General features: G+C 39.6%; 1 protein-coding gene across 1 annotated transcript; it reads right to left on the bottom strand.

The window, feature by feature from the left end:
• Window positions 1–13,356: 13,356 nt before the first annotated feature.
• Window positions 13,357–69,785, bottom strand: LRRC8C (leucine rich repeat containing 8 VRAC subunit C; the record flags this gene model as incomplete). Its single annotated transcript, XM_079719509.1, has 3 exons — window positions 69,554–69,785; window positions 44,089–44,230; window positions 13,357–15,630 (listed from the first exon to the last, which is right to left on the bottom strand). Exons 2-3 carry the CDS (start codon window positions 44,224–44,226, stop codon window positions 13,357–13,359), a joined length of 2,412 nt encoding a protein of 803 aa, XP_079575635.1. The 5' UTR covers window positions 44,227–44,230; window positions 69,554–69,785.
• Between the last annotated feature and the right edge of the window lie 2,304 nt (window positions 69,786–72,089).

Raw genomic sequence — 72,089 nt, 5'->3', positions numbered from 1 at the left:
TCTGTCTCCCAAAATGCAATTTTTTAGACCCCAAATAAACATTTTTCCTATTTGTAGCCTTCTGGGCTTTTTTGGTCCACAGAACCAGTCCCCTACAGATATCTAGGGATGACTTAACTGCATTTACATGCCTGCTACACCACTCATCATGTGCCCAACGGTAACTGCTTACCTGTGGCTCTCCTGGGATGCTCCAGCTCCTTGAGGGCAAAAGACAATGCCTTTGAGACAATGCCTAGCACATTCTAGGTGCTAAATAAGTGTTGACTTCAGGAAAATGTGCAGTATGTAGGCTACTTTTTACATTATCCAGAGCTCAGTACATAGTCATAATAACACAAGCAAATTTCTTGAGTGCAAGCATTGAGCTAAGCACGTCTTACACATTACACAACTAATCATCACAACAGCCTTTAAGATGAGTACCCCTCCCCCGCCACCCTCCACTGTATGATGAGGAGACTATGACTCAAGGAACTAAGTGATTTGCTCTAATATACACATCCGGACAGTGGCAGAGATGAGATGTAAACTCTGGTTTGGATTCAGATGCTATGAGGCGGCCAGCATTTGGGCTGTAGCCCTTCCTCCCCATATCTCCAGTTACCTTTCAGCATCTGAACTTCCAAGAAAAGGGAACAAGGCTTCCTTCCCGAACTCTACCCACTTCTCCTCACAGCCCCCACTAACTGCTCTCCATATAGCTAACCAGCCACTTGGTTGACTGCATTATTACTACATTGTCATTCCATTTTACTTTCTGGCTATCGAACTTTAGGTTGTATCATAGAGACCTTGAAAATAGCTATGACTTGTGGCTGAGGGTGCAAGAATGGAATACTATGCAGCCATAAAAAGGAATGAAATAATGCCATTTGCAGCAACATGGATGGACCTAGAGATTATCATACTAAGTGAAGTAAGTCAGCCAGAGAAAGACAAATACCATATGATATCACTTATATGTGGAATCTAAAATATGACACAAATGAACATATTTACAAAACAGAAACAGACTCGCAGACATAGAGAACAGACTTGTGGTTGCCAAGGGGGAGGGGGAGTTGGGGAGGGATGAATTGGGAGTTTGGGATGAATTGGGAGTTTGGGATGAGCAGATGCAAATTACTATATACAGAATGGATAAACAACAAGGTCCTACTGTATAGCACAGGGAACTATATTCAATATCTTGTGATAAACCATCCTGTGATGAAAGAATATGAAAAAGAATGTATATATATGTATAACTGAATCACTTTGCTGTACAGCAGAAATTAACAAAACATTATAAATCAGCTCTACTTCAATAAAATAAATTAAAGAAAGAGAAGAAAGGACAACTTAGTAAAGACAGACTTGGTATCAGCATTAGGATATATAACATCTTAGTACTTCCTGAGAAGGGCCAAAATATGGATATCTTTAACATAAACAGAGGCCAGAGAGTTTACATTAACTTTCCCAAAGTCATACATCTGGTAAATGGAGAGTGAGGATTTGAATTCACGTTGGATTCCAGGGCCTGTATTGGAAAGGCAGGTCAGGCCTAGATTGTGGTAGATCTTGAAAGGAAGTCTAAGACTGTATTAAGAAGACAGCGAGAAGGTTTTTGAACAGAGGAGCAATAAGGTCAGAACTACACTTTGGAAAACTAGTCTAGTAATGGAGAAGAGAAAGTGAGGGTGGAGGGACCAGAGGTCTGTGGGGAGACCGTTTAGGAAGCTGTTGCCATGACTAGTTATGCTTTGATGAACTTTGCTCTCAGACACATTAAGTTGTGTCTTGAGATGACAGGACAAGTGGAAATGCCCAGAAGCTAGCTGGAGGTGAGAGGTAGAAAAGAAGTGGTAATTAGAGGCAGAGATCTGGGAGTGGCTACAGAAAGGCTGCAGACAAAGCCCTGAAAGTAAATGAGATCACTAGTGGCTGGGCTAAGAAGGAAGGGGGCCAAAGGAGTGAGGATTAAGCTTGGAGATTTGGCATTTTCAGAGGGAAGGAGAAAGACAGGAAATTTTGAAGACAGGAGGAATAGTCAGAGAGGTGCAGCTCAGAGCAACGACTTGTAACAAACTGGCTGATAAGACAACTTAACAGCAGACATGAGAACTCCTCTTATGGGATGGAAGTGTGTTGAGAAAAACTGTGATAAGCTGCCAGGGTGACAGGGGTGAGAGTGAGGAAGTAGATAGTGGGAGAAAGTTAAACTACCCGGTGCCGGAAGTGAGGAACTTGAGATTAGGGCTGTGGTGGGGCAGAGAAAAGACCAGAGGGCTGGGGAGAGGGAAGGATGGATGTGGGGAGGGGGAAGGGGGAGGGGTGATAAGGAAGGTAGAGGGGATGGCCAAATCCCTTCGTAGACCGGCTGAAGAGCTGTTACAAAATTAGGGCTCTAAAGTGGCTTTCGTGGCTCTCATGAATGCTCTGTATCTCTCCAAACCTTCGTTAAAATCTGAAATGCACCGAAGCCTGGTGTGTGCACTGGGGGAAATCAAGGAAAGGGCAGATTGTCTTTCAGGTGTAGAACAGGGATCAAACAGGGGGAACAGAGTATGAGTGGAAGACATTCTATAGAAACAGAGGTTCAGAGACAGTGACCTGAATCCATAACCATACCAGAAATTTGTGAACTTTGGGGAGGACACTGGACTTCCAAAGGGCATGGAATGGAGGAATAGCCAATTTCATCTAAATCTTGAGACATTCAGACTCCAGCTGATGCCTGTGGTACAACCTTATGGTGGAAGACATACCCTTCAATAGTTATTCCTTCTGAATGAACTAAATATGCTGGTGGATTTTAGAGAGTGAACATGAGCAAGGAGAGCCCTCAGTGAACTGGTTTGGAGATTTAGAAGGATGCAGGGAGAACACAGATCTTAAGGCAGCATTACATAGACAGCTCACATCAGCTGTAGCAGGGCAGGCTGCCCAGCTGTGAGTCATTAGTTTAAATTGTCTGCTGGAGAACATCTCTGGGACTTTTCTGGTCCATTTGCTCATGAGTAATTGTTTCCTAGAAAACTTTTCCAGCCCCCAAATGTTCTTCCTGAGCTAGAAGGATAGGACCTAATAGATAAGGCTGCTGCAAGCAAGGGGTCAGAGGCTTCAGAAACCTGTTCTTGCTGCCTGTCCTGCAGTCACTGTGAGGGTTTGTCAAGAAGGGAGCTAGGGAGGGAGACAGCTTCTGTGCCTGGAAAAGAACGGAAGCTGAGGAACTTGGCTAAGGGACCACGGCAGGGCTCTGCACTTTTCCCCACAGACACTGATAAGACTTTTCCTCTTATTTATTTATTTATTTTTTTGGCGGTACGCGGGCCTCTCACTGCTGTGGCCTCTCCCGCTGCGGAGCACAGGCTCCGGACGCACAGTCAGCGGCCATGGCTCACGGGCCCAGCCGCTCCGCGGCATGTGGGATCTTCCCGGACCGGGGCACGAACCCGTGTCCCCTGCATCGGCAAGCGGACTCTCAACCACTGCGCCACCAGGGAAGCCCGACTTTTCCTCTTATTAATTGTGTAAGTAACAGACCCAGGGTGTATGCATGTTTGTGTACACATGCATCCCTGAGCAACTGAGGAAATTTTGGCTGACACTGGGAGAAACATATGATAATCAAATAAAATTTCTGAAAGCACCTTGCTTATACCCTGTCAAAAAGTTGACGATTTTTAAGATGTGATTCAATAAAATGAAATGATGGCTTTCTTCCAGTTATTTCATAATAGTTATTCTACCAGGCTCTCCCAGCTTGCCCAAAGAAATTAGAAACAAAAGGAGTGAAGAAAATACTAGCTTTCTCAATTCTCTGGTTTTTTACAATTATCACCAGATGTGCTGAACGATTGTATGAAGTTTGCGAGTGTACTTGGCCTTTATGGATTTTGTGTTTCTTAGCTACAATTGCTTGTGAACATCAGTTATGGAGAGGTGCTGCCCAAAGGTTGAAGAGGATGGTGTATATAGTGTGACAGATTATATTTTTCACAGGCGCCTCAACACTATCTCCAGCTCCACACATGATTCTTACAATGTGACATGGACACTCCTCCCATTGAAAGGTGGGGGTTCATGTCCCCTCTCCTCTGCCCTTGAACTGGACAAGATTTACAGCTATTTCAACCAATGGCAGAAGTGATATCATAAAGTGTGAGGCAGTGTACTTTCTGCCTGTTGGAATAGTCGCCTCAGAACCCTAAGCTATCATCTAAGATCTCTGACTACCCTGAAGCTGACATCCTGTGAGGAAGCCCAGGCTGTATGGAGAGGCCCATCTGAGGTTCCAGCCAACAGCCAGAATCAAATGCCAGACGTGGGAGTGAAGATGTCTCCAGAAGATTCTAGCTTCCAGTCACCGAGTCTTCCCAACTGAGGTCCCAGACATCATGGAGCAGAGATAAGCTGCCTTTGCTGTGCCCTTTCCGAATTCCCTATCCACAGAACCTGGGAATGTAATAAAATAATTGTATCACCCTATTAAATTTTGGGGTGGTTTGTTACAAGGCAATAGTAATTGGTACAGATATGAAACCAGGAGCCCTATGTGGTCCCCGAGTCCTCCTGAGATACTTTGTGGAAGAGTTAGAGCTTCTTGGAATACTATTTGAAAACCTCTGGACCTCCAAGGGCTCCAAATTCTGTGTTTCTAAGAAACCTGGAATTTAATAGCTTTATCAAGAAAGAGAATTGTCTTGCTCAGTGTCATGAACTGAATTGTGTCCCCCCAAAAGATGAAGTCCTAACCCCCAGTACCTGTGAATGTGAACTTATTTGGAAATAAGGTCTTTGCAGATTATCGACTTAAGATGGCAGCATCAGGGTGGGCTCTGATCCAATATTCTGTGTCCTTATAAAAAGGAGAAGTTTGGACACAGAGACAACACACACAGAGATAACGCCATATGAAGATGAAGGCAGAGATTGGGTGATGCATCTATCAGCCAAGGATTACCAAAGATTGCCAACAAACCATAGACATATGGAACAGATTCTCCCTCACCGCCCTCAGAAGGAACCAACCCTGCTTTCACTTTGATCTAGAACTGTGAGACAATAATTTTGTTTGTTTAAGCCACCCAGTATGTGGTAGTTTGTCATGGAGCTCTGGGAAAATAATACATTCGAGAACCAGTTTGAACAGGAATGATGGCCCTTTATAGCTCCAAGGCCCTCAGTTAATGCAAGTTAGGCCTCTTGATTCATTCAGCAATATCTTTTCAAGGTCCATCTCATGGAAGTCACAATGGGAAGCACTTTAGAAAAACACAAAGATAAATTAAGTCTTGGTTTCCACAATCATTGGAACACCAACTCTGGAAGGAGAGATATGATAAGTCCTAAAATAACCACAGTACAAGTGATAAGTGCCCTAGATAATGAGGCATGTAGAAAGTGTTAAGAGAAATTCTAGATAAGCCCTAAATTTCTTTTAAAAAGTCTCAGTGATCTTAGTATAAGTAGAGCCAAAATTAGATTTGGATGGACAGAGTTGAAGGTAGAAGGGGCATTTCTATGAATGTCTAACACTCAGTGGGTCCCTGGCTAATCGATTAAAGTACATAGGTAAAGTATAACTCCTTTATTGTCAGGTCTATTTAAAGCATTTATAGAGTCCTAGATACATTTTTGTATAATGGTTGTTTCCTCCCTGTACACACAAGAAAAAAATGTGTATGAGTCTAAACATTTTAAAACAACCTAGAATGCAACTTCTGTCTTACAAGCATTTACTACGAGGTTTTAAGAGTCAACTTTCAGGCATTTTTGATGCAAGTTCTTTTTTCTTTTTTTTTTTTTTTAGTTTTTATTGGAGTATAGTTGATTTACAATGTTGTGTTAGTTTCAAGTGTACAGCAAAGTGACTCAGTTATACATATACATATATCCACTCTTTTTTTAGATTCTTTTCCCATATAGGTCATTACAGAGTACTGAATTGAGTTCCCTGTGCTGTACAGTAGGTTCTTCTTAGTTATCTATTTTATATATAACAGTGTGTATATGTCAATCCCAATCTCCCAATTTATCCCTTCCTCCATCTATCCCCTGATGCAAGTTCTTGATCAGATTTATAATTAAAGCTCTCAATAGTCACTAGTAGTTTCTTTTAAAAAATATTTATTTTTATTTGTTTTATTATATCAGTTTCTGAGTTAGGAAAAGTTATTTGAAAATAATGGTCTAGTTAGTTTTCCATACTTGAGATTTGATTGTTTTCAAATTGTTGATAGAACTGAAGGGCAACAAATCAGCCTGAAGTTTAGAAAGTGCACTGAGCATCCTTTATCAGGAGGTTCCCCATTGACTCACACCTCTACTCCCCATACTATCCCACAACAAACAAAAGCCTTATGTAATATAAATCAGGTATTTAATCCCTCTGACATTTTTCATATTTCCCATTTGAAACCAATTCAGTTTCTTTAAGAGGTTATCTGGACTTAAAATATTTATGTAGCTAAATGTTTAGACTGAGTAGTTTTGATTGAAGCTGAATCTCTAGTTTTCAATTTCACAAGCAGAAACTCATTTTACATACTTCCTCACTTCTTGTAATAACCTAGAATGGAAAATAATTTTAAAATTATACACACACACACACACACACACACACACACACACACACACATATATGAAGTACTTTCCTGTACACACGAAGCTAACACTACATTGTAAATCAACTATACTTCAATTAAAAAAAAAGCAAAGGGGAAAAATACTTCCTCATTAAAGTTAGGGCAGTCAACATCCTGTCTTTATTTCTGGATGCATAAAACAACTAAACCTGTTAGCATGCTGATATTGTTAAGGCTTAGAATGTGACTCCCAAGAAAATATGCAAGTTGCATCACCAGAGGCTAGAACCTGGGGAGAATTAATTAAGAAAAAACCCTGAATAAATAATAAGTCCTGAATAAAGTCTTCCTTACCATTCTAACAAGTATCAGATTAATTTTTTCTTTAACACCACTTAGAGGTCATTAATGTACATGGCCTCAGGTTTTTGTTGAGATTGGCCACATCATAAAGTATTTTTCATAAAGCAATTTAAATCATTAAGAAATATAATTTATACATACAACTCAATGGGCATAAATGGAACACATCAACTATTTCATGAACTTGTGGACTTTTATTTCTCAAACTTACAATGATTGTAGCTTCACATTTTGCATTGATTTTATTTATTCTTGGACTAAATCAGCCTGAGATGTTGAAAGCTGTTCAAATGTTCCTTAGAGTATGATTTTAACAAAATTATTCCACATAATCTATGTGAAATTAAAATGGAATCCCAAGAACCTTGTAATTCAGATTGAAGAAATGTAATTTTTTCCTATACCAAAATCTCTGCTGAATAGTTGATTTTTTTTTTCTTAGAAGAACTATGGAGGAGATATAAAATGCAAAACTTGCATGTTGCCTCTTTGTGTCACTTTCCCCAAGATCTGTATTACATGAAACTAATAAGAATGGAACTAAATACTTTTTTAATGGTGCTGTCTAAATGTAACCTGAGTTGAAATAAAATTAATTCCACAACAAGGACCTACTGTATAGCACAGGGAATTATATTCAATATCTTGTAATAACCGATAACACAAAAGAATCTGAAAAAGAATATATCTGTATATATTTATATCTGTATATCTGAATCACTTTGCTATGTACCTGAAACTATCACAACATTGTAAATTAACTATTCTTCAATTAAAAAAATTAATTCCTTAAGTGTTTAAAAAAATAAAGTCCATCTTCTAATTGTTCCCAAACTTTACAAAAGAATAATCCCTGAATCAAAATAATCAGAATGGTCATTTCCGTTCAGATGTTTGGTAATAAAATCTTTGCCTAATGTTGTTTTTTTTTATGCAAAATCTCCAAACTCTGAAAATACTTCATCGTTTATGGTATGCCTGATCACATAAATGTTTACTTGTACCTTGCTTTGTTCAAAAATGTTTAAATATGAAATCTAAAGTATAACCTGTATTCAAAGATTTACACACAAAAATAATGTAGCTTATGAAGAGCTTTTCACTTTCTCCTACTTGGATATTTAGGATGACATTCAAATGTACACTCAGAAATATGCAGGCCTTATGCTATGGCTATTTATGTATCCCACTGAGTCTAAAATTGGCTTTAGTGACTACTCTCTTCATATACTTCTCCATCCAAATCAAAGTGCTTATCTTATATCTTGCTAGCCAACAACAATGAATAACTGAATCAATCTAGTTAATTTCAGTGTTTATCTCAATATTCTGTACAAATGAAAGGACTGGAAGATGGGGCAGTGGAAGGTGGCCGTGGACAAGAGACTTTTTCTTATGTGCAAATTGCACTGAAATCACCAGATGTCTCTAATTTGCTGCCCATCTCAGTTCTTGTCTCCAAAGTTTCTCCAGAGCTCTCACATACTCCCTTCTAAGTTTCTGATACACACATTCGCAAGGCCTCTCTCACCACACTCACAATCTTTCCTCATCTCAACAGTTCTTCTCCAAAGGATTATCAGTAAAATAACTGAGTCATAAATAACTATAGAAAAATATGTAAAGTGACAATTTAGCTTCGAAATTTACCAGTCACAATTTTCTTATGCATAAGTGGTACATAAAGTTTTCTTATAAAGGGTTTCCCTAAGCCTGGGGTGTATGTGTTTAACTAGGGGAGGCCTTCTGGTTGTACAGAACCATTCTGATTTCTTTAATGACAATCATTACCATAACAGTATTTACTGAAAGCTGGGCTGGACAGCCATTGTACAATCTGATCTGGCAAATGCACAGAAATTGCACTCCAGATTACACAGTAAGGCACTAATTACCCAAATGAAACTCCAGGGGCACCTTGGGGAGATGTAGTACAGAGAGTTAAGGAAGGAAATAATTAGTCACAATTGCAGAAACTAGCTAAATACAAAGTGAAAGAATTCATGCAGCCTATTTCCTGCAGAGTACAGGAAGCCTTAATAATACGCAAAAATACAAGAGAAATCCAAAAGAGAAACATGATTTCTATCAATGAACAAGAAAGGGACCAATCTCAATTTTAAATTACAAAATGACTTTATTTTCTGTTCCTATGTACTACATAGCCAAATAACCTTAAGACATTGTATCATGAGTTTACACTATGACAAATCAACTTTCAAGCATTTTCTTGACAGTCTTAGAGGTTTTGCCAGCATTTGACACAATCTGAACACATACAGAGTGAGAAAACAAGCAGCAGAAGGAAAACTAAGTGACCACGTAAGGCATGGAGTTTCAACCCTAGTAAAAATATTCATTAAATAGGCAGAATCGTATGGAAGAGGGAATGGTATACAGCAGAAAGCAAATTTATTCCACATCCAAAACCATGCATAGGGACTGTTATTTAACATGGCCGAGAAATTAAGTTGTTCAAAGTTATATACCCCTTTTTAAGGTCTTCTAAATAAAAAAAAAAATCCTTGGGGTGGGAGGAGACCCTCTTCCCTCTCCCCAAAAGGAATTCAAGGATGTTACCTTTATCAGTGAAAGGCTCTGGGAAGATGGAGTAAGAGTGGACAGCTAGTTTGGAAAGATGGTATGTAATTGTATTAGAAGCATGTCACTGAGGCCTAAATCTGAAAAATCAATGGCACATCTGGTCGAGACTGTCCAGGCTTTCTTACAATGTATCTGAATAGCCAAGAAAAAAAGTGAGAAAATCTTACCGACCCTTGAGGCATTCCTCTCACTCATAACTGTGCTGTTTTGCTATGGAACCCTACCTACCCTGAGTTCTTGAGATCCTACCAAAAATGTGAATCGCTTGAACAGCATTATTACATTCAGGATTTATAGGAGAATGTAAATTGAATCTTAATTTAGTCTCTAAACACAAATGGAAATTGTTTTGAGGTTTATCTTATCTATTCACTACCACATATTGCTGACAGTTTTCATAAAGATGGATCATGAGTGTTCACTGTTTTAGTAAATATATCATTACTACTGATCAGGTATTTGGTATGAAATTAGATTAGAGAGTAAAATACTCCTTAAAAAATGGACTTTTCTTAGAATTAGGAACATAAACAACAGCAAAACCCTTGGGGTAACTGATAACAAGAGATGTAAAGATTTTTTCTTCTCTTTCTTATAACAGAAATCATAAGATAGCATATTGCAGAAATGTGGACTTTCCTCATCCCAAGTAACCCAAGGAAGACTCCACGTTGCTTAAGCCCCTCTCTATAAAGATGGCTTCAGAGGCAGATAAGGAGCCACCTCTAAATGACCAAAGTATTCACAGCAGGCTTATGTCCCAAGCCTTTCTGAAAAAGCAGTGCCTGCACACAGGATGCCATGGAAATTGTTAGAACTCATTACAATAGCTACATTGGAAACCTAAGGCAGAGAAAGGTGGGTGAATGAGCAATCAGAAAATTTACCAGTGTAAATAACAGGTTTCACTGTATCAAGAATATTTATATTAAAAGTGTTGTATTAAAAACAAAACAAAGTGAAAACCCAACATATAACTAGTTTTCTGAGACGTGGTCTTCTTAGGTGAGTTCCACTGGGATATACTTAGATACTCTGTTTCAACCAGACCATCCCCAGACAACTGTCTGTTCTACACTTAACCATTAAAACTGACCAAAAAGCATACTCACTATGGGTGTCCAATAGCATAGGATTTAAGAGTACATATGATGCTTTTATATTTACATAAGCTGTTTCTCATGAGTCTTATAGAAGTTGGAGAAATAGAGCTAGTTGTTACTTTTTAGCAAGAGCACTTGTAAAAATACGAAAAGGATTGGGTTAATACCCCTTTTAACACTGAGTTGATTCATTAAAGAACTTTAGAAAAGTCAGCAGTTCATTTACCTGAGTTTCCCAGTTAAAGGCTAAAGAGTAATTTAATGCTTTTCACTTAAGAATGTGAACAAAAATATACAATATTAAAAAGGGTCAGGGTCAGAAAATTTAGACTCAAGATGAAGTTTGAACATTTTGAATTTTTATAAAATCTAACAGAAACATCTATGAATTTTCCTTCCTAGTTAAACCATAAAGTCATAGAACTATACTGATTTACTGGATGTTATTTAGAACTTAGGTTAGGGGTCAGCCTGTGAAATCATTAAGAAAGCGAATCAAATTCTTTTGGCATTTTGAGCAAATTGTCACAAAGACTAATTATTAGTTATTTCAGTTATGAACACATATGAGATTATGAGTTAACACCAGATAAAGATTTCTGTATAAATATGATTTTTAACCTGAATAGGTCCCTTTTAAGGGTGATATAGAAAACAGCTATACATTTTATCCAGAAAAATAGTGCACCTAGTATTTTACCAGTAGTTATCAAACCTCACCTTGCAACAGGGGTATTCTTGTCATGCTCAGCCATGGACAACCTTCCAGGTTTGTTTGTTTGTTTAAAACAGGTAGCACTATGTTTCTAAATATAACACATTGTTCGTAATCAGGATCCTAACAACATTCTACAATTGAATGTTTTATCCTACAAGAAATATAACCATGTTACTATTTTAAACATTTTGTTTCAATTCCAGGGCGAAATAAACCAGCTATACAAAATCACCATTCTAACACTTATACACAGAGCAGAGACAGCAAAGCATTTTGGTCTACACGATTCAATTATTAAATAAATGAAAAGTATCTCTTCCCCAAATCCTTTACCCCACGAAGTATCATAACATTTAAAACACAGTTGAGGTACATATATCTGCTGAGTAGTTCCCATACCTGTGTTCCATGTATGACTCAAAGTAGCATTAAACAAAGTCACCAGGCTCAAGGGGTAAATTTTAAAAGCAGCATCTTGAAACCCCAAACCATCTTTCTATTTTTCTTCGTTAAGTCACAAAACTTCCTTAGGTCAGACTAGGGTTCTGAAAACAGTGTGAATTTGGAGCATAAAACAAAATTCCCATGAAAGGTAGCACTGGTCCTGGATTGAGGGCACAAATAGTGCTTTCATTTTCCTGTTCTCTACAGCTTAATAGTCAGTGAAAATTTTTGCCCAAGACCCATACTATGTTGGATGTTTAAGTACAGAGATAAATAAAACCCAGCTAACCACCAGGCAAAAATTATTTCTATCTACTTAGCAATTTATTCACACTTAAAAAAAAAAAAAAAGGAACAGAACCATTTTAGATGAGATACTTTTTTTAAGCCAAAGAGAGCAGACTTTCTGTGCTTGCATCACTAGCATTTGCAGCAAGGGCAGGCTTGAGGGAGACAGATTTATATACGTACATATACGTGGATTATTTCGTGTAACAGGCAGAATTTGAATAGAGATCACCACTTCCAGACTACCCAGAGGAACCAGTGTGCCTGCCTGGAGTGCACCAGCTCTTTAGCAGAGTGGTCTAGTAGCACATTTTTTTTTTTTCTTCCATCGGATGTATTCACATATCAAGATATCAAAGATGATTAAGTTACTAAAAAACAGGCTTCTGATTCTGATTTTTAAATTTAATTACCTATTTTAATTAAAATAAATTAGCTTTTCTAAGGTTGTTCACCAGTACTACATACAATATTGATATTAAATGGGAGGAACCTCTGTATTTCCTTTTTCAATGATATTTTTAAAATGTTGTTAAAAATGTAAATCAGTTAAATTATAAATGACCAATTCAAGCAAGCTGACCATGGGAGATGATTGTCTTTACTCACAAAATCCTTGCTTAAGGATAAATAACTGCCAGGTATGTGAAAGAATAGAACTTAGGGTTCTGTTGGAGGCAAGGGGAAATTCTGAAAATAATAGTCTATGACAATGCCCTTATGTGAGTTTACACTCCAGAGAAGTGTTTTCTATAAAATGAAATACTTGGCCAATGGAGAAGGCAGCTGGAATTAAAATAACTAGCACAGATTCCTTGGTACACATACAATGAAAACAAAAATAAGGACCCTGTACAGGTGTAAACAAGCTAAAAATGACCTTGGCAAAATATCTTCATTGATTTAAAAAACACCAAAAGCATGCAACTTAAAATTCCCTTCCCTTCACAAGAATGAACTGAGAACCATAAAACACAAAACAACCAAAACAAAAAAACAGACGGAACCATCTGTTTCTGTCAGTAGAAAACAGTCATAGATACATTAGGTTCCAGGACAAATAAAACTTTAAAATATTAATATTGAAAAAATACAATTAAATTTTTATTAAAAATACATACTCCTTACTCAGTCTTTGTGTACATTTTGTTTTGTGTGAAAAAGAAAAAAATAATAAAATAGGAAAGGCATTAAGACTACCTAATTATTTATACTGTATTTGGTAGAAGCATGTTTCAGTCAAACTTTAAACAAAAATAAGTTATTCTGTTTTCATTTGCTCCCGGACATCAGAAGGCAGGGTTTCAAACAGAGCATCTTCTACAACTAAACCAGCTCGCTTCAGAGCCCGACAGTCGCCCAGTTCGGGAGGGAGAATTTCAAAGTGATTTCCTTTAACATCTAAATAGGAGAGAAATAGTAAATTTCCAATTTTTGGTGAAAGTACTGATAGGCTGTTTTTCCCAATCTTCAGAGTTTTGAGTTTCTTACAGAAATAGAGTTCATCTGGAAGGCTCTCCACTTTGTTACAAGTGATGGAAAAATACTGTAAACTTTGTAGAACTCCGATCTCAGGCGGGATAAATCTAATGTCATTGTAGGACAAGTCCAGGTATCGGATCTTGTTGCATAGGAAGAGGTGGGAAGGCAGCACCTCTATTTTATTGTGACTAAAGAAGAGGCGCTCCAGGCTGGTGAGTTTCTTTATATGCTCTGGGATGTAGGTGATGCTGTTATGCCACAGTTTTAGCACTGTCAACTTTCTCAAGTGCTGGAAGCTAACGATCTCTTCTATAGATTTCAGATTATTTTCCTTGAGGTCCAATTCCTGGAGGCTAAGCAGGCTGAACACGGCGTGAGGAATGCGCTCCAGGTCACAGTGGACCAGCTCTAGCTCTGTCAGATTGGTCATCTTCTTCAGATTGTTAAGCATCACCAGCTTGGTGCCATCGTTGTGTATGCACATCTTCTGGAGATGGCTGGAAACATCAACCACTGCCTGTGGGATTTTGGAAACATTGCTTTTGATGGAGAGAATTTTAAGGCTTTTGAGATCCCGCAGAGACTCAAGGGTGATATTTTTGGAAATATCATGACTTAGAGAGCCAACCAGGTAGAGCTCCTCCAGGTTCCGCAGGCCATACATCCAGGGGGGCAGCTCCCTCATGTCATCAAACTTGACGCTCAAGACCTTGAGGTTCTCCTTCAGGAAAGAGAGTGCCGCGCTGTGGATTTTGACCGAGCACTGGTGCAGAGAGAGCTCCTGGAGATTGTCTAGCTGTGCAATGGTGGCTGGTATCATGACATTTTTAATGATTTCAAGTTTTAGAGACTGCAACTCTGTGATTTCAAAAACAGTGTCTGGAAGGCCAGAGAGCATGATGAGAGGCAGTTCCAGGCGGTTATGGGCATTCGTCTGCAGCTTCTGCCTCAGTTTATCCGGAGTCCACTCATTGTTTAAATTCAGCTGCTTTAATTTGTTTTCACTCACTTCAGATAGGAACACCGCAAATCTCTTGGAATACAGAGGGTCGTACTGATCTATCATATGAAGCATAAAAGCAAAGTCATTTTTCACGTCTGGAATATCATCAATTCCAGTTTCCTGCCGGACATACTCAAAAGAGTACTCCCTCAGAGAACGGTAGAACAGCCAGTATAAGGTATAAAGGCACGTCAATCCATAGATACTTACAAAGCACAGGTAGCAAAAGGAGAGTTTTGAGAACAAGTGTGCCATGGTATGATTGCAAGAAAAGTTTTTATATCCAGTCATGTCCTGAATGTCAACATTACAGTCCACTGTAAATTGGACTTTGGAAACCAGGGCGCTATTATACGCAATGATGATTAGGAATTTTATAACCTTAAGTACAGTCTGACGAACATACATAGCATATAATATATCACCTTCTTCTACGTGTAGCCTGAACTTCTTCACCTTCTCAAATAAAGCCTTCGCTTGCTCACCCTCCTTCTTATCTAGAGCCCCTGCAGTGGATTTGTCAACCACAAACTTCTCAGGAATTGACTTTAAAGACTGAGAGTTGACCAGGTTGCCTTCTGGACCAGACTGGGTGGTGTTGGGCCTGCTCATGTTGTTCTTCCTGTTGTCCTTTTCTTCTGAGTCCTCCCCAGACACTTCAGATAAAGCCCGTGTGGTCCAGGGAGAGTCAAAACACTTCCCCAGGATTGAGATGAAATGCTCTATTTTGGAGCTGGAACCAGGGAATTTGAACCAAAAGTTGCTACAGAGCATGAAGACCAGGGTATGGATGAGGACAAGGTAAGGGAAATACTTGGCGTACCAGTGGAGGGCTCGCTCATAGCACATCTGGTTAATAAAGCTGTACTGCTGAAGGTCCAAATCTGTCTTCAGTCCTTTCATTTCCACAGTGACTGGGTTAGTAGGAGACGGTTTTGGTGGAGGCAGTGGGGTGGTACTGGCCACTGCTTGAGAGACATTCGAAACGGAAGAGTGGTTCTGAGAAGGCTGCACCCGTTTTGGAAGGCAGATTATCTTGTCTTGCATGACCTGAAACAAAGAAATAATATTTTCAAATTATATTACTCAAAGAGCTTTCATAATGTCATTAGTGCGAAGGAAGCAGCAATACCATCCAATAAATGTCCATTTCCTTTGCCTGGAGAATACAATGTTCAAGTCCAGCACTGAGATTTTTATTCTTAGCCCACATGTTGGAAAAATGAAATGTATCGATATATCTTTGTTCACCATGTCTAACTCATGACACAAAACGCAGCAGTTTTGTTAGGGCACAGAACGATTCACAACAAAATAAATATTTAAAGAGCATTCATGTATTTAAAAAAATTTGCATTTCTTCTTTCACTGAAGCCTGGGAGAATCAGTCATTGGTCTGGGAAGTACATCCTCTTATCAGACTCAGTCTTGAATTGGATGGCTCCCAAGATTTATATTAGTTTCTGTATGAGAATCATTAAAAGGAGGAAATACGGGAGAAATTCCCATCTTTATCGTTTCCTCTTTTCTTTCTATCCATATCTTAGACATGCATAGATGAACGTGAATGGCTTTAATAAAATGGGAATTTACTAAGCTTTTGTAAAAACTATTTCTTCAGAGAGAGATGAAAAAATACAGAAATGTTCGATAGTAAAATAGTTATGTCTAAACTTGCTGCTTTTCACACAAAATATTATATCAACTTCTATCCCTCTACCAATGCTTCAGTTTGTTGAAAAGAATATTAAGCCCTAAGAATGTCCAGCAGTCTCATAAGATTGCAGTTTGGGTATGAGAGAACACATTCTTTCTGAAGATGAGGTAGGATGAGGCAAAATACTCCTTGAATCAACCTGGAGGAATCATCCCCAGGAAGAAGTACACGTAAGTGGAATCATCTGGACAATAAGCAAACAGTTCAGAGAAAGAATAATAACCAAGAAATTGATGGTAATAACATGGAATTAATAATGCAGGGGAAGTCTATTTCTACCTTATTATGTCAAATGGCTGAAAATCCATAGTGTATAATGATTTTGCAACAGCAAAGCTCTTTATGTTGATTCTAGAAGTAGAAACTGACTCTATTACAAAGTAGACTGCTATGGCATGAGAATATGACCATAACCTGGTGACATGGGAGATATAGCCCCATAGAGAGAAGTATTTACAAGGTTTGACAATGCAGTGGAGCACCCAACCCTTAGTTGAGTGTCTGATACATAGGAGACCACCAGTATTTGCTGAGAAAGTGAATGAATCTAGAACTGACACTAGTCCTTCCAATTCAGAGTTGCATAGGTCTGGGTGTAGACCACACGTCTCCTAGGGATGAAGATAAGGATGGTGATTATAGTGATGACAGCAACAAACTTTCTGTTGTATTTAATATGCAATCCTGTTCCAATAATGTCATGGGTATTAATCATTTTAATTGTCACCTTAACCTGATAAGGCAAGTACTCCTTTTATCCCAATTTCACAGATGAGGAGACCAAGCCACAGAAAGGTTAGGTAACTTGCTTAACGTTATCAAGCCCAGGCCACCTGGACCCAGAGCCTACATTCTTATTTTATTTTATTGAATTTCTAGGATTAAACCAAAAATATCTCAATTTGACTTTAACCTAAGTAACAAATTACCTTATATAAATTATACATATTTTAGGGGAAAAGCTTATCTCTCCCCATATCCTATGCAGATAACAACGAAAGAGTGAGGTTAGGGGAAGAGAGGAAGTTTCATTTATAAAGATTTATAAAGGCTCCAGCCTAAAAGATATAGCAGGGGGCTACTACTTACTATGTAAATCAAAAGAAGGAAGGGAAGAAAAACAAATGTAATTGCACTCAGAGGGTTCAGTGGCTACAGAGGTGTGAGAATGTTTGAGAATGCCTTCAAACATTTTAATCACTTACCTGATGTTAAACATGCCCACGTTTGTGGGCATATATATGTCTACTTATAATTATACCCATAAAGTATTGCCAATCCATATGTCAAATATTAGAAAACTTAATTATTTTTCCTTTAAGTTTAAAATAAACATAAAGCTTTCATTTTAATCTCATCTCAATGGGGCATCCTTTATATTTCTTGGAGGTCAAACACTCTACCTTGGAAGCCTCTGGAACAGAAAATAGTAAGAGAAAGCCTTGACAGATGCCAGACTATCTTGAAGAAATATCAAAGAGAAAAAGTAAGAAAGTCAGTGTTTGGGGTCATATTCTAGATGTTTTCTCATTCGTGGTCTCATTTAATGCCCCCAATAATCTGTGAAGTAGGCATAAGTTAGGGGCTAGAGCAGCATGGAAAGAAATGCTTCCCCAGCACCTTCTCCAAGAGTGACACCTTTGAGCTAGTATGTTAATAGGCAGGCACCATCTGAAGGTGCTAAGTCCCTGCCAAGCAACCAGGCAGCCCCATTTCTGCCCCCTGCCCAGCCCTTCTCCAGGCTTGCTCCTCATGGGGGAAGACGATAAACCTCTGGAGCTTGGCTGCTGCAGAGGGTTTCAGGTTATGCCCTGCACCAGGGTGCCCAGCTGAGGGGCAAGTGTGGGATGAAATCCTGCTTGTGCCCCCCTCACTCAGCTGTTCACCCTCATGGGATGCCTTTTTATATTCTGCACAAAGGTACCTGATTGGCTAGCATCTGCCATGCTAGAGAGGTAGGTCATTTTCTCCCCATTCTACAGAAGAACCCAACTAAAGTTCAGAGAAGTTCAATCACTTGCCCATGTTCACGTAGCTAGGAAACAGCACAGCAGACTAGTATATTTCCACCATTCCAGATAGTCTCTGCATTTCTCCGAGTTTCTGCTATGATGGCTCTAAGAGAACAGCCCAACGTAGGAGGGGAACACATAGACAATCTCTAGAAGTTCCTCTCCGCCTTCTGATGTCATATTTTTTTCAATCTTCACAAAGATGTAATTTTTAAAATGTGCCTATTTAAATCCCAGGAAGGTAAAGACAGTGATCTATTTTCCAGAAGCTGTTAACTACATAGAAATGAGCACAGAGTAGAAAAAGATGCTGGAATTTAGTCACTACGAACAATAGCTGCTCATGCTGCCAAGAGAACACATCCTAAGAAGACTCCAGCAGAGACACAGCTCATAGTTGAAGTCCCAAAGAATGTGATGGCAGGTTTTCTATCCAGGACTATGAAAAGGAAGAGGGTAGATTACGGAGTCCAACAGTAAAGAGTGTGAGGACTTAAACAGTGAAATAGCCACAGGAGAGAGGAAGGAAGTTATCTTCCATGGTTAATGGAAACTGCAACACTGAGAAGAATTGGGAGAAGCATCAATATTTTCAAAGGTATAGTAAAAAAGAGAAAGAAGACAAAAAAATAAGGCAGATAGGTTTCTTTTTTAAAAAAGAAAAGGGTAAAGGGTGTTTCTGTGGGATATTTGTAAATAGCAGCTTGTAAGAACTTGAAAGTTTGTTTCACCTTTTCTGCTCTTTTGAGAAGCTTGTCTAATTAAACCTATACCTCACTTCTTTTTACCTTTACCCAGAAATTTAAAGATTAAAGTACAAAACAAGCCTTAAGGAAAGGCTGCAAAACAAATAGCAAAGGCACAGTGGTAGGGTTCCAGGCTGCCGGTGCAGGGCTAAGGGAGAGTGCTTGGGGTAAGACCAGGGAGAAAGCCACCGCCCACATCCCATTCTACAAACCATCGAGGCTTAGACCATCACCACCAGCTCATTCATACACACACGTCATTATGACGAGGAATCCCATCCTTTTATTCTAGGGACAGCCCTCAGACTGCCTTTGGAGGAAAAAGCATTGAGACTAGAGCTACACAGAGTGTTTATATAAGGGGAGGGCAAGAAAGAGGGGAAAGAAATGAGGGTAGGGGGAAGAGAAAAAAATTAAAAAAGCAAGATGAACAAGAGAATCTGATCCACAATATAGCAAGGTGAGAACGTTACTCTCCTAAAAGCAGATACGAGAATAATTCTTTAAAAAAATTTTGTTTTTTGATGTGGACCATTTTTAAAGTCTTTATTGAATTTGTTACAATATTGCTTCTGTTTTATGTTTTGTTTTTTTGGACACTGAGGCATGTGGGATCTTAGCTCCCCAACCAGGTATCAAACCCACACCCCCTGCATTGGAAGGTGAAGTCTTAACCACTGGACCACCAGGGAAGTCCTCCATGAGAATAATTCTTGAACAAAATCATCTACGTTAAAGAAAATATCTCAGTTAGTTTGGGAATGATGAAGATAGGGATATAGAAGGAGGTGAGTCACTGAGGGCAAAGGTCAGGCGAAGCCAGGCAACAAAGATGCTAAACTCCCCATGCTGTATTGGGATGAACAGGCTTGGAGGTAGGAGGAGTGAGTCAGCAGAGCAGAGAGGGGCTAGAATCGAAGGAAATAAATAGCTCAAGCAACATGGTAGGAGGCTGGGGTGTACACTCATTATTTCTATTTTGAGATGTAAATACTTTTCACTCTTCCCTAAACCTTTGGTAAAATCTGCTAAACACACACACACACCCCTATTATGAATGAATTTTGTGGAAATCACAGCAAAAAAAGGACTAAATTTCATGCTTGGATCAAAACTGAACAGACAAGCAGAGTTTGCCTGGGATGCTAAAAATCTATAAACTGTTTCCATGGAAGCAGGAACTGGGACCATGAGAAACTAATTCTTCTAGGAGTCCGTCAGAACTTAGGCCATGGACTGGAATTTGTTCCAATATCCTCTAGGTCCTACGGAGCAGCTGACATCCAGTAACATAAGTATATAAAATGCTCCTCAAGACTTTACAATGAAAGTTCCTAGAGGAATAAAAAATATATATGTAAAATTGTTCCATGTCTGTCATAATACCTAGGTAATATTTCTGGAAAAGAAACACAAGGGTTGCAGTGATTGTAGAAATGGGCTCACTAAAGTTGGATTCATGAATTCCCATTTGCAAATTATTTTGAGATAACACCACAGCTGTTTTTGAAAAAAAATTCTAAGGTCAATGAAATAAACTGAATTTCTTGCTTTTACTTTCTACAGGGGGATGTCTTTCAAGAGAAACAAAGTAAAATTCAAACTTCTTTAAAAAAGGAAGCAACCCATCCAAACCATGCCCTGAAATGCTGCTCAGATCTAGGAAAAGAAATCAAATATTTAAAATTGTAATTATCACATTTATACTAGCAAAGAGATGCATTTTTAAGTAGGGTGTACACTCTTGATCTCATATTGAAATACCTCGTACGGGCAATGTAAGCTTAGGGCCTTTTAATAGTAATTTTCACCGTTTTAAATCATTAATGTTCATCTACATCTTTGATTGTTTATCTTTGATGACGGTTATTTGATTCTCAGTCCCTTTGTTAGAATCATAACACCCATTATTATAATGTAAAACTAAGATCTACTTAATTTAGGCAGTTTCCAGAAAAGGACTGCAGTGAGAAGCAGCAGTGAACAGTGGTAACATGTTGAAACAGTTTCATATTTGCATGAATGAGACACCAAAGGGCTGAGGTTCAAACCAAACCAAACCAAACCAAACCACTTAGCTTCAGAGAAACTGTTTGATATAACAAAAATAGAGCAGAATAAATAAGGGCCAGCTTATCTATTACAGGAGGGAGACATAAATGACATCGATGGCGGTGGTGTAGGATGTGTAGAACACAAGTGCTGAGTAGTTCTGCGTGTGCCTCAGGAAAAGTCAACCATTGTGGAGGCTCTGCTGTACGTCAGATATGATAGAGATACCATGAGCAATGCGCCCTTCCAGGTCAAGCACAGGAGAAAGACAACTGAATCAGTCAGGAGTGTTGCAAGTGCTCAAATTCATGCTCGTATTTCACAATGAACTTTATAATCAACTTTATAGCCTAGATCCAGAAAAAAAAAAAAAAAACCTTGGTGGTATTTTTATTGGGATTACATTACATTTATAAATTAATTTAAGAAGCACTGACATCTTTATGGTGTTGATTCTTCCTCTCCATGGGGTGTGTTTCCACTTGTTCAATCTAATTTTGTGTCTCCCAAGAGTGTTTCATAGCTTTCCCCAAATAGATTTTGGACATTTATTGTTAAGTTATGCTTAAACATTTTATTTTTTGCTATTATAAATCTTTTTTAAAAAACACATATTTAGCACAGAAGGGAGCATCCTCCCTTCACCTTTCCTACTCCCTTGCCATTCCTTAGGAAGCCCTGATAAGCTTGGTGCGTACTCTTCTGGATCTATATCTGTGCATTTACAGAAACATGACATATAAACACATGGGATCTTCCTACATGAGTTGTTCTTGCACCCTGAGTTTTTCACTTTCATAGTATGTCTTGGAGACCTTAACACATCGGCACATAGGGATCTACTTCATTCTAAGGGCCACATTATTACATGGTGTGGATGTGCTATAATTTATTAAAAACATTCCAACGATGATGTGCATTTAGGCAATTTTTAACTTAAAAACAGTGCCAGTCTCAAAAAAGTACATGCTGCCTGATTTTACATGGCATTCTGCAAATCAGGCCAGAGAAACAGATCAGTGGTTGCCAGAGGTTCACTGCAAAGGTTCAGAACCAGGGAATTCCTTGGGGTGTTGAGATTCTTTTGTATCCTGGGTGGTGTTACAAGAATTTATGCATGTTTTAAAATTTAAATAGATACCTTGTTTTGATAAAGAGTGCATTTTAGAAATGCTGTCTAATATTAACAGAGCTCCACCGGCTTTTTCCTGTTTTTTTAAATATCCTTCTTTAATCTCTATTTTGCACTTTTGTCTGTGATTTTGTTTTATATTTTTAGGTATCTATTTTATGTATTTTTTAAAAAAATCTAAACTAATCACCTCTTTCTCTTACAAGTGAATTTAATCTATTACATTATTTTGCTAACCTCACTCATATTTGGATATTTACTGATATTTGGATTTATTTCCATAATTTTATTTTTATTTTATTTTATTTTTTTAATGTTTATTGGAGTATAATTGCTTTACCATGGTGTGCTGTATAACAAAGTGAATCAGCTATACATATACATATATCCCCATACCCCCTCCCTCTTGTGCCTCCCTCTCCATATTTTTATTATTTATTTATTTATTTTTATTTTTTTGCGGTACGCGGGCCTCTCACTGTTGTGGCCTCTCCCGTTGCGGAGCACAGGCTCCGGACGCGCAGGCTCAGCGGCCATGGCTCACGGGCCCAGCCGCTCCGTGGCATGTGGGATCTTCCCGGACCGGGGCACGAACCCTCGTCCCCTGCATCGGCAGGCGGACTCTCAACCACTGCGCCACCAGGGAAGCCCCATATTTTTATTTTTATATATACCATTTCTTCCTCCTTCCTGCTTTCTGTTGCATTAATAACATCTTCCACATCTCCTATTTTCCATCCTGCTTCAGCTGGTTGGGAAGGTGAAGACTAAATTTCTGTAATAGAGGTTATCTATAATTTCTCAAAATGTATACACTTAAAGCTTTTCAGGATCCCTACCTCCCCTTCCAAGCATGTTTTAACTACCCGCTGAACTATCCCGTTTTGTTGTTCCCAGAGTTTGTTTTAGCTGTCCTTTGAAACACACAATTTAAAAAAATAATCTATAGTTGACTGTGATTATTTACATATTTATCATGTGCTCACCAATTTTCTCAGATCCTTTATCTTGCTCCTGGGTTCCTTTTCCTTTTGGTTAAAGTATCTCCCTTAATAATTCTCTAGGGTAGCTTTGAAGATTTTACCTTTAACCCCAGATCTTCTATAGTTTCACTTTAATTTTTAGTGTATGTAGATGAACACTGCTTGATATCTGTAGCTAAGGACCTGACTTTCTTCAATTTTGGAAAACTTTAGCAAAATCTCCTTAAGTAATTGCTTCAAAACTTGCTTCGTCATTTCTTCCATTTTTTTCTGAAATTCCTATTAGATGTATGTTAGAGTCTCTCAACTGATCTTCCACAGGTGTGTGTTTGTGCTTTCTTTTTTTTTTTTTTTTTTTTTTTGTGGTACACAGGCCTCTCACTGTTGTGGCCTCTCCCATTGCGGAGCACAGGCTCCGGACGCAAAGGCTCAGCGGCCATGGCTCACGGACCCAGCCGCTCCGCGGCATGTGGGATCTTCCCAGACCGGGGCACGAACCCGTGTCCCCTGCATCGGCAGGCAGACTCTCAACCACTGCGCCACCAGGGAAGCCCTGTTTGTGCTTTTTAATCCCTGTCTTTCTCTGTGCTGGCCTCTGGGTAACTCAGAACTCTTATCTAATTCATTACTTCTTTCTACAACTGAGTACAGTGTCATTATTCTACCTATTGATATTTTAAAGTTCAGTGGCTTTTTAATTTCAATGATTTCTAAATTTTTTATATCCATTTGATCTTATGTCATATCTACCTATTTTTTAATGTTATTTCTTTGACCACTCTAAATCTATTTTTCTGCTTTTTATTTTTTTTGAACTTTTTAAAGTAAATGTATTTATTTTAACTTCACTGCTTGTTTTAAAACTTAGTTTCATCTCAAGTGGAGTGAATCAATATTCCAACTGTCAGTTTTGCTGAGAGACTTTCCTAGCATAATTTTCTTCATGTGTTCTGGGTGGTAGGCTTGTTCTGAGATTGTTTTCTCTTGTGCACTCCTTTGTAGTTTCCTGCACCCAGCTCCCCAGTCCACCATTAGGACTTGTCATGGTGTTTTGATGTTCTACTGTGATGTCAGGATCTCACAGTTCCAGTCAGGGAGACATGGGCAGGCTGACTCAGTTCCTGGTTGGGAGGCACCCCAGATGCACGGTTTCCTCTGAAGTACCAGCTCCAGCAGCCAGTTAATTGCCATTCTTTTTAGCTTCCTTTTGGGAGTGAGGACCTTTGGCTACAAACAGTGACCAGGCTCCAGTCTCTTATCTTGCTTGGTGCATTTTTAGTTCCTTTACTGGCAGGAGCTGAGCTCCTGGCCGCTACTGCCTGCATTTGGATGACAGCCCAGCTGTTGCTTCAGCCCCACTCAGTATTCCATTTGTGCTCCACAGAAGTGTTTATCTTGTTTTTGAGTCCATGTATGCATTTTTGGTACCTCCTTTTATATTTTATCATGGCTATACACGTTGAACACAGGGAGTGTTTTCAAGCATAACTCTTGCTTTACTACCTTTTCATAAGAGAGAGACAGTGTGCTGTAATATAAAATTAGTCTCAAGACTACCATTATGAAGAATCAACATTGCTTGGCTAGTGCCAAACAAGGTAAACCTGCAATGTCAAATTCCTCTCCCCACAAGAAAAGGCTGGATTTCTTTATACATCTCCCCTAACATCATATGAGAGTACTTATTTTCCTACAACCTCAACAATTAAGTACAATATTTTTTCTATGAACTATAACCCCAAAATTATTTCTCTGGTTTAGACTTTAAATCTTAGTTATGACTATATTATCACTGAAAGAAGTGAGAAAACTTGCTGCATATGGTAAAACAGCAGGCATCATTCCAATATGTTAATGTGTGACCCAGGGGTATTCTTTAGATTGTGAACTGTTCGTTTAAAAGATGGTGCTTTAACTTGGTTATGGCAAGTTGGATACAGACATGTAGACTGGAGCCACAAAGTGGCAGGTGGGCCAACAGGAAGGTGATTATCTTTTACTCTCCCTCCTCTCCATAGATTCAAATACAACTGGTTCCAAAGGGTTGCACCCTGAAGCTGATCGTCCAGATTTGTCCCCAGTCTGATAGAACAAAACAAGCTATCTCTGCTGATCTAAGAGTGACCTAGCAAGAAACAGATCCCAAAAACCTATTCCCCAGGGCTTGTTCAGAGAGGTACTAAGGACAGACTATCCATATAGTCTAAAACTATAAGGATAGTTTATAACTTATTGAATATCTACTTTATGCTAACCATTATAGGAAAATCAAGGAGGCGTAACTAATGTTCTAAAACTTATTGAGTATCTACTTTATTGAATATCTACTAAAACTTATTGAATATTTACTTTATGCTAACCATTACAGGAAAATCAAGGAGGCATAACTAACGTTCACTGTTCTAGACTTACAGTCTCGTTGGAGAGACATAAATAGCCACATGAAAAGTCAAACAACGGTGCACACAAGGCTGTATATTTACCATATGAATGATGTGGTAAATGAAATAAAAGCTAAGGCTTGCAGTGAGCAGAGAAGGATTCATGCAGTAGGACCAACTTCATTTGGGCCTCGAAGCTGCTGGACTTGGATAGGTTTTGTGGGGAGGGTAAGGTCAGAACCTTGTGGGTTCCAGAGACAGGAGGCAAAGGGCTGCATTTGGGAAGAACAAGGAATAAGATTAAAAAGATGGGACCTCCCTGGCGGCCCAGTGGTTAGGATTCTGAGCTTCCACTACAGGGGGTGCAGGTTCGACCCTTGGAAGGGGAACTAGGATCCTGCATACCGCACAGTGTGACCAAAAAAAATTTTTTTTAAAATAAATAAATAAAAAATAAAAAGATGGACTGTTGCTCTTCCTTTCTGAAGTAGACCCATTTCTCCTGGGAAAAGAGATGGAGATACAAGGGAAGGGAATTAACTTTCATGTCACTAAGTTATCAGTTAATGTAGGAACTAACTAATTATGTTCTCTCAGAAATAAGATGCTAGAAGACAAAGCATCTGTCCTCAAGAGATGTGAGATTTACCTTCATCAGTGATAGGATTAACTCTGAGAATGCAGAATCTGTTTTGTTTTGTTTTTTTTTTTCGGTACGCGGGCCTCTCACTGTTGTGGCCTCTCCCATTGCGGAGCACAGGCTCCGGAGGCGCAGGCTCAGCGGCCATGGCTCACGGGCCCAGCCGCTTCGTGGCATGTGGGATCTTCCCGGACCGGGGCATGAACCCGCGTCCCCTGCATCGGCAGGCGGACTCTCAACCACTGCACCACCAGGGAAGCCCCCAGAATCTGTTTTAAGGCTAACTACTGAAAATATTTTAAGTACCAAAAAATCTTGTTGAGAAAGAAGGAACTGAAAAGGCAGGGAAGATGGCTTTAAAAGGGCCAAGACTTAAGTGATTTCATTCTCAGCAAATGTCTTATTCAAAAGGCTTACTATTCTCCAAGTCAAAATACATGTGTATTTGGGGGCAATCACCACTGGAGCACAAAAACAGACATCCATGAGCACCACACACACTGCATCACTCTCACTAACACAAACAAGTCCTTGTCTCCAGGGGAAATGGAAAAGCATAACTGCAAGGGTGTGGCATCATTTCCTGCCTTCTGTGCACATGGTATCTTCCTTCTTTAATGACGATGTTTAAAACTCATGTGTTGGTCAGGAAATAACACCCTGTGTATGGAGGAAGTTTAGACCCAGAGAGTAAAGAGAGAAAGACAGCGAGCAGTCTAAAGATAATTGACAAACTTTCAGATGTTTATTAATAAACATAAGGGCTGAGTAAAAAGTCTGTTTTTATTGGTTGCTCATTTCCTCAATAGCAACAGGAAAAGGAGAAGGACAAGATCATACCCTGGCACCTTTGGGGCATGAAGGCAATGTCCTGGGGAAAAGTTGGAGGGGTGAGCTGATTAAAACTTAGATTTTTGAATTAACAAATTCTCTTGGTGATAAGGTATAACAAGAGTACACTTGCTCTAGGATTCATCTGTACATGATTAAAAACCAGACATCAAGCAAATCTTCTCTAGTGAAGCATCATCAGAAATTTCTCTGCTTGAGGAACATAAAATGCCACCAGTCTGGTAGAAGAATTAAACATTGAAAACGTTAAAGCATAATTACCTGAGTCATCGCTATACATTAATAGAACAAAAGTATACAGTTAACTGGAGCCATTTTTTTTTTTTTTTTTTTTTTTTTTTTTTGCGGTACGCGGGCCTCTCACTGTTGTGGCCACTCCCGTTGCAGAGCACAGGCTCCGGACGCGCAGGCTCAGCGGCCATGGCTCACGGGCCCAGCCGCTCCGCGGCATGTGGGATCTTCCCAGACCGGGGCACGAACCCGTATCCCCTGCATCGGCAGGTGGACTCTCAACCACTGCGCCACCAGGGAAGCCCCTGGAGCCATTTTTAAGTACTGATTTTCCCTCTATCGTAGTACCTGTGGAAACATAGTGTAATTGTCTATTATCATTTTACCTCCTAGACCAATAAGCTCTCTAAAGGCAAGCTCCAACCTTGTTGACATTGCCTGGCACAAAGTAAGTATGTACTAAATATGAGGTGAATAAACAAACACTGTACCCCCTCTCCAAAGGAAAACAAACCACAACAACGGGAAGTACACACATGTATAAAATCAGATGCCAGTAAACATCTGGAAAAATTTGCCTTAGCTACCTTCCTCTGAGATGAAACAGCTCACTTCACACAACCTCCAAATTGCCAATTGATGTCAGCCTAGTGATTCCTAAAGCTCATTTAAGGTACACAAAGAGAGTGCCAGATTTGGGAGGCACTACCTATTCATTTCATTTCCAAGTAAAAGAAGAAACCATCACATCTACTTTAGGATCCTGTATGCATTTTGATACCTCTCTTAATAAAGGCAATTCTCCTACCACTATGAATATATACATACACTGACTTTTCCAGGGTAAGGATGACTATACATACTATGAATGTTAATTTTTTTTTAAACCCTTGGTTAGACTGAGACTTTCCAGCCATCAAGGATGCTTTCATTTCCTGTAGTTTGTATTTTAGTTGTATCTATGTTATGTTTTCTTCCCCTTTCTTTTGAGGAAAGCTTCTCCAGGACACAAAAAAAGAAAAAAATGAGGGAGTGGATGAGATTCAAAACTGTTTTCATTTTGCTTCATGGCATTTTTCCATTATCCAAGTAGACTAATGAATTACTTGATCCATAGCAATTTAAGATCTAAGTGGAAAGCATCCATTTCAAAGTCAAACCATGTGAGAAAATTCAGTGCATATACAAAAACTATGGATAAACATTAGGAACATACTGTTAGTGATTCATAACCAAGATAATTTGTTTCTGGTGCTTAAAAATTTGAAATATTTATATTTATGCTCTTGAAATAATGAAGAAAAAGCTCTGAAGCAACCCCCAGGGACTGAAACCATAGTTCTGTACTCAACTGACTTATCTCTGGACACTCTGCAGTTCACTGATAAATCTGTGAGCAGGAGTAAGATAAAAGAAATTGGGAGAGTCCCAGAGAAACATAAATCCTCTGGACTATCCACACCAATGTACAAACAGCACAAAGATACAGAATTCTAACACTGGAATCATACAAATAAACAAAAAAGTATTAAAAGAATCTTTAAAAAAAAGGATCATTTATTTTAGAAATTTTCTATAGTAATCAAAGAATAATTTGTCTAGTACTCGGCAAGTGAATGATGTCAACTGCCAGGCTGTGGTAGCTGTACCTTGTTATGACATCACAGAAGACTTGCAGGTAAGGTAAGAGTCATGACAATTTGTCATTTAGGTGTGGTGGATAGTAGGAGAATTTTTTTCCCCAGTCATTGTGCTTTTTGGAAGTTAAGCTATCTGGACTGCAGAACTACCATTAATTTGGTTCCACACATTCCAAGCGAATAGATCTTTTACCATATAAGGTGAATTTCAGTTATGGATTTTTTCTTTTTTCTGACTCATCTAGATGGCTGACCTCTGGGCAGGACTCAAGACTCTTCTTTGTTCCTCCTTACTTCTTTCTAGAAGGAGGGCTAGTAGAGATGGCAACATTAAAGGAGTAGTATTAAACCTTGGTGCTCATAAGGGGTTAAGGCTGTGAGTTCAAGCAGGGGATCTCTTGGAATTAGTTTGTTTGGAGTCTTTTTTTTTTTTTTTTTTTTTAAGATGTTGCGGGTAGGAGTTTAGTAATTTATTTATTTATTTTTGCTGTGTTGGGTGTTCGTTTCTGTGCGAGGGCTTTCTCTAGTTGTGGCAGTCTCCATCACGTTGCGCAGGCCTCTCACTATCGCGGCCTCTCTTGTTGCAGAACACAGGCTCCAGACGCGCAGGCTCAGTAGTTGTGGCTCACAGGCCTAGTTGCTCCGCAGCATATGGGATCCTCCCAGACCAGGGCTCGAACCCATGTCCCCTACATTAGCAGGCAGATTCTCAACCACTGGGCCACCAGGGAAGCCCCTGGAGTCTCTTTTTAGAGCTTCTCTTAGGAGCCATCACTTTGAAGTCTCTCTTCCTTGAAGTTGATGTGATAGGGTGGGTCTGGAGCTGCCTCTCTCTTGGAAGTGGATTATACCCTCGGAGGGCCAAGGGAGGATAGTTCACATAAGCTCTCCTCCTGGCTTTAGGGAGAATCAATAGTCAATTTCCTCCTCCCCATTCCTTCTTCACCCTGTCTCTTCCTTGCCCAGTTTCCCCTTTTCTTCATCTGGGCAAACAGAGATTAAAGTACAGGGAAAGAGAGTAAGGAGGCTTCCTGTGCTTCCTCCAGCTTCTGGTCCAGGTCTTCAGCACTTAGGCAAAGTAAGTCCTTGTGACTTATCTGAGTTCTGGCCTAGCTCACCAGGAGAGTGATAGTGAGGTTTGGGGCCAGAGCTTAGTTTTCATTAAATGTTCTTTTGTCTGTCTTGTCCTCTGTCTATATAGCTCCTGCAGATCCTCTGGGAGAGGAAGGCAGATAGCTGTGGGAGGGAAGAATTGGGCATGTGGACCTTGATCTCAGACTTCTCTCAATCTGTTTGCCAGAGACCCAACTCATCACACCAGTGACATATGGAAATGCCCCAGATGAAGAGAAGGCATTTGAAGTCTATAGTTTAAAAGACTAAAAATAATAAATTTCTATTTTACCATCATTTTTTTTCATATCTGTGAAGTGGAAATGATGCCAATCCTGCTCAGAAACTGGCTCAGAAAGGCCATGTATTTCACCCAAAATCATATGGCAGAATCTATGTTTTCTGCTTGAAGCTTTGGGGAAAGATTTAACTCTTCTCTTTAATTTACTTGACCTAGCTGAAATTATAAAAATTAACCAAGAGCATATGAGGTTTCTTACAAGGTAAAATGATGATGTAGCTGATGGCCTGTTTATTAGACAAAAGATTTGTGGCGGATACTGCAGAATTTCTAAAAATATTAAGTTAAGAAACTGACCAGTACAATGATACACAAAAGTGATTCAGAAAGGGATCTCTACAACATTGTCTCATCATGCATTAGGTATTTTCTGAGTCCAGTATCCAGCACCAACATTTTAAAACTTAACATCAACATCCCAAAACATAAGCTAATGTACTTGAATTTAAGATTACACAGTCTTAGCTTTAGGTATCGGTACAAAGAATCTCACTAGCTCTTAAGACTAATATACCTTGAGTAGGGAGATGCCAACTCAAATTTAAAGTAGCTAACTCTAATATTGCCAGTTAGCATAGTTTATTTCTTAGGAGGGCTAAAGATTTAAACTTGCTATTACATGATGAACAGTCATGTGTACATTTAAAAGCCTTTATTCCTTTATTCTTAGAAATAAAGTGCTGTTACATCTAAAAAGCTGAAAGTCTTTATTTGCTAGACACTTCCATGTGGACATTTGCCTCACAAGTCTTATTCTTTGTAACGCACCACAACACTTTTTTTTTTTTCAGGAATATAATTTAAACCATCCTACCTAGAATATCAAGAAACTTGATTTCCCCAGGTAGGCTTAACTATCCTTCCTGTTTTGCAGCTATTGCAATATATGGTCATTGCAATATGAACACACACACACACACACACACACACACATCCCGCAGCAATTATCTTCTGTTTTAGAAGGATGTATATGAATGTCCATCTTTGCAACAGTTTAAACATCTTCAGGGCCAAGACCAAGTTTTGTGTTGTCAGAACTTAGCACAGTGCCTATAACATAGCATACTGAATAAACTGGTACAATGAATGAATGTGTTATTTTGCTTCTCCAACTATTCCTTAAGCTCCTTTGGGGCAGAGATGGAGCCTTAAATTATTTTGTATTCCCAATAATACCTGACAGTGCTGGGAACCTAGTCAACATTCAATAAATGTGCACTGATTTATTTGCAGTTTCATAGCAAAAATTTCATTAAACAGAACACTTCTTGCTATCACCAAATACACTCAAGTAGAAACTAGATATTAATCCGTCAAGGAAGCTATAAAAGAGATTTCTATACTGGATGAGAACTTATACTAAATTACCTCTAAATTCTTTTCCAATTCTGAAATTCTATTATTTTTATTTTTAAAAGAAATTTAACTAGTGCAGGACTATAACCTTCTTAGATTAGAATAAACCAATATCATGAAAATATCACCATTACTCAGAAACCACTAAATTTTAAACGAATTTTTAAAAATCTCCAAAAGACTAAAGTATACTAAATAGTTAATGAACATAAGCAAGCCCTCAAAAGTTCATTTGAAAACTGGTTTTTAGAAAGAAGAAACCATTTTCCCACAAAACAACATGGAGGTTTTTAGACTCTCAGGGCAGTTCATAAAATCTATTCCATGGGTACAAGATCAAGTACTAATACTGTTACAGAACTCTATCAACATTCATAATGTGGTTTATTTGGGGATGCCCGAGATATACTTCTCCATACGACATCCGTATGCATGGGCAACCATCTGGGTAAGAAAAACCTGGTTTTCACCATGGCATTCAACTTTATTATAAAACAACCACATATGGCCAAAACATAAATTCTCAGTTCTGTAAAAATATACTTCATTGGTCTCACTGAAATGATTCTGTAACTTGCTCTACTGAGGTGCCTCAATATCTATAGTTTCTTAAGTTTCTGTGTCATAACAGCATGATTTTTAAAAAATTTTTATTTATTTATTTGGCTGCCTTGGGTCTTCGTTGCTGCGCATGGGCTTTCTCTATGTTCAGTGAGCAGGGGCTACCCTTCCTGCGATACACAGGCTTCTCACTGCATTGGCTCCTCCTGTTGCAGAGCACGGTACAGGCTCTAGGCGCGGGGGCTTCAGTAGTTGCGGCACGTGGGCCAGAGAGTGCAGGTTCAGCAGTCGTGGCGCACGGGCTTAGCTGCTCTGCGGCATGTGGGATCCTCCCGGACCAGGGATCAAACCCATGTCCCCTGCATTGGCAGGCGGATTCTCAACCACTGCACCACCAGGGAAGTCCCAGCATGATTTTTTTTATACACAAATTTTGGCTGTAGTTTTCTAAAATGTGAGGGCGTATAACATATACAGGTCAGGAATTGCTGATCTAATATTAGCATATTTTTGCAGTACATCCTCAAAGGACTTTTTCTTTCAAGTTTATTGCTCAAGCATAAGGGCCCGTCTCCCTTCTCTGGCACTAGGTTTATGCTAATTATTCTAGAGAGGATGCTCCTAGTATTCCTACCCAGCTCTGCAGAGAGCTGTGGTTAATCTTTGATACTACTAAAGAGAGATCATTTGCTACTGGCTGCTTTTTCTACTTTTTGCAGGGGAGATCTGATTTTTATCACCTTGTCGTTAATTATCCCACACAAAGCTTTCCTCCATCAGTTTATGATCCAGTTTTAAATTACAGTTTGTACAACTGTTTTTATTATTAAAAGAGTCAATGAATTCTTAGAGCTGCTGAAGCACACTGATGCATTCACTCAACACACATTTCTTGAGTGTTAGGTCTAAGACACAAAGGTGGGTACAAAGATGTACCACAAACAGATCCTGCCTTTTAGCAACTTGAAGTCTTGAATGGGCCATGAGATATGTTCTTAACATGTTCTTCCACACACTGTGGTTAGTTAAGCGTCAACAAAGAGGTAATACTAACTGTTTTGGTAGTTCATAAGGTCCCAGGTTCCAGATATCGCAGGATTAAATTCTTTGTCTTAACTCTGGCAAGTATGAAGCTTAAATCTCAGAAGGCTGACATTTGCAGTAATGCTCAATTTAGGTCAATATTCACTTCAAGCATTACACAGTGGATCCTAGCACACTGCAAGGGGCTACACTCTCCCGTGCTGTCTCTATATGTGCCACACTGGCCTCTTGTGATTCCTTTGCCTGGAATGTTCTTCTTCCAGATACCCACATACCTCCCTCTCTCAGTTCCTTTAGTTCTGCACCAATGTGACTTTTTCAGAGAGGACTTCCTTGACAACCCTACTTAAAGTAGGACCCCTGTCCCTCTCTCTCCTTACACTGCTTTTTCCTTACAAAGCACTTATATCTGACATTACATTTTAAATGTATCTTTATTTTTTTGGCAGGGTCTTGTCATTTTTATCACTGCCTAACCCCATTGCCTGGAACTATTTATTATATGTTAAAGACAAATGCGTGTGGTTCTGTCTGAGGACACATGGATTCTCCTTGTAGCCTCCCCTCCACCAGGCTATTCACTCTCTACATGGACATCTGCAATAATAGGAATCTCACTACCTAACATGACATTTTCAGAAAGTTCTTAACTTTTTGAAAGTTGAGTTTGTATTGAGCGAAAATCTCCTTTCCTAAAACTTCTGTTGTTGGTTCTATTTGGTGTTCTAGGACACGTGGAATCAGTTTAAACCATCTACACTTTCCACATGGCAGCTCTTTGAGCATCTCCTGTCTGTTCTCATAGTCCCATCAATCTTCTCAACTTTAGGCTATGTATACCTTCAACCAGGTCTCATATAAGGGTTTTTGGTCTCTCTTTTATGCTGGTCACAATCTCTTAAGTTATGGTGTAAAATACCCAGAAATTAGCACAGTATCTCTGTAATTCAAAGGTCTCAGTCCCTTTCCACAGCCGTTAAATGCTCACTGTACATTAGCACATGCCAAAAATGTCTCATCCACTTTTCCTCACTCACTCATCCCTTCATTCCACAGAATGAACTCTGGTGAGCACTTACACATGACCCACAGGATTGCTATTGTCTTCCATTCTGGGGATGCAGGAATGAACCCTACAGACGAGGCCTGGCCTTATAAAGTTTCTATTCCTAACAATTAGAGGTAATTCTTCCAACTAGAGTTTTGTTTTTGAAACAGAGGGATGCTAAATCTTAGAGCTAACAACTTACCCACTTGTGAAATTTAGAGTTAGGAAATTTCCTGCTTGTGAAATAGAATATTTGCACATAGATTTAGAAATTTACAACTGGAAAAGGGATGAGAATCAGATGGAGCTTCTGAAGGAATTAGTTCATAGAGTCAAAGTGTTTTGTTGTGTGTGCGGTGGGATTGGGGACCCTCGGGGCAGAGGGCTGAACTCTCCACATTCCTCAAGGTACAGTATGTTATCAGGTCCTGCAAAGCCCCTCCCTCCCCATCTCCTTCATCTCCTCTTCCTCCTCTCTGTTTCTTTTCTTTCCTTTTATCACCTTACACCATTCTATTCCCCTTCACCACCATAAGCGAGCACTCTTCAAATAAATTTTGGTATATGTTCACCAAGTTGCTTTTTCTTAAAAAAAAAATCTAACTAGAATTTTCTTAATATTGCTTTGAATTTATAAACTAATTTGTGAGGACTGAACATCTTGGTAATATCAAGTTTGTGCCATTCAAAGACATACAATGTCTTTCCATTTATTCAAATTGTCTTATATGTCATTGACTAAGCATTTAAAAGTTTTTAAGTTCTTGTGTATTCTTTTTTTTTTACCTTATAAATTTATTTATTTATTTATTTATGGCTGCGTTGGGTCTTTGTTGCTGCGCGCGGGCTTTCTCTACTTGCGGTGAGCGGGGGCTACTCTTCGTTGTGTGCACGGGCTTCTCATTGCGGTGGCTTCTCTTGTTGTGGAGCACGGGCTTCAGTAGTTGGGGCGCAAAGGCTCAGTAGTTGTGGCTCGTGGGCTCTAGAGCACAGGCTCAGTAGTTGTGGCACACAGGCTTAGCTGCTCCACAGCATGTGGGATCTTCTCAGACCAGGGCTCGAACCCGTGTCCCCTGCCTTGGCAGGTGGATTCTTAATCACTGTGCCACCAGGGGAGTCTTTGTGTATTCTTGATTAGCTTAATTCCTAGATATTTGATAGTTTTTGTTGCCATTCTGAGTGGTATCTTATTTTTTGTTAAATCTTTTAGTTGGTATGTATCTTTCTAGTTGGGAGTGTTTTATTTCATAGTTTAAAAATTAGACACAGGGCTTCCCTGGTGGCGCAGTGGTTGACAGTCCGCCTGCCGATGCAGGGGACACAGGTTCGTGCCCCAGTCTGGGAAGATCCAACATGCCGCGGAGCGGCTAGGCCTGTGAGCCATGGCCGCCGAGCCTGCGCGTCCGGAGCCTGTGCTCTGCAACGGGAGAGGCCACAACAGTGAGAGGCCCGCGTACCACAAAAAAAAAAAAAAAAAAAAAAAAACTAGACACAAAACAATAATACTAGATTTAAAGAAAAACTATATGAAGGCCAGATGTCCCAAAACAATAGGAATTATAAAATAACAAAAATGCAGGATTTTACAAGAAAACAGTAGTATAGGGGACAAAGGAGCAGCACTCATTATTTATATTAAATAGAAGACTCCAGATATAACCTAGAAACTTACTAGCCTTGCAATTAAAATGTAGTGCCAGTGTTGGCCTAATCCTTACCACAGGGTCACTGTATGGCTGGGAGGATCCAGATGTGGTCAATGTTCTCAGTGAAATGGGAAAGAAGGGCCTTGGAGAGGAACCAAGCGAGGACAGAAGAATTCAAGTGGATCTGTTTGCCTGATAGGATGAGAGGATCGGGGAGGGTCTCCAAATCAGGGGTCCTGATTAGAAATACAAGATTATCTCCCTCCATATCATGAAAAACCCACTTAATAGAGATTTTTTTTTTTTTTTTTTTTTTTTTTTTTGCGGTACGCGGGCCTCTCACTGTTGTGGCCTCTCCCGTTGCGGAGCACAGGCTCCGGATGCGCAGGCTCAGCGGCCATGGCTCACGGGCCCAGCCGCTCCGCGGCATATGGGATCCTCCCGGACCGGGGCACGAACCCGTATCCCCTGCATCGGCAGGCGGACTCTCAACCACTGCGCCACCAGGGAGGCCCTAATAGAGATTTTTAAACACGGATTTTGGTGATTTACAGTACAGGATCCACAACAGAGACTAAATATACAGTAAATATCATTTGCTTCACATAGGAAAAAATCCAGTACTCTGTCAGTGCTTTATTATTTGAGGGAAAAGATGTATTATTAAACAATCAATGGCAACATGGTCATAACAATCCATAATAGTGAAATAAAAGGAAATGTTCCCCATTCACTGACTGGCATTGGACAGCATCAGATGATCTAAGAAAAGCATTTAGATTCATGCCCTGTGTTAAACCCAAGCAAGTGAGGTGAAAGGCACTCATATATTATTCTTGTGGCCAGGAATTCACTGCACATTAAGTTGTCAAGGTGATAGATGACAAGAAATAAAGTTCCAGGGAAGAAAAAAGTATCAGTTTGAATAAACCACCATAACAAGGAAGTCCTAACTAAGGCATATTTTTGTTACTAGATGTAACAGGGATTTTGAAGTAGTGTTTCTCTCACAGCATCTACCACCATCCCTACAGAGATGCGAAAGGTTTCCCTTTAAAATTATTTTCACCATCAAATGATTTTTGTTTCATATTCCCCAAAGACTGAAGTAGAATATTGACATGTCGTGGGTACATAGAAACTTTATAAAACATATCGTAGATGAGGTCTTCATTTTAAGCCTACCCATTGGTGCTATCTGCTGTTTCATTAGGATTCTGAATTTCACCTTAAACAATAGGCTAATCTAAGTACGAATTTCTGAGTCTCCATCTGTAAATTCAGATTTGGCAAAAGAAAAAGATCTGCTAGAGATCCGGGTTAGTATGGGACAGAGGACTGGGGGAGAGAGGTATTATAGAAGCAAGGATTCAGGGCCCATTATCAAAATGAACTACTCTGAAATCCCTCTGCAGTCTATAATTTTTATCACCTGTGCTTTCCAGTGAACTGCCTGTGAGCATTATCAGCTGAAGGCCATGTGCCATGGCGTTGATGCTGATGGTTCTAAATCAGAGAAGCAGTTGAGTATGTACCAAAAATGAAAGTGGGGATTAACTCCAACTAACCAGCTCAGATGTTCCAAACTCTTGTCCAGTGTGATCCTGCTGGCACCGGCCAGTTTGTTCCTGGTGATTGGCTTAGTCCACAAGGATTTTTTTTTTTTTTTGGTAGGTGGTTTCAAGTCATTGAAATCATTCTCTTGGCTTTTTTCCCCCCCTAATTCAGAAAGCAGGAAATGTTTTTCCTGTGTAGCAGTCACAGAGCAGTCCCCTAGGGTTTCCAGGGGGCTTGTCTTCCAGTTCCTGTTGCTGGTTTCTAACTGTTAACTCTATATTTGGTAATGGCCTGATGATGGGCTGTTTTGGATTTCGTCATAATAAGATAACCTGGAGTCACGGAGCAGAGATCTAAAGCAATCTTATTTTTCCAGGAAGCAACGTGTTGACCTTTCAGGATTTCGTCTATTTTATTGAGTGTTTTGAGTATTTGAATAATGTTGTTTATTTATAGCACAAGATTGGGTGTTTATGCTATGGGTCCTTGAGGGCCTGTGACTGTACAGAAATAGGATACATACACTCTCCTGGTTTACAATGAGTTTATATTTGTTTCTTTGTTTCTTTCTGATATAATCTAAGGAATGCTCTTTATGCATGCTCTTATTCCATGGCAGCCTTGAAAATAGCTACTTGCTCAGAAATGAATAAATATTTGTCAGATGAGTAAGACAAGTGTTGATTTTAATCCTCTTACATCAGGGCAAGAAAGAATCAACACCCCATTGATAGTCGATAACTTCCTCCTTCCCCCAGTATCTTTAAAGCTACATAGTGTTAAACCTATATGCACACAATCTTTTAGGAATAAAGAGATAATGAAATATTGTTTGCCATTGGAAGAAGCCATTTAGAAAATAGTCAAAAACTATTGGATTCCTATTTTACCACCAGGGTGCTCTTCTAACCCTACTTAGATTTTGCTTTGTCATGTTTTCAAACCCCAAGCGTTAACTTGTTTTGTAAGTAATAACAGAATGACTGCACTTTCATTTCACAAAAGGAAAATCAAGGCATAAAAACATATTTTGATTATTGTAAGATCACCTTGGAAATGGGAAAGGATTTTGAGCTTCACAGAGAACCTTTTGTTTATGAAGTTATCAGTCATTAAACCAATTTCAGAGGATTATCATAAGAGAGCTAAAATAAGAGATTAAATTCTCCCTCTTGGAAACATTACTTTCATTTGTAATATGAATACTGAGTGGTTTTACTTTCTTTAGTAATTTATATCTTATTTCTTGTCTCTTCAATGTTCACTATAGGTTGGAAGTTTTTCTTTTAAATAGCAGGTGTATAGTGAATAATCTTTTAGAGAATCTAAGCTGTAATTCAGAAAATCGATTCTTTTTATAACTTTCTATTTTCTCTTTTAGTCATTTTGCACTTTTTTTTTTTTTTCCTGTATGGGGGCCTCTCACTGTTGTGGCCTCTCCTATCGTGAAGCACAGGCTCTGGATGCGCAGGCTCAGCGGCCATGGCCCACGGGCCCAGCCGCTCCGCGGCATATGGGATCCTCCCAGACTGGGGCACGAACCTGTGTCCCCTCAATTGGCAGGCAGACTCTCAACCACTGCGCCACCAGGGAAGCCCTGCACTTGTGTTTATACTTAAAATCCTGTTTTACGAGCCAAAATTTGGCCACAGGATCTGTGCAATTGTAATGATTCCATAATATCCCATAGCAGAGTGCACAGGGGTGAAAGCCACATGCTGGAGAACTGACCTGAGATCTGAACCCTTGCTGCAACCCTCTTGGCTTTGGGGGCATTACCTAACCTTACAGATGAGAATTCTTACCTGAAAGATGGGACTAATCTACTCCCCAAGGGTCCTTCTGGGAGCTAAATAAAGTACATAAGGATTCTACACACAGGTAGCACAGGTTCCTTACCAGGGTCACTCAATGCGAGCGCTATTAGCATCCTGGATTCTGTGGGAATGCCCCATCCAGTGCAGGATGCCCCCGAAAATGCCATGAGGACCCATAATGAGGGCTTTGTGAAATGATCACACTAAATCTATTGCTTATGCTGATTTTTTCTTCTATGCCTCTTTTTAAAAATGTATATTTTGGCTTTGTATATTCATTCTTTGAGAATTAGCTCAAATTCACCTCCTCAAGTCCCTAACTTCCAGTAGCTGAGATGACATCATATTTAATGCTCTTGAAATCTATCACCATAAAGGTGCTTACACACCAAATGGCACTGCTTCTGTATTTGTACAGTCTGTAGACTATTAGCAGTCTGACAGCAGGGGCTGTACTGTATTTCTCTTTCAGTGTTTCGAGCACCCCACATAATGCCTGACATATCTTGGGTGCTTAGGGATGTTTGTTGAACAAATGGTCCACCTCATATGAATTCTGAGCCTGGTAACCTTCATATTCTGATGGAATCTTCCTTTGGGGTATTTCACAGTTTTTAGAATCTTGACATCTCAGACTATACTTCCTGTACCCAGTCAACTGGCGTCCATATTCTTCTTAAAGGCTGTAAGGATAAAACAGGCCTGTGTGTGAAGGGTCCAGATTAGGTCACCCATCTGAGGAGCAGGTACTAAGCGTGCTGGGCAGGGTGCTAAGTGGGATGCTTCTGTGCAGCAGAAAGACGTGATGGGGGCCGTGCTCCAGGGAGATGGTTCTGACCAGGGCTCAGGAAGAGATGCTTAAGTTGTTTTTGAATCCCCTTCTGAACTCACTGTGGCAACATCCCTAAATGATGTTCATCATAGACATTTTCATAGGTCCACACTACCATTTTCATTTATTTTGTCCCAAGTTAGCTACTAGTTCTTATAGATACTCTGTGTGGTTTCTCTTTTCTGCATTTCATCCTGCTATGGAATAAGTAAACAAGAGAAACGACTACATGTTCCAATATAAAATTAAAAATTAAAAAAAAAAAAGGAGAAACGACTCCTGTGCTTGTTCATAAGCAGGTCCTGTGGCAGTGCTGGTGCTGTGTGTGGCACAGTAACAAAGACAGACGTAGAGTCCTCCTGCAGATCTATGTCACCTCCCTCTGCTATCTCCCAAACTTGCCATTCCAAAATTCGCCCTTCTCTACTACCTACCTTGTTGCCACATCCTGCTACCTCCCTTACCTCACAATCTCTCAGCAGATGTGTCACTTACTATTTCACAGAAGCTACAAGGCACACACTCCCATCTTACTGTGCCTCTCCTCTCCTGCAATAAAATGCATCTGTAGCCATCATTACTATTTTTGTGGAAGGTACACCCTCCACCCAAATCAAGGATAATCCCACCTGGATCCTGGATCCATCACATCCTTCCTCCTGAAGATGACCATTCTTCTCTTACCCTGAACTACCGGGTCTTATATCCAACTACTTACTTCTCCACTTGGATATCTAACATATTTCAAACTCAACATGCTCAAAAACAAACTTTTTCCCAGTGGCTCAGGCCTAAAAATCTTAGAGTCATTCTTGATGTCTCTTTTTCTCTCATACATATCACTCACGCTCAGTTCAATCTTCTAGCAAGTCTTAATGTTTTTCCTTCAAAAATATATCCAGAACCACGGCTTCAGTCCTGGTCCAAGCCATCTGATTCATGTCTTCTCTGGATTATTGCACTAGCCTTCTCAGTAATCTCCCTGCTTCCGCTCTTTCCCCCCATACTGTATTCTCAACACCTAGAGTGGTCTTGTCAAAACCTAAGTCAGATAATGCCAACCCTCCAAACATGTCCCACCTTTGTCAGAGCAAGGACAAAACCTTTACAGTGGCCTCCAGGTCCTACATGATCCGGCAGCTGTTATCTCTCAGGCCTCATTCTTCTACCACTCTTCTCCTCACTCTGCTGTAGCCCACTGGCCACCTGGCTTTTCCCTCAACATGCGAGGAATACCCATGCTTCAGGCCTGTGACATCACCAGGGGTCTTCCTAGGATCATCTCAACATTCAAACTTACAGTATTATCATAAACCTCACTTGGTACCAGAATCATTGGAAAGAAACAGGATTGGAGTCACAGCTTGTCAGCCAGGCAGCATCAGACTCTCTCCCTTTGGGGGAATCTTCACAACTGCCCGTGTGGTGCTCCACACTGCTGCCCAGGATCCAGTCTCTGCCCAAGCTTCTCCACGATCATCTCAGGTGCAAGAAAAAGAGATTCACTGTAGGCAGATTCCGGATTTACTCTGGCTTCAATGCCTTATGCTCCAAAGGAGCCAATAGCTCTTGTAACTTAATAGATACACCTTCCATGTATCAAGGGACATGCCCAGTTTCAAGTGTCACCACAGTCACAGAAATCCCATCTATGGCTTCTTACCAGGCGCTTATCATTCTCCCAGCCCAGATGCAGGTGACCAATCAGCAGCCATTTATGCCATAAGCAATGTTGCCTAGTAACACAGTTAACATTCTACCTTTATCAGGCTCCCAGGGAAGCTGAGCTAGAAAGTTGAGAAAGCCAAATGTCAAATTCTCCTGCAGAAGGGGAGGGGTCCTGTGACTGCGTTGTTCATCGTGTCTCTTGCTCTTTCTGTTCCCTCTGTCTGGATGGCTCCTCCCGGGACATCTGCAAGGCCCGCTCCCGCACTGACTTCAGTTCCCTCCTCAAAAGTCACCTCCCAGTGAGGCCACCCTATTTGAGAACCACAACTCCTAATCTCACCTGCTGTGATCTCCTACCAACCTCGTATGCTTTATTTTCTTTTTCATTGTCCTTATTACCTTCTAACATATATAATTTACCAACTGATTTTGCTTGTTTTTTCCCCCCACAGAATTTAAGTTCTATAAGGCTGGGATATTTGTCTTTTATTTCTTTCCCCCTGCACTGATAATGCTTGGCCCCTAGAACAGTGCCTGGCACACAGTAGATTCTTCAACAACTATTTGTTTTATTTATGAATGAATTAATGCCCTTTCTCTCTTTCAAACTCTAGTTTTTCATTGGCATCCTTTTTTTTGGTGGGGGGAGGAGGGTGAGATATTTTCAGCCCACAAATAAAAAGCAGCGTGGTGTTAGGGATTAAGGATAGGGACTTTGGGGCCAAACTGCTTGGACTTCAATAAGGGTTTTGCTACTCACCTTGGGAGTTTCTCTAATCTCTCTGTGCCTTAGCTTTGCATCTATAAATGGGGATAATAATAGTATATCCTAGGGTTGGCATGAGGATGAAATGACTTAAAACATGTGTAAAGTGTTCAGCAGAGTGCCTGACACGTAGGAAGCACTAGATGCTAACTATTATTAAAATCAACGTTAAAAAGGTCTTTCTTTCTCCTCTGCACCACTTCTAGCTATTTCCCTCTCTCCTGGCTCCCTTTCCTCTCAGATGATCTACTTGAAAGTTCCATAAGCCTTTAACTCCCATTCACTTTTCCAACCAGTGACACTAAGACTTCTAATGCCCTAGTTGCTGCTTTTCTCCCCTTAGCCCGTGAGTTAGTTGAACCACCTGCCATCGCTGACCACACCTGAGCCCCTCCTCTCTCTTGGTTTCCCCCCATCCTTATGGCTGCCCCTCCTCAGCCTTCTTCAGAGGAGTCTCCTTTTCATTCATTCACTCTTTACTGTTATTCCTGACATCATCTCACCAGCCACATTCTCCTGGGGTGACTCCATTCCCAGGCATGGCTTCAACTCTCATGCTGATGACACCCAAAGGGTGTCAGTCCTAATGACTGTTTCCTAGAGACGTCATGTCCTTTCTCACATCCATGACTTAGAGCTTTCCTTCCTCTTCCTGGCACTTTCTTCATGCCCAGCTCCCTTTTCCTGACTGGTTCTCAAGTTTTAATACAACCATTTCTCTTGTTCCTCTCCTTTGGACTCGCATAGAGCTTTTCAGAAGCCTCCAGCACAGTATAACCTTTTCTGTGGTTTGTTTAGTTAGTTTCCCCCTAGAAATGAACTGCTTATAGGTATACATGTCCTCAAAGTATGGTGCCTGATACACAGGTTTGCAAAAAAATCTGGATTCAATATATGAATATACAGTATCTATATAGAACAAATTATGATTCAGTTACAACTTAATTCAGAACTAAGCATTGGGTAAGATAATATCTCATCAAAATGTCAGTCCTTCCAGAAAATCTTATCAGGGGTAAATATAAGAGGTAAAGAAAAACATTCCACTTTAATAATATAAATGGCACTCTGGCTATACATAATATACTTTGCTATATTCTATATTTTGCTGTGGATATAAAACCAACTTTGAAAGATAAAGGGCTCCCTTTGATGTTTGTGACATCAAATATTACTTGACTATAGTCAACTGCTCTTAGAGCTCAGTTAAATCTTACAAGTACCATATTTACCTAATTAGGAAAGTTTGGGAAATCAGGCTTCAGGCTCCCTGCCATGATTACAAACACCATGCATAAGTAGAGAAGAGCAACTAATATATACATGATTAAAAATCACACACTCTTTTTAAAGAGGTTTCAACAGCTTAGTGTCTTGCTCTGGCTCTGTTCTGACATGAGTCTAGGCACCTACCTGCAAAGTGCATCCGAACACACCGATCATCAGCATGGCCACGGACAAGTAATCGGTAAATACATCCCACCATGGCTTCAGAACCCGGAAGGCAGGCTGCTGCTCAGAGAACTGCCGGAACTCTGTCACCGGAATCATGTTTCTGAGAAAAGGGAGATTACTGGTGAATTAATTTATCTTTATGCACAACATACTGCATTGTTAACAGCATTTGAAATTCTGCTTCAACTCGTCGGATTCAGTGGTCTGAATCAGTCCAGGAGCTGTCACAGCACCTCAGAGTTTTAACAAGCCATTGAGAAATCCACCAGTTGAGGAAATAAGGAGCCCCATGTCGAAAAAGCAAGTAACTTTACTAACTCTTGTCTAATCAGTGGGTGCCCTTTAGCTCCACATGGACCAGAGAGAGCATGACCAGAGCCACCCGTTATTTCCTGGTGTCTCCCTTCCCCTAAACAGAGCACAAAGATGCCAGAAAGAGCAGAGCCCATCCTTTAAAATGTTTTTTTGCTATTTGTCTTATCATCTTGGGTTTCTGCTTCAAACTATTTTTTAAGTGTATCCTCAGCATTGGTGTGTATTAATTATTTACTAAGCCCTATTTGTAAAGACTTTTGCTTGCTCCCTGGGGAAGGCCAACGACTTCGCCACTGGTCCTTTTCTTGTAAAAGGGACGATCTCATTGTGGGGAGGAGGTGTTGGGGAGAACTTCAATTTTTTTTTTTTGCCCTCCCTCTTTTTTTTGGTTCCTGTGCTTTTGACTTGATTTTTTTTCTCTATTTCCTAAATTTCACTGTGAACCTCAAACTTATCCTCTGAGAAATCAGTTTTCTCTGGAAACACCTAACTCTATCTAAATGACAGAGGATAAATGAATAGGATGCACTGAGGCTCTGGGAAAAGGGGAAAAGAGACACATCCTTTTCTTAGCCTGCATTGTCCTTTCTTAGCCTCAGTCCCACTGCCTGTATTATGATCTAAGACTTGAAGGTAACCATCCAGCTACTGGGAGAAGGAATATTCTTTCCTTATCTCATGGCAAGGAATAAGGGTGGCCAGTGAGGGCCAAAAAGACAGGTTCTCTCCCTTTTGCCATCTTTGGATCCAATAATCTTGCTCTTTACACCTGCCCATGTTATTTAGTCTGATTAAAGGCAGGGAAAGGCTACATTTGGTGCTCATTCTCCCAAGCCTTTTTGTTTCCTGGATCTTCTCTTCCCTAATAGTGAATTAAAGGTTGTACAATAAACAGCCTAAAGAAAACCAGAGCCTCTTCTTTGAGTTCACTGCTGTTTATCTTTGGAAACTATTATAATGTGTTCCATTCCATCTCACTGCTTTATCTGACTTTTTCTTAAGCAGTAATTTGTCTTCCTTAACACAACGTTTAACATTCAACCGCTTGGTGCTGCTTTCACCTATGACCTACCTACTTGACATCTGTGCATTTGATATGATTGCCTCATTTTATTGAAACACAACTTTCCTTTTCTTTTTTTAAATAGTTATTTATTTTTGGCTGCGCCAGGTCTTAGTTGCGGCACTCAGGCTTTTCGTTGTTGTGGCATGAGGACTTCTTAGTTGTGGCATGCAAACTCTTAGTTACGTAATGCACATGGGATCTAGTTCCCCAACCAGGGATGGAACCAGGGTGCCCTGCATTGGGAGTGTGGAGTCCTACCCACTGGACCACCATGAAAAGTCCCAAAACACAACTTTCTTAACTCTACTTTGTTACCACCACTGGGCTGCAAGTTTCCTGAAGGGGGAAAACCTATATGTTATGCATATGTGGGTTCTCAAAACATATGTTGCAGGCAAGCCACCCAAGCTAAATAAAACACTTCACTTATTCCTAGTGTTATTAGCATTTCAGACTAGTCCAAAGTTTGATTTTCCTGACCTTTCACGACCTTTTTTTCTCAGTGGATCATTATAATCTCATGGCCCCAAATGTTTTCTCGTCACAGCTATCCAGTGGCAGTCACAGACAGGCACGAACTCATCTTAACTTCCACATTCTGCCTAGAAGCTACTGTCTTGTTCTATTTTGCACCCCTACCACTTACCACAGTGCCTGGAAAACAAGAGGCCCTGAACAACTGTCTGTTAAATGGATGGGTGAATTCAGATGCTTGTTCATGGAGCAATGCTCACTCAATCAGATTGGGGGGGACCCTAGCCAGCTACAGTGACAGCACTAACAAGTATGGTACCTGTGCTGTAGTCTACATCCTTTGATAGATTTAGTTATTGTCTCCTTCATGATAAGTTCCTGTACATCTTGGAGGGAATTGGGCTTGTTCTTTGAAGCAAGGAACAATTTCAGAAATAAAATATATCAATGTGTATTTTATTGAGGGCTGTGTTCTCAAACCTTTTGACTTCGGGATCCTTTCATGTTCTAAAATGTAGTGAGGAGGACCTCAAAGAGCACTTTTTAGGTGGGTGATACCTATCAATACTGGCCACATGAGAAATTAAAACCAAGAAATTTCAAAAATATATATTAACTCACTTAAAAATAACAAACCCACTACAAGTTAACATAAATTGTTATTATAAAAAATAACTATATTCTCCAACACAAAAACAATGAGAATAATGGCATTTTTACATTTTTGTAAATCTCTTTAACAGCTGGCTTAATAGAATATAGCTGGATTCTCATATCTGCTTCTTCAATCTGCTGATATATGTGTTTTTTGGGTTTTTTTTTTTTTTCTTGCTGTAGGCGGGCCTCTCACTGTTGTGGCCTCTCCCGTTGCGGAGCACAGGCTCCGGACGCGCAGGCTCAGCGGCCATGGCTCACGGGCCTAGCTGCTCCACGGCATGTGGGATCTTCCCGGACCGGGTCACGAACCCGTGTCCCCTGCATTGGCAGGCGGACTCTCAACCACTGCGCCGCCAGGGAAGCCCGAGATATGTTGTTTTGATTGAAATTTATGAATCAAATACATATGCAGTTAGAAAAGGGAGGAGTATCTTAACAGACTTTTTATATAATTGGGGATATTAACTTTTGATAATATATCAAACTAACTTGGTTGGTTGCAATATGGAATCTGAAAACTATATCAATGAACTTTTCAAACTCCTTGATGTTAAAACTCATTCGTCAGGGAGGACCTTCAAGATGGTGGAGAAGTAAGACATGGAGATCACCTTCCTCCCCACAACTACATCAAAAATACATCTACATGTGGAACCACTCCTACAGAACACCTACTGAAGGCTGGCAGAAGACCTCAGACCTCCCAAAAGTCAAGAAACTCCACAAGTACCTGGGTACGGAAAAAGAAAAAAGGAAAAACAGAGACAAAAGAATAGGGACAGGACCTGCACCACTGGGAGGGAGCTGTGAAGGAGGAAAGGTTTCCACACACTAGAAGCCCCTTCGCGGGTGGAGACGGGGGCGGTGGGTGGTGGAGGGGGGAAGCTTCGGAGCCACGGAAGAGAGCACAGCAACAGGGGTGCGGAGAGCAAAGTGGAGAGATTCCCGCACAGAGGATCGGTACTGACCGGCACTCACCAGCCCGAGAGGCTTGTCTGCTCACCCGCCGCGGTGGGGCGGGGGCTGGGAGCTGAGGTTCGGGCTTCGGTCAGATAGCAGGGGGAGGACTGGCGGCGTGAACACAGCCTGAAGGAGGCTAGTGTGCCACAGCTAGCCGGGAGGGAGTCCGGGAGAAAGTCTGGACTTGGAGAAGAGGCAAGAGACCATTGTTTCGGGATGCGCGAGGAGAGGGGATTAAGAGTGCCACTTAAAGGAGCTCCAGAGACGGGTGCGAGCCGCGGCTATCAGCAGGGAACCCACAGACGGGCATGAGATGCTAAGACTTCTGCTGCAGCCACCAAGAAGCCTGTGTGCAAGCACAGGTCACCATTCTCCACACCTCCCCTCCTGGGAGCCTGTGCAGCCTGCCACTGCAGGGTCCCGTGATCCAGGGACAACTTCCCCGGGAGAACGCACGGCACGCCTCAGGCTGGTGGAACGTCACACTGGCCTCTGCCATCGCAGGCTCGTCCCGCACTCTGTACCCCTCCCTCCGCCCGGCCTGAGTGAGCCAGAGCCCCCGAAATCAGCTGCTCCTTTAACCCCGTCCTGTCTGAGTGAAGAACAGACGCCCTCCGGCGACCTACATGCAGAGGTGGGGCCAAATCCAAAGCTGAACCCTAGGAGCTGTGCTAACAAAGAAGAGAAAGGGAAATCTCTCCCAGCAGCCTCAGGAGCAGCGGATTAAATCTCCACAATCAACTTGATGTACCCTGCATCTGAGGAATACCTGAATAGACAAGGAATCATCCCAAATTGAGGAGGTGGACTTTGGGAGCAACTGTACACTTGGGGTTTGCTGTCTGCGACTGATTTGTTTCTAATTTTTATGTTTATATTAGTATAGATTTTAGCGCTTGTTATCATTGGTGAATTTGTTTATTGGTTTCGTTGCTCTCTTCTTTTTTTAATTATTTATTTTAATAATTTTTTTCATCTATTATTATTCTCTTTTTCATTCTTTTTTTCTCCCTATTCTTCTGAACCGTGTGGCTGACAGGGTCTTGGTGCTCTGGCCTGGTGTCAGGCCTGAGCCTCTGAGGTGGGAGAGCTGAGTTAAGGACATTGGACCACCAGTGACCTCCCGGCCCCATGTAATATAAATCGGTGAGAGCTCTACCAGAGATCTCTGTCTAAACGCTAAGACCCAGCTCCACCCAACTGCCAGCAAGCTCCAGTGTTGGATGCCCCATGCCAATCAATTAGCAAGACAGGAACACAACCCCGCCCATTAGCAGAGAGGCTGCCTAAAATCATACAAAGTTCACAGACACCACAAAACACACCACCGGATGTGGCCCTGCCCACCAGAAAGACAAGATCCAGCCCCACCCACCAGAACACAGGCACCAGTCCCCTCTACCAGGAAGCCTACACAAGCCACTGAACCAACCTGAGCCACTGGGGGCAGACACCAAAAACAACAGAACTAGGAACCTGCAGCCTGCGAAAAAGAGACCCCAAACACAGTAAATTAAACAAAATGAGAAGACAGAGAAATACACAGCAGATGAAGGAGCAAGATAAAAACGTACCAGACCAAACAAATGAAGAGGAAATAGGCAGTCTACCTGAAAAAGAATTCAGAGTAATGATAGTAAAGATGATCCAAAATCTTGGAAATAGAATGGAGAAAATACAAGAAATGTTTAACAAGGACCTAGAAGAACTAAAGAGCAAACAAACAATGATGAACAACACAATAAATGAAATTAAAAATTCTCTAGAAGGAATCAATAGCAGAATAATTGAGGCAGACAAACGGATACATGACCTGGAAAATAAAACAGTGGAAATACCTACCCCAGAGCAGAATAAAGAAAAAAGAATGAAAAGAATTGAGGACAGTCTCAGAGATCTCTGGGACAATATTAAATGCACCAACATTCAAATTATAGGGCTCCCAGAAGAAGAAGAGAAAAAGAAAGGGTCTGAGAAAATATTTGAAGAGATTATGGTTGAAAACTTCCCTAATATGGGAAAGGAAATAGTCAATCAAGTCCAGGAAGGGCAGAGAGTCCCATACAGGATGAACACTAACAGAAACATACCAAGACACATATTAATTAAACTATCAAAAATTTAATTAAAAAAATATTAAAAGCAGCAAGAGAAAAGCAACAAATAACATACAGGGGAAACCCCATAAGGTTAAGAGCTGATCTAAGCAGAAACTCTGCAAGCTAGAAGGGAGTGGCAGGACATATTTAAAGTGATGAAAGGGGAAAACCTACAGCCAAGATTACTCTACCCAGCAAGGATCTCATTCAGATTTGATGGAGAAATTAAAACCTTTACAGACAAGCAAAAGCGAAGAGAATTCAGCACCACCAAACCAGCTTTACAACAAATGCTAAAGGAACTTCTCTAAGCAGGAAACACAAGAGAAGGAAGAGACATACAAAAACAAACCCAAAACAATTAAGAAAATGGTAATAGGAACATAAAAATGGAAAATTACTTAAATGTAAATGCATTAAATGCTGCAACTAAATGACACAGACTGGCGGAATGGATACAAAAACAAGACCCATATATATGCTGTCTACAAGAGACCCACTTCAGACCTAGGGACACATACAGACTGAAAGTGATGGGATGGAAAAAGATATTCCATGCAAATGGAAATCAGAAGAAAGCTGGAGTAGCAATTCTCATATCAGACAAAATAGACTTTAAAATAAAGACTATTACAAGAGACAAAGAAGGACACTACGTAATGATCAAGGGATCAATCCAAGAAGAAGATATAACAATGGTAAATATTTATGCACCCAACATAGGAGCACCACAATACATAAGGCAAATGCTAACAGCCATAAAAGTGGAAATCGACAGTAACACAATCATAATAGGGGACTTTAACACCCCACTTTCACCAATGGACAGATCATCCAAAATGGAAATAAATGAGGAAACACAAGCTTTAAATGATACATTAAACAAGATGGACTTAATTGATATTTATAGGACATTTCATCCAAAAACAACAGAATACACTTTCTTCTCAAGTGCTCATGGAACATTCTCCCGGATAGATCATATCTTGACTCACAAATCAAGCCTTGGTAAATTTAAGAAAATTGAAATCGTATCAAGTATCTTTTCTGACCACAACGCTGTGAGACTACATATCAATTATAGGAAAAAATCTGTAAAAAATACAAACACATGGAGGCTAAACAATATGCTACTAAATAACCAAGAGATCACTGAAGAAATTAAAGAGGAAATCAAAAAATACCGAGAAACAAATGACAATGAAAACACGACGACTCAAAACCTATGCGATGCAGCAAAAGCAGTTCTAAGAGGGAAGTTTAGAGCAATACAATCCTACCTCAAGAAACAAGAAACATCTCAAATCAACAACCTAACCTTACACCTAAAGCAATCAGAGAAAGAACAACAGAAAAAACCCGAAGTTAGCAGAAGGAAAGAAATCATAAAGATCAGATCAGAAATAAATGAAACAGAAATGAAGGAAACAATAGCAAAGATCAATAAAACTAAAAGCTGGTTCTTTGAGAAGATAAACAAATTGATAAACCATTAGCCAGACTTACCAAGAAAAAAAAGGGAGAAGACTCAAATCAACACAATTAGAAATGAAAAAGGAGAAGTAAAAACTGACACTGCAGAAATACAAAGGATCATGAGATATTTCTATAAGCAACTATATGCCAATAAAATGGATAACCTGGAAGAAATGGACAAATTCTTAGAAAAGCACAACCTTCCAAGACTGAACCAGGAAGATATAGAAAATATAAACAGACCAATCACAAGCACTGAAGTTGAAACTGTGATTAAAAATCTTCCAACAAACAAAAGCCCAGGACCAGATGGATTCATAGGCGAATTCTAGCACACATTTAGAGAGGAGCTAACACCTATCCTTCTCAAACTCTTCCTAAATACAGCAGAGGGAGGAACATTCCCAAACTCATTCTATGAGGTCACCATCACCCTGATCCCAAAACCAGACTAAGATGTCAGAAAAAAAGAAGACTACAGGCCAATATCACTGATGAACATAGATACAAAAATCCTCAACAAAATACTAGCAAACAGAATCCAAAAGCACATTAAAAGGATCCTACACCATGATCAAGTGGGGTTTATCCCAGGAATGCAAGGATTCTTCAATATATGCAAATCAATCAATGTGATATACCATATTAACAAACTGAAAGATAGAAACCATATGATAATCTGAATAGATGCAGAAAAAGCTTTAGACAAAGTTCAACATCCATTTATTATAAAAACCCTCCAGAAAGTAGGCACAGAGGGAACTTACCTCAACATAATAAAGGCCATATATGACAAAACCACAGCCAACATCGTCCTCAATGGTGAAAAACTGAAACCATTTCCTCTAAGATCAGGAATAAGACAAGGTTGTCCACTCTCACCACTGTTATTCAGCATAGTTTTGGAAGTTTTAGCCATGGCAGTCAGAGAAGAAAAAGAAATAAAAGAATATACAATGGAGAAAAGACAGCCTCTTCAATAAGTGGTACTGAGAAAACTGGACAGCTACCTGTAAAAGAATGAAAGTAGAACACTCCCTAACACAGTATACAAAAATAAACTCAAAATGGATAAAGACCTACATGTAAGGCCAGACATTATAAAACTCTTAGAGGAAAACTTAGGCAGAACACTTTATTACATAAATCAGAGCAAGATCCCTTTTACCCACCTCCTAGAGTAATGGAAATAACAACAAAAATAAACAAATGGTACCTAATGAAACTTCAAAGCTTTTGCACAGCAAAGGAAACCATAAACCAGATGGAAAGACAACCCTCAGAATGGGAGAAAATATTTGCAAATGAAGCAACTGCCAAAGGATTAATCTCCAAAATATACAAGCAGCTTATGCAGCTCAATATCAAAAAAAAATAACCCAATTCAAAAATGGGCAGAAGACCTAAGTAGACATTTCTCCAAAGAAGATATACAGATTGCCAACAAAAATATGAAAGGATGCTCAACAGCACTAATCATTAGAGAAATGCAAATCAAAACTACAGTGAGGTATCACCTCACACCAATCAGTATGGCCATCATCAAAAAATCTAGAAACAATAAATGCTGGAGAGGGTGTGGAGAAAAGGGAACCCTCTTGCACTGTTGGTGGGAATGTAAATTGATAGAGCCACTATGGAGAACAGTATGGATGTTCCTTAAAAAACTAAAAATAGAACTACCATACGACCCAGCAATCCCACTACTGGGCATATACCCTGAGAAAACCATAATTCAAAAGGAATCATGTACCACAATGTTCATTGCAGCTCTATTTACAGTAGCCAGGATATGGAAGCAACCTAAGTGTCCACTGACAGATGAATGGATAAAGAAGATGTGTCACATATATACAATGGAATATTACTTAGCCATAAAAAAATGAAATTGAACTATTTGCAGTGAGGTGGATGGACCTAGAGTCTGTCATACAGAGTGAAGTAAGTCAGAAAAACAAATATCGTATGCTAACACCTATATATGGAATCTAAAAAAAAAAAATGGTTCTCATGAACCTAGGGGCAGGACAGGAATAAAGACAGAGACGTAGAGAATGGACTTGAGGACACGGGGAGAGGGAAGAGTAAGCTGGGACGAAGTGAGAGAGTAGCATTGACATATATACACTACCAAATGTAAAATAGATAGCTAGTGGGAAGAAGCTGCATAGCACAGGGAGATCAGTTCAGTGCTTTGTGACCACCTAGAGGGGTGGGATAGGGAGGGTGGGAGGGAGATGCAAGAGGGAGGGGAGATGGGGATATATGTATACATATGGCTGACTCACTGTTATACAGCAGAAACTAACAGAACATTGTAAAGCAATTATACTCCAATAAAGATGTTAAAAAAAAAACCTCATTCGTCTATCTTGCACTTTGAATGTATCTTTTATCTGTGCATGATTTGGTAACAATATGTGTCGGTCATCTGGAAAATACTGGATCACTTAGTTATGGAGATCTTCCAAATGTTACAAATCATACCTAAAAATCACATTTATTAATATCACTACTGCTTTCATCAGAAAAATTTTTAAGTAATTTGAGGCTATCCAACTCATGGTGGTGGACACAAATTTTCCAAAATTCTATTCATCACTTGAAAGTTTGAATTTTATTTGTGGCAGCAAATATTATCAGTTGTTTTCCTTGAGATGTCAAGTTCGCTTCAATCGTTTTGAGAAAGTATCTTCCACATACTCAAGTCTGAATAATCAGTTGTCTTATTCAGTTAAAAATGGTACATTATGATAAAGTGGCTAATTCGACTTTCAACTCAAATAAGGATTTCCCTTGAGACACCCACTGTACTTTGAATTCAGCAGAAGTGCTTTATGTATTCTTTCCTTTCATCACACTGTATATTATTAAATATGTAAAGGTCGAGAGCTATTAAAATAATAATTTTTACTGATTCAATGAGGACATTAGATGAAACTGGCTTTTTTCTTCCTTTAAGTTGTAAATGTGTGCCAATGAAGAATACTCTACAGTAGAATTTGGTGCCTCTATCTTGATTCACGCTAAGATGACTTACCCACCATTGCTTTTGTACCATCAGTGAAAAAGGCAAAAAATATCTTAGCATTAAAAATTAGTTTTGATCTTGTGGACCCCCTAAAAATGTTTAGGTGACTGGTGTTCCATGAGTCACACTTTGAGAACCACTGAGGTACAGGCTCACTGTTCCTTCCTTTACCTATGGCCCACCTTGAAAAAGCAAAGGCCTGGGCACTCAATCGTGAGATTCTCCGAGTCCTTGAGGCATCATTCTCTTAATATGGAAAATAAAGACAAACTGAGGAATCTAAGAAACTTAAGTATTATGCACTGCTTCCTAAAACTGGTACAGCCTAGTTAAGATGGACTGTCAGAGAAACAAACAGTCAAGATGAAACAGACTTTTAGCGTTATAACTCTACTCAGTGTACTTAACATCTTTTGGCTAAGTGTGTGTATGTACATGCCCTTATATGTACGTACATATATAATACATATAAATGTATGTAGACATATGTATAATATACACACAGATGTATAATACACATACACATAGACTTCATTGTTTTAACATATCACAAGGCTCAAAGCCAATATCCAGCACAGATTCAATCCTTGGAATTATTTTTGATGCAAAAAAAAGGGAGGAAGTAAAGGAGAAGTTGACTTAAAAACTCCAAAACTAAACAGAGGGTAGATGAACCTTGTGCTTGCTTAATTGAAAAAAAATTTTGTATTCTTTCACAAATTTCAGCACCTCTTAAAGTTGTGTATTACAGTGAGGACACAATTTCTCTTTCACTATCATTGTAGTTTCCACACGACTTGTGACCATTTCAAGCTGAAGAAGCCACTTCTGAATAAACTGCTGAGTTTATAGTTTTTTCCCCTAAAGATCAATTAGGATAATTATACTTATATTTAAAATATTTTTCTATTTTAGAAATATAAATGGTTATCTTTATATTTCTTCCAGCTCTAATTTCCAACCATTATGTAAGATTTTAGCTTACCTAATAATGTCTTTGGAAACATGGCATTTCACATTCAATCAAGAGATTCTGGTATCCTATACCAAGGGTGGGGGGTAGGATGAATTGGTAGATTGGGATTGACATATATACACTATTGATACTCTGTATAAAATTGAAAACTAATGAGAACCTACTGTATAGCACAGGGAACTCTACTCAATGCTCTGTGGTGACCTAAATGGGAAGGAAATCCAAAAAAGAGGGGATATATGTATACGTATAGCTGATTTACTTTGCTGTACAGTAGAAACTAACACAACATTGTAAAGCAACTATACTCCAATAAAAATTAAAAAAAAATTTTTTTTAAAGAGATTCTGGTATCCTAATTAAAAATATATAAACTTTTATATTATGTTATATATTTGCCTCTGTATCCTTTTGCAGAAATCTATTTGCACTTCTTTTATTAAAAATACTTATTACCGAAAGTCATTTTAATGGCTTCATTGTCTATAAAATTTTACCTCTCAAAAATATCACATAATATAATCCTTTGGTAAAGAATATTGGTAAAGTTAGTTGCAAACTCAGTGTTTCTTATTTCTTTCATTTATCTGGTTCTTCCTGAAACAATCTGTCTTCCTCCCTCTCAGGAGAAGTTTAATATCTTCTCTAGAATTAATTACAGAACAAATTCTACTCTATTTGTTAACCCATGACTTTAAGAATACGAAACATATTGTACTTTGATTCAAATCTGATTGCTAACGCTGTTTTCCAATGGCTATCAGGTGGGTATATATGGCTAACAGTGCTTTGTTCCACATTTTTCTGGCAGTTGGAGAATGGCATCACCTTTAGACAGTACAATCATATACCGCTCAAGGAAACAAGGGCCAATTCCAAGTGATAATAGTAATCGTATCAGTAACATAGTGAGTGTCCCCTTACAAAAATGAATTTTAAAAATTCAGTAATTCCTGAGCATCAAGTGTGAATTCTACAGGAAAGAAACCCACATATATTATTCATCTATGTGGCTAAATCTAATGGTCAATTCTCAGCCCTCACCTTACCTGCTCTATCTTCAGCATTTGGCATAAAATGACCATTCTCTACTTGGCTTTCAGGATGTCACAGCCTTTAGGTTTTCCTCCTGTTTTCCATGCTGTTCCTTCTTTAACTACTTGTCTGTTACCTCATCTTCCCCCTGACTTCTGACTTTGGTGTGCCCAATGCTTAGTCTTCGATGCAGTTCTCTCCCCTAACTCACTCCCCTGTGAGCACAGTGCTTTAAATGGCAGACCCAACTGCTTACTCGGTATCTCCATCTGGACATCCAGTAGACACATGAAACTCACTATGTGCCACACTAACTCCAGTTCCATTCCCTTATCTCCACCTCTCCCATCCCTGGCAAAGCCCTGTTGCTCTTGCAACATTTCCCCCTTGATGGCAACTCCATCTTTCCAGTTGCTCAGACTAATGTTTCTGGAGTTATCTGTGAGTCTTCTTTGTCTCTTACATCCCACATCCCATCTGTCAAAAAATACTTATATTCCTTATTGTCTGTCTCCCCTAAAAGAATGAAAGTTTCTTGAGGACAGGAACTTTCTTTTCAATTCTATTTTGTATTTTGACGTGTCCCTGTACCTAGAAAATAATGCTTGGCATATAGTAGGCACTCAATATTTGCTGAATAAATCAGTGAATAACTAGTAATTTTAATAAAGATAGGGGGTGCAATTGCTTTTCGTTTTGGAAATAAAGATTATAAAAGCAAAGCGTGTGTCTGAGTAATCTCATGGGAGGAAGATCCCACAGTGCAGGGCTGGGACATTGGCACAGCCAAGGCCAGTGCAGAAAAGCAGTGCAAAAGAGGAAGGGCAGGGCCTCCCTGGTGGCGCAGTGGTTGAGAGTCCGCCTGCCGATACAGGGGATACGGGTTCGTGCCCCGGTCCGGGAGGATCCCATATGCCGCGGAGCGGCTGGGCCCGTGAGCCATGGCTGCTGAGCCTGCGCGTCCGGAGCCTGTGCTCCGCAACGGGAGAGGCCACAACAGTGAGAGGCCCGCGTACTGCAAAAAAAACAAAAAAAAAAAAAAAAGAGGAAGGGCACAGAAATACCATGATTTATTTATGGGTTCTTCTCAGTGGTACCAATCAAAATAGAGTCATCAGAACATGCTCAAAACGTCAATTATAAAACAAATTACTTTTCCTCTAGCAGTGCAAAGATGGAAATAAAAAACAGGACAAAAGCCAAAGTTTCTAATTTTATAAAAATATCTTTCTTTCTTAGGAGACTGTGACTCTGGATTGTGTTTTACTCTGTAGCTGTGGTATATGCGACAAAAATTTTTTTTTAGAAAAATCCACTAAAGAAGACCATAATTATATGGTTCTATAGACATATACTTAATTTAAAGAAACTCATAAATGGGTTATAACAGTTCAGAACCCGAAAGGCACTTTCAGAAATCATCCACTCCATAACTCTCATTTTATGAGTGAACAACCTGAGCCAAGAGAGATTAGGTGACTTGCCCAAGGAACACAGCTAGTGGTGAGCTTTGACTTCTAATCAAATCTTACCTCTTACTCTACAGCTCTTAGTTAATACTACATCATGCTGATCTGAATGTACAGAATCTAAAATATACTAGGAAACAAATGGTTTAAATAGAATTTCTCTTTTCATGTCCCTCTTTGAAAATAAAATGAAAAATAAACTATTATTAATACATTTAAATGATTCTTAAGCTATAGTGCTCTTATAGTCCCATAAATGAGAACTTTAGACTCAGAAGGAATCATGAGGCAAGTTGAACTTGCAACCCAATGGATACTTCTGTACTATCATCTCCTTGGATATTTCCACTATGCCATGTGTTAAATTAATGGCCCAATCACATTAAGTATTCAAAATGAGCTTAACCTGTTTTTCTAAGAGAGGTGGGGAACAAAAATTATGCCTACCTGGCAATTTTAGTTCTCTCTTTTTTTTTTTTTGTGGTACACGGGCCTATCACTGCTGTGGCCTCTCCCGTTGCGGAGCACAGGCTCCGGACACGCAGGTTCAGCGGCCATGGCTCGCGGGCCCAGCTGCTCCGCGGCATGTGGGATCTTCCCGGACCGGGTCACGAACCCGTGTCCCCTGCCTCGGCAGGCAGACTCTCAACCACTGCACCACCAGGGAAGCCCTTTAGTTCTCTTTTAATCAATTAAGATATAATACCTCTTTCTCATTATACCCTTCCCATATTTAAAGAAAACCCCTTTAGTCACCGTGCTTCAGGCCACATATCTCAAGGCTGTTGCTTTACATACTAGTTTCCACAGTTACCTTTAGCATAGTCATAAGCTTTTTTTTTAATTTAATTTTTTTATACGGCAGGTTATTAGTTATCTACTTTACACATATTAGTGTATATATGTCAATCCCAATCTCCCAATTCATCCCACCACCACCAAAAATTTGTTATGTGCTATTATCAGTAGCTGATTTTTCTCTCTCACAAGCATAATTCATTTACACATGCACTTGCTATAAATAATTATAGCATTATAATAAATATGTATTAAAATGTATATTAAACTATACATTAAAAATATAAATTTTAAGATATGTCACGCACCGTGCTAGGTGCTGGTGGAATGGAAATGAACAAAATAGACAAAGTGCCTGCCTCACCCCTGTGTACTCTACTAGGAGAATGTGCCTGAAAGAAATTCCTATAAAATCATGAATTGTAACTGCTCTTCTTTGTACATGTGATTGATTATTGTTTCTGGTGCCAATGGTGCATTTAAAGAGGTTGTTGTTTTCATTTCATTGAGGACAAGGTTTATATCTTGTTTAACTTTGTATCTTCTAGAAAATAGCACAATGCCTTAGAATAGACCCTCGATACATATTTGTTAAATTCAAAAGGCCTAAACATATACACACGGTCACACACAGATACACACACCCAATTGAGCATTTTGTAGTAAAGACCAAATTCTTCTATTATGTTATTATCCTCTGTTATAGTTTGATACTACAATAAATAAGAGAGTAACTATTACCACACAGCTTCACACTGTAAATAGTGATTATTCAAAGAACATCTACTACTGAAGAGACTTTGAGAAGAGGACAAGAGTCAGGAATAATTTATAATTTCAAAGTTAAGGGTCACTGAAATTTTAATGTACAATGTCTGTCACCAGTTATAAAGAGGGTGTGTCATTCGATGATGACTTCTTAGGCACCAACCTGTACCCAATGGCCACATTTTGTGACTCCCTTATCAAAACATTACCCTATTAAGAAACAAGTAGCAGAAAACAGATCCAAACAAAGAAGTCTTATTTATAATATAATGGTTTGGAATACTGCATTTATAAATCTTAGTGCGATCTTGATTTCTTTGGAATTTTTGTCAAAGAGCTTCAGCTACATGTATATGACATTAATAATTATGTAATGCTTATTCTATACATTTTAAGTAAATTTCAACTCAGAAATCTTTTTGAAAATGAGGCTAAATTGTGATCTAATAGTTTTTTAAACCCTGACCATAAAAGATTATCATAAAATGTTACTCATTCCCTCAGCTCTCTGCACCCCACTGGTCTTCTTGGTCACCTCTTCATTCCACACTGTTTCTACTTCCTTTAAACCAGGAACAATCTTCCAGGAATTAGTGTATACTTAAACCGCACCCCCCCCAACCCCATAGGATTCTAAACCCTTGAAAAGACTGTGTTTCTCCTTATGTGATTTAGACGAGGTTTCGGTTCTTACCAGTCTTCACATCCAAAAACTAAGTCTAGATTTCAATTTAGTAAATCTGTAATGATTGTTTTAAAGATGATTTATTTCTTCCTTTAATGGACAAAAAAAGACTGAGGCTTATCTTCAGTCCAGTTTTTCCCCTTGAACAAAGAAAGCACAATAGTTCTAAGCAGCTGACACACCATGAATATACTGTGCAGGCCAGAAGATTTAAACAAGTGCAGGAAGCCATCTACCTGGAAGGCAACTTTCTTTCTGAGGAAGGGACAGGGAGGAGAGGTAGGTGGAGAAGACGGGAATATTCCTGCTCTCTAGAACATTAAAACTAAAAAGTTGTTTGTTTGTTTTTGTGGTATGCGGGCCTCTCACTGCTGTGGCCTCTCCTGTTGCAGAGCACAGGGTCTGGACGCGCAGGCTCAGCGGCCATGGCTCACAGGCCCAGCCGCTCCGCGGCATGTGGGATCTTCCCAGACCAGGGCACGAACCCATGTCCCCTGCATCAGCAGGCGGACTCCCAACCACTGCGCCACCAGGGAAGCCCTAAAAATTTTTTTGTTTATTTTTCACAAACTAGAGCAGTCTGAAAAGGCAGGGATCACCTTTTCTTTCATATTGCTTGCTATGGGGCCTAAAATGCTCAATAGTTTGTTGAATCGAATTTCTAATGATTCTGTGGGGGGAATGTTGCCTTTTCTGTTCCAACAGAAAGTTTGGTGTGTTTTACAAACACCTTTTCACACACATAAGTAGACTGGTATGTATGAAAACAGAGCACCAATCAAAAGAGTGACAGGGAAGTTAAAGCAACTTGTTATCAAAACTTTGCTACTAAGCTATCATTTTTAATGGGGTAAAATTTCAAATTTCCAGCCATGTTAAATACAGTAGGAAACATAAGTAACCTTCCTCAGGAAACAAGAGATTGGCGGTTAAAATGAGAGATTGAAAGACTAATGGATTTATAGTATGACCATTTTTATCGTGCTTTTTATTAAACTCATCTTTATAAGAATCTGCCATTCACAGTTTCCCTTTTAAGATCAGGGACCATGGTAGGGTTGTTAATAGCAGAAAAATATTAAATGCTGAATAAATCTCTTTCGGGCTTTTCAAGAAGGTTGTTCTCAAGAAGTTAGCTCTTGGTCTGTCTTTTCTGTTGGCTGTGCTCGGTAAAATCCATGATGGAAGGAAGAAGTTCAGATCCTCCAGTCTCCAAGAAAAAAAAAAAAAAAAAAACAACTACAGGAGAAAATCAACAATAACCAGAATTTTGCTGTCAGAATATTAAAACTGACATGAATGTACCTGAAAATTGGAATATTAGGTTTTTGTCCATCCAACCAATAAATATTTAACCCAAAGCTTTGTGCCTAAAAGAAAAATATTTGCTGGGTTTGGCTCTAAAGTTAACATATTGATTTAATGGCCCATCTTTTCCAAGTTAGACATTATATGAGTTCCCTCTTCCAACTCTTATTTTCTCACAGCAAAGCTAAATAAAATCTAACATGATGATATTCAGTTCTCCTAGCGTCTCACATCCTAAAGGCTGACAAAGGGCATAAGAAGCTTCTGTATATGAAGGCTCTTGGAGAATATGGTCAAAGGCTACTTGCCTCTCACACCTAGACTGTGCCAAAAATCTAAATGAAAAAATCCTTGGAAAATATAAATCAATTCATTAAAATACATGTTTCTGAAGATGATATATTCTTTTCCAAAAACAACACATAATAAAACCCTATTTCCCGCCCTCCAGAAAAAGGAAAGAAACTAGGTGATGTACATGATTGCAAAGGTTGAGTGATCTCTGGGGCTCTCAAAAAGTCACTACAAAGGAGATACAAGCAATAGTAGCAGGTCCTTGTGGTGCTAACCCTACGATAGGAATGTTCTTTCAATCTCTCCTCACTTTTCAGACTCCTGTGTGTCCTGCAGAGCTTGGCTCTAGTACCACTTACTCAGAGAAGCTGTCCTTGATCTCCCTGACTAAGGCAAATCCAACACTACAGGCTCTCACAGAACTGTGGATCTCTCTTGGTAGTCCCTGTCATAGACATCATTTTCCATTCATTTGTGTAGTTCTGGATGAATGTTGGTCTCCACTGTCTTCCCAACACCTAACAGTCTTGGCACATAACAGGTGCTCAATATATATTAATCAAACAAATTAATAATTCATTAAAAACAAAGTTCCAAGAACAGTTCCAAAAACAGTTCCAAGTGTGAGATCTCAGACTTATTAATTTGAATACTTTGTCAGCAAAAAGAAAATAGAGGGAAAAATTTAGAGCCCATCAGCTAACTTGGAATAAGACCCAAAACAGTGCCATCTTTATAGACAAACTGTATAGCAATATTTTGAAATTGTTTACTTGCAGTTGCTATTATTAGTAAGAAAGATGGCTTGGGGCCAGATGCGGTCTTCCTGAGAAAACTATTTCAAAGATATTGAGCTCTGCAAAATGTATTTTTAAATGGTTCAAAGACCTAGAAAACAAGATACTAAAGCCCAGTAATATATCAGCTTGCATGGTGACATCTAGTTACCTAAAGCAGTTTTATTCAATAACTTCATCAGTAGGATGAAAAGGCAGATTGAGGATGCTTGAAAGGAATAAAACTGATTCAAGAGTCGTTAAATTGGGAGGTTTTAATTATTAATCACAAATAGTGAAAAACTATGCAGAAAGGTCATAGACATTTAAAAACAGATTTAGAAGGAAAAAGTGAGGAAGAAACAAGTAAAATTTCTTTTTAAAAGTTAAACATGTGGGCTTCCCTGGTGGCGCAGTGGTTGAGAGTCCGCCTGCCGATGCAGGGGACACGGGTTTGTGCCCCGGTCCGGGAGGATCCCACATGCCACGGAGTGGCTGGACCCGTGAGCCATGGCCGCTGAGCTTGCACGTCCGGAGCCTGTGCTCCACAACGGGAGAGGCCACAACAGTGAGAGGCCCGTGTATCGCAAAAAAAAAAAAAAAAAAAAAAAAAAAAAAAAGTCAAACATTTCAAAGCTGAGAGATCCTTGGAAATTCTGAAGTAAAATGAGATTTAGGAATGAGTGAATAATCTTTTGGGTGGCTTAGGGCCAAGGGAAAAGGTTTACGGAACAACTGTGGGGATTTATTTGTTTTTACTTATCCTGTAATGTTTAATCCTTTTTCAGATGACCCATGTTAAAAACTTAACAGACCAATGTTTTAGGGCCCTAAAATATGGTTATACAGACATAAGGTAAACTTGTTTCTGGAAAAAGAAAGTAAATGTCTACTCAACAAAGGAATAGAAATTGGTGAGAGATAAGTTGGTTCATTTCTACTCAATGTTCTTAGATATGAAAAGTGTTGGTATTCTTGTGGGAAAGAAGTGGGACCTAGGGAAATGAGGTGTAGAAGTCCAGGATTTTGATTCACCCTTGGTCTTTCCTTTCTGGAGGCTGAGAGAGGGATATATTATCATTAGAGATAGCTACTCTAGAGGCACAAAGTTTTTCAAGGATAGATTCGGTGCCTTTGAAAAGCTCTATATTCCTAGCACCTACCACAGTGCCTGGCAGCTTTATTCATTCTTTCTACAAGTACTAGAGTAGCTTTTATCTGCAAGGTATTGAGCTCACTAATGTAGATATACCAATGATTAAGACAGATATAACTCCTGTCCTTACGAACCTTATATCATGATGAAAAGACATAGTAAATAATGACACACAACCATTTAATCACAATTGTGACAGGTATGATGAAGTGGAAGTTTTGGGTACTCTGGTAGTATACTGTAAGTCCCCTACATACGAACCTTGAGGTTGCAAACTTTCAAAGATACAAACGTGTTCACATGTCTGATCACGTAAGTTAGTTCACGTGTCTGGTGTACACTGTCACATGCGTGCATCCTCTACAAGTGGTTGTGTTTTTGTGTACTTACATTGTGTAGTTTACTGATGAAGACCTGATGGAATTGGAGGCCCAGAAAAAGGACGAAGAGAGACAAGAGGAAGAAGTAGTAACTGAAGAACTGAAGAGATTCACGATGCAGGAAATGGCAAGGGGATTTTCCTTATTTGAGAAGGTACTGTTAGTTTTTGAGGCACAGGACCCGAACATAGAATGGTACACGAAGGCTGCAGCAATGTTCAGAATGCTATCCAGTGCTACCGTGTCATCTATGATGAGATAAAAATAGCTACTACCCAGGTATCACTGGATCACTTTTTCAAGAGGGTAGATAGAATTGAATCCAGCAAGGAACTAGAACTTGTGCCATCAACGTCAGGCGTGACTGCAATTGCAGCTTGCCCTCGGTCCCCTATTGCTTACGATCCTTCAGCTCTACCATCTCCCACCTCCTATCCCTCCTCCAGTCAGTAACTCTTCTTGCCTGTTCACTCGATGCCAGATGCTGTACTGTACTACTGTACTTTTCTTTTTTCTTTTTTTTTTTTTATAAATTAGAATCACTTGGGGAGCTTTTTTTTTTTTTTTAAATGTTGAGCCTTCTTTTTTTAATTTATTTATTTTTACTTTTGGCTGTGTTGGGTCTTTGTTTCTGTGCAAGGGCTTTCTCTAGTTGCGGCAAGTGGAGGCCACTCTTCATCGCGGTGCGTGGGCCTCTCACTGTCGTGGCCTCTCTTGTTGTGGAGCACAAGCTCCAGATGCGCAGGCTCAGTAGTTGTAGCTCACGGGCCTAGTTGCTCCGTGGCATGTGGGATCTTCCCAGACCAGGGCTCGAACCTGTGTCCCCTGCATTAGCAGGCAGATTCTCAACCACTGCGCCACCAGGGAAGCCCTACTGTACTTTTCAAGGAACTGTACTGTAAGATTAAAAATGTTTTATTTTTTGTTTGTTTTTTTATGTATTATTTGGGTGAAAAGTATTATAAACCTATTACAGCACAGTACCATAGAGCCGATTGGGTTAGCTGGGGACCTTGGCTAACTTTGTTGGACTTAGCAACAAACTGGACTTATGAACGTGCTCTCAGAACAGAACTCGTTCGTATGTAGGGGACTTACTATACTGAGGTACCTGAGCTACAGGGGGTTTAGGAAGTGATGCCTGCATGAAAATAGGAAGTATAGGTAGGAATAGTTACTTTGATAAAGTTGGAGCCCAGGACCAGGAGAACATTCTGGGCAGAATGAAAGGTCTGAAATGTGACGGCTTTTGGTTCCCCCTTTGAGACATATCATTTTGCCCTCCATCACTCATTAGAAAGGTTTTGGTTCTGTTTATTCAAACAAGGTTAGACTTGATATCTTCTGTCTCTGGAGACATGAGGGAAGGGGTAGCCTGAGCCCGTTCAGATTCCATGAGACAGAGGGTGCCCCAAGTTACATGTTCTTAGACCGAAAAGACAAAAAGTCACCAGGACTCACCAGCAGTTTTTTCTAAGGTGGCAGCTATAAGGGCCAAAGGCTGCTCTTCTCACCTGCATCCGTCCAAATGTGTACCAGCCTGCAGAGTAGTCATCTCACTCAGAATCTGTCTAGAATTCCTCCTTCGGAACTGACTTCTGAGTTACACACAGGAAATTCAGTCTTTGGTCAGAGGAGAGTCTCCTTTAGTCTGTTTTATTATTTTTTTTTCTTTTCCTCCCTTGGGTAGAACCTTCTTCCTTCCATTTCTTTCTTCCTCTTTCCCTTCCTTTTTCCTCCATCCCTCCCATTCTTCCTCTTTCAACATTTGTTATCCAACCACTCTATGTCAAGTACTGGGGATAAAAGATAAATAAAAAGTGATAGCTGAGTATGTGGGCAACAGATCTATAAACAAGGAGACTCAAAATGTGTTATTCCTTCTTTTTGCTCCTCATCTATTTGTATGGATTCAAACCCAAAGGGTTTATGTGAGCCAGACCAGCACTAGGAAAGAAACACACCAACTAGCTATTTAACCTCTGCAGGCAGTTTGCCAAGAGCCCTGTCAGAGAAGGACAGAGATATAAAAACAAGCATGAAATTGTCCTGGGATGAAGTAAAAATAAAAATGGAAATAGGGGCTTCCCTGGTGGCACAGTGGTTAAGAATCTGCCTGCCAATTCAGCGGACACGGGTTCGAGCCCTCGTCTGGGAAGATCCCACATGCTGCAGAGCAACTAAGCCCGTGAGCCACAACTACTGAGCCTGTGCTCCACAACAAGAGAAGCTACTGCAATAAGAAGCCTGTGCACCGCAACGAAGAGTAGCCCCTGCTCACCGCAACTAGAGAAAGCCTGTGCGCAGCAACAAAGACCCAAATGCAGCCAAAAATAAATAAAATAAAATAAAAAATGGAAATAAATAGGTACCTTAACTTTCACAATCTGAACTGGAATAGACTGGGATAGATATTTTGTTACACAAACTCTTGCAACTTGGTATTCAAAACCCAAGAACCAAATAAATTTGGATAAGAGAGACTATTTATTCAATATTTCCATCCATTATTTCTTTTTGTAATTGAGATATAACTGACATATAACATTGTATTATTTTTAACTGTACAACATAATGATTTGACATATTATATATTGTGAAATGATTACCAGAACAAGTTTAGTTAATATCCATCACCACACTGTTACAAATTTTTTTTCTTATGATGAGAACTTTTAAGATCTACTCTCTTAGCAACTTTCTAACATACAATACAGCATTGTTAACTATAGTCATCATGTTGTCCATTACATCCCCAGAATTCATTTATCTTATAACTGGAAGTTTGTACCTTTCAACCGCCTTCACCCATTTCAGCCATGACCCCCGTGCCCACCCCCTGCCCAGTCTCTGGTAACCACCAGTCTCTTCTGTGTATCTGTGAGTTTTTTTGTTTGTTTGTTTGTTTTAAGATTCCACATACAAGTGAATTCACATAGTATTTGTCTTTCTCTGTCTCACTTATTTTACCTAGCATAATGCCCTCAAAGTCCATCCATGTTGTTGAAAATGGCAGGATTTCCTCCTTTTTCATGACTAATATTCCATTGTATATAGATACCATATTTACTTTATTCATTCATCCATCAGAGGACACTTCAGTTGTTTCTCTATTTTGGCTGTTGTAAATAATGCTGCAATGAACACGGGGGTGCAGACATCTTTTCCAGTTAGTGTTTTTGTTTCCTTTGGATAAATGCACAGAGTGGAATTGCTAGATCATATGGTAGTGTTATTTTTAATTTTTTGAGGAAACACCATACTGTTTTCTATAGTGGCTACATCAATTTACATTCCTACCAACAGTGCACAAGGGTTCCCCTTTTCCCATATCCTCACCAACACTTGTTATTTCTTGTCTTTTTGATGATAGCCATTGATTTGCATTTCCCTGATGATTAGTGACGTTGAGCACATTTTCATGCGCTTGTCGGTAATTTGTATGCCTTCTTTGGAAAAATATCTATTCAAATCCTCTGCCTATTTTTAAAAATTGGATTGTTTGGGGTTTTTTTTTTCCTATTGAGTTGTATGAGTTCTTCATATTTTTTGGATATTAACCATTTATCAGATATATGACTTGCAAATAATTTCTCCCATACCATATGTTGTCTTTTCATTTTCTTGATGGTTTCCCTTCCTGTACAGAAGCTTTTCAGTTTGATGTAATCCCACTTGTTTATTTTTGATTTTGTTGCCTTTGTTTTGGGTGTCAAGAGCTCACTGCTAAGAATGATGTCAATGATCTTACCCGCTATGTTTTCTTCTAGGAGTTTTATGGTTTCAGGTCTTTAACTCATTTTGAATTGATTTTTGTGTATGGTATATGATAGTGTTCCAGTTTCATTCTTTTGCATGTGGTTGTCCAGTTTTCCCAGCACCATTTATTAAAGAGACAATCCTTTCCCCATTGTATATTCATCCTTTTTTCTTAAACTGGTGCTTCTTTCTGGTGAGAAAGTCCATTGCTCTTTTCTAATCCTCAATGGGATTTGTAATCCCCCAAATACTTAACCACTACACTGCAGTACATCAGCTGTTATGACTACAGAAAAGCAGAAAAACGTGTGTGGAAAGAAAGTAGCTGCAGGAATTAAACTAGAAAAAAGTGGTAAGAACATGAATGAGTCAGCATGAGGGTATAACAGCTTTAAAAGGTATCAACTTCAAAGAGAAAATGAAATTATTTGGGTTGCCCTAGTAACACCAAGATAAAAATGTGGAAGTGAAAATGCAGGATTTAACACTAGGAAAACCTTCTTTGGCACCAAGATCTCTCATATCATGGAATGAGCTTTACCATGGCAACAGGCGAAAAACATGTAAACGGATTAAAGAAAAAATATCCAAGGGAGTGGAAGCACGGTAATAAAGACTAAGTTGATCTAATAAATAATCTGTACCTTTCTTTTCTTTTAATTTACAGAATTAAATAGGGGGAAAGCAAAGGGTCTGCAGGGATCAAATGAGACTTTCCTCAGTGACATGTGATCTTAAATGATTTTAAAAGTTCAGCTTAATGTATTATTTTCACACACTTATTTTTCCCCAAATGGTACAGAATCTCTACTCAGTCTCGACCTCTTGTTTTATTATAGGAAAAGGCAAAAGAAATAAAAACAGAAGGAATAGGTTACATTTTCCATGCCCAGTCTCTACATTTTTGGAGGAGTTATGTCCCTGGTGACTAAGGCAAGAAGAGACATTCATATTAATGTACTACTGCAGTATTAAATGATTACTCTAGTATTATAGTATTCAGGGCACAGTACTGAAGTCAAAGTGTCCAGGTCTGAATCCCGGCTCTGCCACTTGTGAGCTGGGTGACCATGAACAGGTTACTCAATCCTTCTGTTTCCTCATCTTTAAAATGGGGAAAAGGATGCTATCTTCCTTCACTGGGTTTCTGGGAAGTGTATAAGAGGTAATTCTGGCAAACACTAATTGCTGTACTAGGCAGGAAATTAGCACTCATATATGACAACTACTAATATTATCAATAGAGCTAACAATCCAATTTGGTAAGTGTGATAGGGAGTTTACTATTAAGAATAAGAATTTCTTGGTGTTTAGAGCCTTCAGCTCTAACTTGAGGTATCAAACTAAAAACAATTCTTTATAAAACAAAAGAAACAAGCTTTGAAAGATCACTTTTGTTAAAAGAGAGAGGAAAGATATAACAATGAATATTTAATATTATTATGCCTACTAAATACCAGGCATTAAACAAGTTATCTGTTGAGCTTCCACATGAAACCCATGAGGCAGGTATTATCTTAGCTCTTCAGAAGAAGAAATGTACAAGAGAGATGAATGATTTCTCCAAGGTTACAAAGCCTGTGACTGGCACACCAAAACTTCCCACTCCACTCTGTCAGATTCCAATGCTCAAACTCATTCTACTTCATGAGAAATTATTTTAGTCTCTAACAACCTCCTTTATGGGAAATTCAGCCTTGTCATCCATTGGCCAAAAAGCCTATTTGGGGAGTTAGCTATCTGAGGACTGAATTCAGGGCAATCAAATCTCTAGCCTAAAATCTGGCACTGAGAGAGAAATCCAGTCTGAGGAAAGATCTTTTAAAAGTTTACAAAGGACTCAGCTTCTCTCCACGAGGGGGTAACTAGTATCGCACTTACACTTCTGTTGTAAGTAGAGAGAAAAACACAATTTTACCAGAACCACAGAAGATCTTTTATGTTATACTCTTGGTTACACCTATTTTTTGTTTGATGGTAAACCCTTGGGTGGAGAATGCAATACCCCAATTTCACACTGTTCCAATCTCCTTTAGGGGGATCTGCATGTGACTTTCAGGAACTCAGTGCAGCAAAACAGCAAGAACCTCCTGTACTGTACTAAGAATTTGAATACTGGGAAACATATACCAAAATAAAATAGAAGGACAGTGACTACTTACTTCCTTTTCATTGTTCTTATTCAAGTTAATTTGGTCAAGACACTTAACGATTAACCATCTCTTGCCCCTAGAAAATTATCAGATCCTCCCTTTCTTCATGCTTCAGCAGTGTTTTGCTTTGTTGCAGATATGTCTACAAAGAGGATTTGTTTTTCTAAAAAATGGTTCAAATGTTCATTCTTTTTTAAAAAATTAATTAATTAATTTTTTGGGGGGTGCTGTGTTGGGTCTTCGTTTCTGTGCGAGGGCTTTCTCTAGTTGCGGCAAGCGGGGGCCGCTCTTCATCGCGGTGCGCGGGCCTCTCACTATTGTGGCCTCTCTTGTTGTGGAGCACAGGTTCCAGACCTGCAGGCTCAGTAGTTGTGGCTCACGGGCCTAGCTGCTCCGCAGCATGTGGGATCCTCCCAGACCAGGGCCTGCATTGGCAGGCAGACTCTCAACCACTGTGCCACCAGGGAAGCCCCACTGTCTTTTTATAATTATGATTCTGAATTTCTTGCTTCCAGTTTCAGATCACACAATGTTTCCAGAAGCAGGGGACAGAAAATGCTTTAGGTCCACTTTATGTAAAAAATTCCCATAGGTACCTGAAGTCTCTTCCCAATCCATGGGTTGATTGGGAAGAACTAAGGTTGGCAGCCTTAGTTCTGCCAACTAATTCTTTTTTGTTTTTTAACATCTTTATTGGAGTACAATTGCTTTACAATGGTATGTTAGTTTCTGCTTTATATCAAAGTGAATCAGGTATACATATACATATATCCCCATATCTCTTCCCTCTTGTGTCTCCCTCCCACCCTCCCTATCCCACCCCTTTAGGTGGTCCCAAAGCACCAAGCTGATCTCCCTGTGCTATGCGGCTGCTTCCCACTAGCTATCTATTTTACATTTGGTAGTGTATATATGTCCATGCCACTCTCTCACTTCGTCCCAGTTTACCCTTCCCACTCCCCGTGTCCTCAAGTACATTCTCTACATCTGCGTCTTTATTCCTGTCCTGCCCCTACGTTCTTCACAACGATTTTTTTTTTTAAGATTCCATATATATGTGTTAGCATATGGTATTTGCTTTTCCTCTTTCTGACTTACTTCACTCTGTATGACAGACTCCAGGTCCACCCACCTCACTACAAATAACTCAATTTCATTTCTTTATATGGCTGAGTGATATTCCATTGTATATATGTGCCACATCTTCTTTATCCATTCATCTGTCGATGGACACTTAGGTTGCTTCCATGTCCTGGCTATTGTAAATAGAGCTGCAATGAACATTGTGGTACATGACTCTTTTTGAATTATGGTTTTCTCAGGGTATAATGCCCAGCAGTGGGATTGCTGGGTCAATATGGTGGTTCTATTTTTAATTTTTTAAGGAGCCTCCATACTGTTCTCCATAGTGGCTCTATCAATTTACATTCCCACCAACAGTGCAAGAGGGCTCCCTTTTCTCCACACCCTCTCCAGCATTTATTGTTTGTAGATTTTTTGATGATGGCCATTCTGACTGGTGTGAGGTGATACCTCACTGTAGTTTTGATTTGCATTTCTCTAATGATTAGTGATGTTGAGCATCCTTTCATGTGTTTGTTGGCAATCTGTATACCTTCTTTGGAGAAATGTCTATTTAGGTCTTCAGCTCATGCAGCTCAATACCAAGAAGACAAACAACTAATTCTTGATGTTAAGACATACCCAAACATGTGGACCATTCTGAAATTGTAGCTCTTTTAGGAGAATCTGACTTATGATATGATTTCATGTCAACCTGAGTTCTAGGGTACATGTTCCCTTAGCTTCAATTTTTCTTCATATCATCAAATACAACCTGCAGATACTTCTATTAGTGCTCTGCTTTCTATTTCTATTTAACCTTAATGTTTTCATCCCAACTCCCCAAGTTTCCTCCTTTTCTTGTTTTCCCCAATATAAGTGACTCATGATGTATCTGATGGATCAGATGTATGGTTTGAGAGAGAAGAAGATGACACCAAGATTTTTGACTTGAGGAACAGGAAGGATGGAGGTGACATTTTCTGAAGGGAGAAGGAAATGACAGAAAGAGCAAATCTGGGAAGGGGGGGATGAGGAATTTGGTTAGAGACATGTTAAATATGAGACATCTATTAAGATGACCAAGAGGAGGGACTCCATAAACAGCTGGATATACCAGGCTAGAGTTAGGAAAGATATGGGCTGGAGATATAAATTTGGGGGTCATCAGGGTATAGGAAGTGACTAAAGCCATGGAACAGTATGAAGTCACTTTGGAAGTATACAGAGAGAAGAAAACTACCTAAGGACTTCTACAGCAA

The sequence above is a fragment of the Hyperoodon ampullatus genome, assembly GCF_949752795.1.
Source record: "Hyperoodon ampullatus genome assembly, chromosome: 2".
NCBI lineage: Eukaryota > Metazoa > Chordata > Mammalia > Artiodactyla > Ziphiidae > Hyperoodon > Hyperoodon ampullatus.
This window is presented reverse-complemented; position numbering and strand designations above follow the sequence as displayed.